This window comes from Protopterus annectens, chromosome 11.part0 (assembly GCF_019279795.1).
Source record: "Protopterus annectens isolate FY-2018-M chromosome 11.part0, PAN1.0, whole genome shotgun sequence".
Taxonomy (NCBI): domain Eukaryota; kingdom Metazoa; phylum Chordata; order Ceratodontiformes; family Protopteridae; genus Protopterus; species Protopterus annectens.
In genome coordinates, this window is record NC_056745.1 from 1322778498 (window position 1) to 1322850586 (window position 72089).

Genomic DNA, 72089 nt, shown 5'->3' on the forward strand with positions numbered 1-72089 from the left:
AATCTATCAGTTGGGGCACGTTTATCCTAAATCTAAAAGAATTGAAGGTAACCATGGCAACGGTTCAACGCGTAAGAGGGGCGGTAATCTTGACGAGCTGGATGACTTCACTTCCTGTGACGACCAAGGAGAGTTAGTGCGGGAACATTTGGAGGAAGACAATGGGGAGGATGTTGTAAGACGCTCTGAGAGAATTAGAAATCAGCATTTAACCTATGATGAAGATGATACGGGATACACTGGTGCACGCCCGAAGAGAGACTTAAACAATACCAAATTACATCAGTTTCAAAAAATGCCTGGAGGGCGCGCAAGTAGCCGTTGGCGTCCTTAATTTTATAGAGGCGGAATCGAATTGTTTAACTGAATCTGTAAGTAGTTTGATATTTAGTGCTTGTTCAAATGTCATCACACCATCTATATCAGTCAACCGAAGTTTAAATGAAGTTGGTATGAGTGTTAGGCAACGAAGTACGGCAAGCGGCCATACTTTTGCACCGGCTGAGGGAACTTTGTGTGAGTTTTATGATGAGAACATGATGACTTTGTCGGACATATTTGACCAGGGGGAAGTTAACTCTAAGGTTAATCATGGTAATGACAATGTTCCCATCAAGGACACTAGTTTAATGGTATTGGATTCTTTTAACACCGTTGATCAGAGCCTGTGTGATATGTCTATTTATGATATTCCTTCTGAACAGGGTTTTCTTTCAAATATTTGTACTGATGTGTTAGATATAAATGAGTCACAGATAAGTAATAACATGGAATCACAGGCGTTTCATTTAAATGTATGTACTGACTTTGATACACATGACTTACAGATAAGTAATAACATTGATTTATTAGTTGAAAAAACTTTAGTAGGTTGTGAAACAACAGATAGTGTACTTGCAAGTACACACACCTTGGTGGATAATGTAGTATTTAAAAACCCCTTAGTTATTACTAATAGTAAAGGGATTATAAGTTATATAACTACACTTCAACTATTTTTGATGTCAATACAGTAAATTTATTTTCAAAAGGTTTTAATTATGTACCCTGCAGAAGAGGGAATTTGGTCAATACGCTATTGGATTTAAAACTTTTTTCACGTAAAGTGAATTTAAAAATCCTGTTTCAGGGGAAGACTACAGACTATAATTGTAATAGAGAGTTACGTACACTTATTAAACCTAGTGTTTACAACCCCATCAATGATAAGGTTGCGATGTTTGAAAGACTGTGTGAAACGGAAGTGAGACAGTTTTTTTCTGGTTATAAAAAACCATTGAATTCTAATTTGACTATTCAAGAACAGGACATCTTACACAATATTTTGAGCAATAATAACATAAGAATTATGAAGCCCGACAAGGGTAGTGGGGTTGTTGTGGTGGATAAGAATGACTATATTATGTACATGACCTCGATGCTTGTTGGTGACTCCTATGAGGAGGTCAGTCTAAATGAAATTAATATTGCCAATAAAAGAATAGACATGGCACTAGATGACATGTTGTATCAGGGTGAAATAACAGAAATCGAACGGAATTTTTAAGTAATGAATGTCCTGTTGTGAGTGGTATCTTCGAATACCCAAAATACACAAAGGACTAGAAAATTTACAGTTTAGACCTATAGTGGATGGGAAGAGAAATAAGACACATTTTATTAGTCAGTATTTAGACCATCACCTAAAGATGGGTATGGCTAAATTTACACATGTACTGAAGGATTCGTGGGATTTCTTAGGAAAATTAAGTTCATTTAAATATAATCACAACCAATTATTTGTTACAATGGATGTCAATAATCTATTCACGGTGATACCGCATGAAACAGGATTGGTATGGTTAGAAGAACAGTTATTTGAAACTAACTTGTATGAACAGGATCAAATTAATATGTTAACCAGACTTATGGATATAGTTTTAAGACATAATTATATATTTTATGAAGGGAATTATTATAGACAGGTTAACGGTGTGGCCATGGGGGCAGCATGTGCCCCCATGTTTGCTAATTTTATTATGACTTTCTGGGAACAAAATTATTTGTTTAAAACTGAATTCTTTACTCATGTAAAATTTTACTCAAGATTTTTAGATGATTTGTTCTTCATTTGGGAGGGGGAGCAAATCGAATTAGAGGCTTTCATTATACTTGCAATAAACGGTGTGAACAGTACGGAGTTTGTTTGTCGAAGTATTTTCATCTGCAAGGTTTTTACGCTACTCTAGTTTTTGCAAGTGACTGCCAGAATTCCACTACCTCGGTAGTGCATGCTCTACCTCCATCGGAGATTGTTGGGGTATTGGTTTTGATACATTACTAGTTTGCGGCTGTTCCGTATGGAGTCTGAGGGAGGCACCGCTGATGTGATGGAACTTCTCAGGCAAGTTAACGAACAGTTAAAGGAGCACACCGTTTTAATTAACAAGTTGATGTCCAATGAAAGAGTACAACATGATGCAGTTATGGGAAGTTTGGGGTTGCCTCTTACACAACCTACCCCTATTTCCGATAATTTACCAAGTGGCAGGCAGGAGGTAATAGTCAATACTACCTCCGTAGCTAGCAACGGCCAACGTGCTTTGTTTAACTGCGATGTATGGAAGACTCACAGTTATTCATTTAACAATGAGAAAATTATTACAAATAATAGTGATGTGCACATTCACAAACCGATGAAAGAATTGCTTAGAGACTTTGAGAGAAAGTTATTTAAACTCAAGCGAACACAAATGGAAAATGGATACCTGAGGAGAAATATTGAATTAGGGTTGGTTCCCAAGGGGTTAAGACTTTGGAGATACCCTAATGGTTGTGATTCTCAGCAAGACATGCTCAATGATCTACATGAACTATTTAATAAAACAGGCTTGGAACTCATGGAAATTATGATTAGGTACAACTCCAAAAAAATCGATGACTTGTTGAGTGAATTGGAGTCTCTTAATCAGAGTATAAGCCAGGATTTATTATTTGAGCATAATTATACGAATTATATCAACATCATTAAAGACATTGATCATAGTTGTGATAACATTTATTTGAAAAAGAACAAGAAAATCCAAAGGGATAAAAAAATCTATCAGTTGGGGCACGTTTATCCTAAATCTAAAAGAATTGAAGGTAACCATGGCAACGGTTCAACGCGTAAGAGGGGCGGTAATCTTGACGAGCTGGATGACTTCACTTCCTGTGACGACCAAGGAGAGTTAGTGCGGGAACATTTGGAGGAAGACAATGGGGAGGATGTTGTAAGACGCTCTGAGAGAATTAGAAATCAGCATTTAACCTATGATGAAGATGATACGGGATACACTGGTGCACGCCCGAAGAGAGACTTAAACAATACCAAATTACATCAGTTTCAAAAAAATGCCTGGAGGGCGCGCAAGTAGCCGTTGGCGTCCTTAATTTTATAGAGGCGGAATCGAATTGTTTAACTGAATCTGTAAGTAGTTTGATATTTAGTGCTTGTTCAAATGTCATCACACCATCTATATCAGTCAACAAGTTTAAATGAAGTTGGTATGAGTGTTAGGCAACGGCACGGCAAGCGGCCATACTTTTGCACCGGCTGAGGGAACTTTGTGTGAGTTTTATGATGAGAACATGATGACTTTGTCGGACATATTTGACCAGGGGGAAGTTAACTCTAAGGTTAATCATGGTAATGACAATGTTCCCATCAAGGACACTAGTTTAATGGTATTGGATTCTTTTAACACCGTTGATCAGAGCCTGTGTGATATGTCTATTTATGATATTCCTTCTGAACAGGGTTTTCTTTCAAATATTTGTACTGATGTGTTAGATATAAATGAGTCACAGATAAGTAATAACATGGAATCACAGGCGTTTCATTTAAATGTATGTACTGACTTTGATACACATGACTTACAGATAAGTAATAACATTGATTTATTAGTTGAAAAAACTTTAGTAGGTTGTGAAACAACAGATAGTGTACTTGCAAGTACACACACCTTGGTGGATAATGTAGTATTTAAAAACCCCTTAGTTATTACTAATAGTAAAGGGATTATAAGTTATATAACTACACTTCAACTATTTTGATGTCAATACAGTAAATTTATTTTCAAAAGGTTTTAATTATGTACCCTGCAGAAGAGGGAATTTGGTCAATACGCTATTGGATTTAAAACTTTTTTCACGTAAAGTGAATTTAAAAATCCTGTTTCAGGGGAAGACTACAGACTATAATTGTAATAGAGAGTTACGTACACTTATTAAACCTAGTGTTTACAACCCGCCCATCAATGATAAGGTTGCGATGTTTGAAAGACTGTGTGAAACGGAAGTGAGACAGTTTTTTTCTGGTTATAAAAAACCATTGAATTCTAATTTGACTATTCAAGAACAGGACATCTTACACAATATTTTGAGCAATAATAACATAAGAATTACGAAGCCCGACAAGGGTAGTGGGGTTGTTGTGGTGGATAAGAATGACTATATTATGTACATGACCTCAATGCTTGTTGGTGACTCCTATGAGGAGGTCAGTCTAAATGAAATTAATATTGCCAATAAAAGAATAGACATGGCACTAGATGACATGTTGTATCAGGGTGAAATAACAGAAATCGAACGGGAATTTTTAAGTAATGAATGTCCTGTTGTGAGTGGTATCTTCGGAATACCCAAAATACACAAAGGACTAGAAAATTTACAGTTTAGACCTATAGTGGATGGGAAGAGAAATAAGACACATTTTATTAGTCAGTATTTAGACCATCACCTAAAGATGGGTATGGCTAAATTTACACATGTACTGAAGGATTCGTGGATTTCTTAGGAAAATTAAGTTCATTTAAATATAATCACAACCAATTATTTGTTACAATGGATGTCAATAATCTATTCACGGTGATACTGCATGAAACAGGATTGGTATGGTTAGAAGAACAGTTATTTGAAACTAACTTGTATGAACAGGATCAAATTAATATGTTAACCAGACTTATGGATATAGTTTTAAGACATAATTATATATTTTATGAAGGGAATTATTATAGACAGGTTAACGGTGTGGCCATGGGGGCAGCATGTGCCCCCATGTTTGCTAATTTTATTATGACTTTCTGGGAACAAAATTATTTGTTTAAAACCGAATTCTTTACTCATGTAAAATTTTACTCAAGATTTTTAGATGATTTGTTCTTCATTTGGGAGGGGGAGCAAATTGAATTAGAGGCTTTCATTATACTTGCAATAAACGGTGTGAACAGTACGGAGTTTGTTTGTCGAAGTATTTTCATCTGCAAGGTTTTTACGCTACTCTAGTTTTTGCAAGTGACTGCCAGAATTCCACTACCTCAGTAGTGCATGCTCTACCTCCATCGGAGATTGTTGGGGTATTGGTTTTTGATACATTACTGGATCCTACCCAGTTCAGCTTTGTTAAGGGCAGATCCTGCCTCTTAAACCTGGTCGATTTCTTTGAAATTGTCACCAAGGCCATTGACGAGGGGAAGGTGGTCCACACAGCCTACCTGGACCTCACAAAAGCCTTCGATACAATACCACACTCGGGCATTATAGATAAGCTCACCAGCTTAAATATAAACCCCTATGTCACTAGATGGGTTGCAAACTGGCTCAAGGACAGAACCCACATGGTTAGAATTGCTGGAGCCATGTCAGACTCCAAACCAGTTACAAGTGGCATCCCACAAGGCTCAGTCCTGGGACCTCTCTTGTTCAGTATATATTTCTCAGAGGTACAGGCCAACATGGAAGGACTGTGACTGACCAAGTTCGCAGATGACTGCAAACTGTGCGCCATAATCGACTCTCCAGCCAACACAAGCATCCTCCAAAAGGGCCTCATAGAAACAGACAACTGGTGCCAGAGCCATGGCCTCAAGCTAAATGCCAAAAAGTGTATAGTCATCCCCTTTGGCAAAAACAAAGTGCTCACAAATTACCACATAGGTGGTAATCCATTAAGTACAGAAGAAGTAATTAGGGACCTGGGGACCCAAGTTGATAGCAATCTCTCATTTGACAACAACGTGGCCAAAGTGGTTAGAAAAACATTTTATATAGTCCACCTAATCATGAAGGGATTCACATCTAGATCAGGGGAGGTCATTGTGCCTCTTTACTCATCTCTCATCAGGCCCAGAATTGAGTACAATGCCCCTTTTGGGATGTACCTTACCAGACACCTGCAGCAACTGGAAAGATCCCAAAAGTACCTCACCAAGAGGATCAAAGGGCTCAAACAGATGCCATCTGCTGCCCGGTTAAAGAAACTCCAGCTCTACTCAGTGGCATACCGCCTGCTCAAAGGCGATCTGTGCCTGACGTATAAAGCAATGTCCAACCCGGAATTAATGGACATGCTGCACCTCAGAAAATCCAAATCCCATCGAGCCATGCGCTCGAAAGACTTGAACCTCAGCACTGAAATAAATAGGACATGCTGGAGGGACAGATTCATAACCCAGAGGCTCCCTTCACTCTGGAATAAAATCCCAGTCCAGGTTAGGCAGAGTCCCTCATTGACTCTCTTCAAGAGGAATCTTGATGAGTGGATGGGAGATCATAGGTTTACCCCGGGTATCACTTCTGTGTCACTGTTAGACAGAGGCACAGTATACTAACCTCGAAAAAGGGCATAGCAAAATTAATTTAAAATGGGTGGCGAAAGCCAAACACACTCTGGCTAGGCTTATAAATGCCCTAGGGCAGATAGCCTAGTATGAACCTATGAACCTATGAACCCATTTGCTCATCTTGCTTCCTGTTGCAATGTTTAGCTACTCTTACAATATAGCAGTGGTCATGTACTTAACTAGTAGGAGTCCCTTCAGTATTTCACCATGCTGGACTGCAGCCCTCAGAGAATTTTTCCACCAAATTGTTGCAACATGAGCACCTACCGGGGTGGGTTGCCATAATATTGGTAATGAGGCCATCTGCAGGGTATGCCATCTTACAACTGAGCGATGGCCATCCCTTTCTACTGATGTGCCATTCAGCATTGGGTACTGCTGGGGTTTTAACTGAGACTTTGGTGCAGTCAGTTGCACTGAGGACATGGGAGATATTGGCAATGGCACAAAACTGTTGCAGGACATTTCTGTGCTCCATGGCTATTATTGGGAAGTGGATGCATTCATCCACTTTTGTGCATATTACTGCCAAGAACTGTGCAAGAATACAAATGATGGACATCTGGGACACTCTTACAGAATCACCCATTTGCCTCTGAAATGTCCCAGAGGCCAGGATACCCAAACTCAGGCACATTTTTGTTTCTACTGGTACTGAGTTACTCGCAGACTCCGAGTGCATATGTGGGGTGCAAACATCCTGCACCTACTATCTATCCAATCTGTATCCATTATTTCCTGTTCAGTGGTTGCCTGGATCAGCATCTTGCTGTCTGCCTTCTGGGATGCATATTATCCTCTATTATGACTTGCAGTATGCCATCCTGTTCTAGTACATTAAATACCGGTTTTATGTTTCGAATTTTTTTATGTTATGTTTGCAGAATTTGTAGGATTGTTTAATAATTTATACAATAAAGTAGTGCTAAGGGTAAGCACAAATGGCCTCCATCAAGTGCTTTCAAAAAATTGTCAGCAAAGTACTCTGTCTTATTTAAACTGGGTCATGTGCACCCATTGTGTTTTGGAATCCAGTGGGAGTTACACTGAGCCCATAATTATCCTATTCTGAATAGATAAGTACTTGGTCCTGTTTTAGTGACTGCTATGGAATCACTTCTGCTGCATATATGCTGACATTTTCCTTCAGTGTGCTGCGCTGTCTGCAAACTTCTTTTGGAATCCAGGCCATTAATGTTGAGCTAAATTAAAAAATACACATCCAACAACATGCACAAAAACACCCATTCACATAAAAAATTATAAAGAAAATTTACCACTCACTGTCAAATTATTACATTTATTCCCATCCGCACTTACACTTAATTGATGCAGACTTGCCAACAGCTCTGTCCTGGTCTTTTCAGCTGTAGCTGTCCTTAAAAGGACAGTTTAAAACAAACACAAAAATAAATAAAAATAGAAATAAAAATAAATAATAAATATATTCAGAAGTCTTCTGTGCAGCCTAATCCCTCCACAATACTCTAGTCTGAGTAGTTCAATAAGCCTTTTGAGCTGCACTTAAAAATATACGAAGTACACTTAAACAAATCTTAAAAGTTGTCCTTACAAGACCAATTAAAGAAAGAGAGCTAGCTTCTCAGCTGACAGCTACTCAAAGATGCTGTCACTGCTGAGAAGCTGTTTTGAACAGCTGCAACCAATTAGGGCTTTTCTTTGATTGAAGCATTCCTGACTGACTGCATCTTGGACTGACCTCAGCAAACAAGGCAGAAAGCTATGTGAAATACTGACTTGTTTCAGTGCAGCCATATCGGTTTAAAGGTAGGTGCAGAGGTCTGCACTAAGAAGAGTCAGCTGGAAAGTGAATTTCCATGCTTTTAACCATAACAGCTTCAGAATCTAGGTAAAAGGTTTAGTATCTGTGATTCCTGCCATTTTTGCAGAAAACCAGAAAATTAGGATCCCTACATATATGTTTGACAAATCCAAAACAAGATGAGCTTGTGCTGTGTAATACTCTGAGACCGTTCAAAATGTTTTTAGGTTATAAAATAATTACAAATAAAACAAAACACATATGTAAACTATATGTGCCAATGTATGAATTAGTGCAGCAATTCGTATATCTCTAGAGGCATGAAAAATTAAGTGCCCAGGAATATGGGTTAGGAAATACTCAATAGTAGAGACAAATGAAATAAGGAAGGAAACTAAGCATATGATAATCCAAAATGTAACGGAGAGAAAGTACTTTATTATGGATTTGGGTAGTTAAATAACAAGCAGTGCAAATGTTTTTGGTCCCCTTGATTCTGTATGTTGGCCAGGAGTATTTCTTCAACTGGATGATGAATTATGGCAAGAACTAAATAAAGAATTGAAGAACTTTAATCGCAAAGGAAAGAGACTTAAGGATTAGTGGAACAAGATGGTAATATTGGCACAGCAAAGATGCATTTTGTTGCCTGACTTAAAAGGGGTACTTTAAGGCTCTGCAGTTAAGGCTTTAATAAATATACATAAATAAACATATACATATATATATATATATATATATATATATATATATATATATATACATACATATAAATAAACACTACAAGTTTCACAAGTCCAGGGATATAAACCGGAAATGGAAATATATGATGATGAGGTAAAGAGGGGCTACCAGAGGGAGAGAGACTGATTCTTTTACTGGAAGAAGTTAAGGGATTACAAAAGTAATCAGGTATAACACTACGCATATAAAGTGCAGATAGTTTACTGAAAACTAAGCTAGTGAGCAAATAAAATAAGGATATTTTGCTAACAGTTTCCAAACAATGAACTAGAGAGCAGGCAATAAGCAGTGGGAAGTAAATGGAGGAAGTCTTCCAAAGAACTAAGGTACTGGTAGCAAATTCCCCTGGGAAACTTTACAGAATGGGGGAAGCAAAAGAACTATTTTGATGTCATGATATTTCATGATGGAGATGGGTTTCCATATCAGGGACTGATAGCAGAATTTAGATGTGACGAAAGGAGGTACTGCCAGCACAGCTAGCTGGAATTTTGTAAATAATTATATGTCATTTGTGAATATCAAACTCATTTATATAAGATACTACTATTACTAAAAAGTAAATCCTAGCATGCCGACACATGGCCAGGTTAAAATATAAAACATTTACTATTCGGTGACCGCTTTTGCAACACAAGGTTGCTTCTTCATACCATTAAAAATTACATTAAAAACACATCCTTATATACTTGAAGCAGTTAAACAGCACATCCAATAAACTACAAGAAGCAATTAAAATTCAATTTAAAATGAACTGTTAATAATTAATAAACTTAATGTCCTGATCCACCAATCACAAAAGATTGTATAAAGTCTTGTCCTGTTAAAATAAAGGTAAAAAAAATCTAGTATCCAATCAGTAAAAATTATTTTTAATGGCATGATTGGTTAAATCTACCATAAGTAGGTGTATTATACATAATATGATTGGCTGATGATACTCAATATACACTTAAAAGATATGGGTGCACTTATCATCAAGCAAGGTCTTATTAATGTCCACATAATAACACAAAGCAGTATCATTTCAGTCATAACCATTTTAAAGTGCTCTGTATCCATAAACACATATTTCAAAACTAAATACCACAGTCCGATAATTGCCTTATGTATAAAAATAAATATCATTTCACTTAAAACAACGACAGCAAAATCAGAACAAGGGAGTTAGTTTAAACTAAAATATTATTAAAACTTTGATCAACCATTAGATAATCCAGGCACTTCTTATCAACAGGCTGATAAGGTTATTACATTATATCCTGTTTTTGGAGCACTTTGAACACTTTAGGTATGGAGGTGATTTAGTACTTGGAACAAGACAGCCATCAGGGTTAGGCCTCAAAAATGAAGCCCTTTGAAGGGATGTATTTATGTTTACATCATGCAGAAAGCATATACATCTCAACAAGATTAATATGGTTACATTTTGATGAAATACAAGCATGATAAACTATACAGTTTTCATATAAATGAACCTTCACCTTAGTCATGCACATTCTAAAGTCCATAGGTAGTAGAATAAGCTGAGCTTTCCAATAGTAGATGAAGAGAGATTGTCTCAGGGAGTCACAGGAGAGGCATCTCACTGGTGTTTGTCAGATATTTTATGTTTTTATCTGCTGTTATTGTCTTAAAAGTTATAACAAGTCATTTTATTAAGTTATACTTCATAAGATGTTCTTGAGTATTTTTTAATGTATTTGAAATGAAGGGGATCAAGTATTTTGAACAGGACAGCTATGGAAAGGAAAGTTAAATAAAATAGCTTCATCAAATGCCATCCACTCGTGTTTATATCTTGATGAAAGTAGTATAAAGTATATGTTACTTATGTCATCGTGCATTATTTTTATTCACAAGACAAATATCAGACTGTGGTATTGAGTTCTGAAATATGTGTTTATGGATACAGAGCACTTTCAAATGGTTATGATTGAAATTATATTGCTTTGTGTTATTATGTGGATGTTAATAAGACCTTGCTTGATGATAAGCACACCACATCTTTTAAGTGTATATTGAGTATCAGCCAATCATATTATGTATAATACATCTATGTATGGTAGATTTAATCAATCATGTCATTGAAAGCAATTTTTACTGATTGGATGCCAGATTTTTTTACCTTTAACAGGACAAGACTTTATACATTTTTTGTGACTGGTGGATCAGGACACTAAGTTTAGCAATTATGCACAGTTAATTTTAAACTGACTTTTAATTGTTGTTTGTAGTTTCTTGGATGTGTTGTTTGTTTCAAGTATATAAGGACATGTTTTAATGTGATTTTTAATGGTTTGAAGAAGCAACATTGTATTGCGAAAGCGTACAATAAGCAATAACTGTTTTACATTTTAACCTGGCAGTGTGTCGGCTCGCTAGTATTTTCTTTTTAGTAATAGTAGTTTTTTTTTTTTCATTTGGTTTGAGTAACAAGCCATTAATCTGAGTTGCTGGTGTAATTTTCTGGTTAATTTATATAAGATGCTTGTGTTACAAATGTATTAGAACTGTATGTCATGTGTATATCAAACTGCTCTGTACAGATGTTTGCATTGAAAAGGCATTAGTAAAGTGATGTGTTTAAAATGTATCCACAGTGTGCCCTACTGGAATAGAACAGAAATGTGCATGAACTATTGTGAATGTTTAAATGTATATACTTTAACAGTGAAAACTGAAATATAGGAGGTTAACCTCAGTCCAGCAAACCTTAGAAAAATATCTGAAATTAAATTACTTTATAGGCTACTCTGTAAAGATATTTCAATGCAACTAGAGACAGAAAGTTTGTACTAGTAAGCTTTCTGTATTGTATTTAGGGTGAACTACTTGCTACTTTGGAAGCATGAAGGAATGTAATTGTTTTATGACTTCCAGCATCTGCCAAAGATCTGAGCAAAAGCCCTTGTATTTTTACAGGTAGATGCCAAATGCTACCAGCTTCCAGCAATGGGGGTTTTGGCCTTATAACAAGAAGACATATTACCAGAAAATGATGTAATTCTGCAAGCTATCCCAGCAGTAATATTTTAGATATTATTTTGGGAAGTCTCTTAGTGAGACAGAGCATTCTGCATTATGTCTTGGACCTGATAACAACAAGAACCATTCACCACATCTGTCTTTCCCTAATAGTAAGTTACTAGGGAATAGTATAATTCTCTTGGATATAGTCAGGAATATAGCAAAGCTTAGTTTCAAATTTCCTTTTCTTTATTTGTGTGAGCCTGTACTGCAATTAAATATTTCCTGTGGTTTTGAACTCTGATATCACTGTGAATATATATTTAGTATTGTCTTGTTCTTTTATTATTTATTATTAAATACTTATAAACATTTCACTGTGGCTGTGTAGAGATATTTAAGTTTTGAGAGTACTTGCATATTTATTTGATGACACTATGTGGGCCACTCCTAAAAGTATTGGTCAAACTACCATTTGTGTTAATATTAATATTGCACAGTAAGATTGGACACCCTTTGTTAAGGCCCTTAAGGTAGCAGCCAAGATTGACTGGTGGCAGTGAAAACTACCTTATAGTCTGGTCGGAAGGAGATATAGCTAGTAAAGTTGTGCCCAGCCTTTCCCAGGAGTGTGTCTGTGTGTGTGTGTGTGTGTGTGTGTGTGTGTGTGTGTGTGTGTGTGTGTGTGTGTGTGTGTGTGTGTGTGTGTGTGTGTGTGTGTGTGTGTGTGTAACTCAAACCTCAAAAACTGTGTGCATCAGCTACTTGGGCAGGGACACAAAGCACTGGCTGGACAGAGAGGGTGCTGGAGGTCTTGACCTGGTCACTCAGCTGAGAGCTCAACTCTATAGCTGTGCCAGTGGGGATTCTTACTAGGGATCTGGAGAAAGAGGGAGAAAACAGCCCCAGACTGACTGTAGTGTCTGTGTGCTCTTAAGAGAAATTGCACTTGATACAGAGATCTGCATCTGGAAATGCTGTGTGTGTACCTGTTATCCTCTCAATGAACATTCCCCACTGTTGCCAGTGGTGAGGATTGAGGCTCCTTGATTACTGGCTGGCAGTGGTGGGACATCACAATAGACATAGAGTCTAAGAGGAGCCATTGGTGATTGGCCACTGATGATGAAATATTTAGTGGAATCAAGAACAGATAGGGCTATAGACAGGGGATAATTAATGGAACATACAGAATTACAATCAGTAATTGTAAAACTCTGTCAGAGAATTAAAGTTCAACTGGATTGACATAAAATGTTAGCTGGACTAGTTACAAACTCTCAGTGGAGGAGGTGTGCAGGGTTTTAAAGTATGTGACTAAATCAAGACAGTTTAGGATGTTTGCATAGCAATGCTTGCATAGGTATCTTTATACCCTGCATAGACTGCAAAGGATCTTCCCTTAGGTTCAGAGTTACCACTGAGGTTTATAAGGAGTGAAAGGAAAAACTATGTACATGTTTTTTGGGAGTGTGTAGACTATATTTTGCTGAGTTAGGGGAAGACATGTAGTTAATCTGGGGGAGCAATGAAATCTGGACAATGGTTAAGGTTATGCAGATGGAGGAAGGTTTATTTAAACACAGAGTGATAATGGAAAAGCAAAAGTTGTCCACAGTGGTTATATCAAGGGGTAGGCCGACTGTTGAATTATATTAGCACTAGGGGAGGCTTATCTAGAATGATTGTTATTTCGGCAATAGCATAAAATAGGATATTTGCGAGAGAGGGAAGGTTGATGAAAGTGTTAAAGCAAAGTCAAGAGTAGTCTTTATTTTGAGAGGATTACTTTAAAAGGAAAGGTTTACACTGAGAAGGGTTAGAGACACTAGAACTGATATAGTGAAGGAGAATTACAGTTTAGGGGGGTGTAATGTACAACTGGAGTGGCATAATACTAAGGGATCTTGCGCATGTGGTGGGCATTCATTTTCAAGTACAGTGAGGGATGGCAGGGGAGAAAGGGTAATAGGTACCTCCCAAACTAAGAGGGAATAATTAAAGTTGATGGAGGTTGGTTTGGTTCAATTCTAAAATGTCAGGGTGAGTCGATAAGCATTGCAACAGTTAAAGGGATATGGATAAGGGGGCAGAACAGAAAGTGTGAGGGTCCAGCAAGATTGAAAATTCTTTGAGAGTACATGCCATAGGGCTGCCATAGTCAGTTCCATAGGTACTTATCAAATGACCGAAGGAGTAGAAATGGAAGAAAGGGATCTTTTATTACTAGGGAGGAAGGAGTGGGAAAGGAGCGTGTGTTGGTTATGCACCATCTAGATTCTTTGTTCTGGGCTGTAGTAAATAGCAGTAGCAATGGAAGATATGAGTTCTAGTGGGATTAAAAGACTTTGGAAACAGCACTGCTGGCAGAACCAAGTAATTGTTGTAGTAACCAGGTGATCCACAGTGGGAGTGCTGGTGCTCTTGGCCGTGCTGGTCAATGGTCGGGTAGGCCTAGCTTTGCTGTGGGGTTCTGTAAGAATAGTGCAAGAACAGGGTAAGGGTAGAGAGGAGGTAAAGAGAAGGGAACACAGGAAGGGAGGGTTGGCACAGGGGAGATCAAGACATAATTTCTGTAGCATAGATCAAAGGCAATAAAAAAACTGGAATAAGCAGACAAGAGTGTTAGTAGAGGATGAGGAAATTGCTGGGAGGGATGTAAAGGAAATCATGGAATGTTGTTGGGGAAAGATCAGATTTAAGTGCAAAGGAGGCATGGTTAAGTGAGAGAGTTAAGGAGAGGGACAGCAGGATAGTAAGATGGAACTTGTTAGGGGAGGATCCTTCTGGTGCCTGAGGCTAACTTCAGTGTTAAAGGATAAAAAAGGGGAAAGCATAGAGTACAGGTGTTAAAGGCAAAATGTGAGGAGAACAAAATGGGTACTGAGAACATGTAAAGATATTTAGGAACTTTTATTAGGGTCTCTATAAAAAGCTGGGAAGGGAAAAGAATAAGGGTATGGAGACATGGAGGGTTGTGGAAAAGGATGTCTGTTAAAGAAGGGTAGGGAATGTTAGGAGCAGTAATCAATTCAGGAGAATAATCTCAAGTATTAAGGAAATAAAGAGATGGAAAGCTACTGAGGCTGATTATAATTTGGTGGGAATGCAGCAAGTAAAGAACTCCACAGAAGAAAGGGACCTGATCCATTCACCCTACAGTGAGGCAGGGATGGTGGGTCCCCCTGCTGGGAGAGAAGGCAGGAAAGACCTGGCAAACTACTGGCCAGATTAATCAACAAGAGTGCTAAGATTTTTGTAAGGCTGCTAGTGTGTAAGGTGAAAAAGTTATTCCTCTGGTAATGGCAGATAGTTGGGTAGGATTTGTGCATGGTCATTAACAATTATTACAGGTAGCTGATGATTTTTTTTTTTTTTGTGTGGTGGAAGCTAGTAAGAATGGATGCCAGTCAACAGAGGTAATCTTATCTGATGTTCATACACCTGTGATATGGTTGTTGTTGTTGTGTCTTTCGGCTTTTCCTGGTTAGGGGTCGCCACAGCGGAACTCCGGTCCGCTAATGATTGGCAGTAGATTTTTACGTGCTGGCTTGCCGGGCCTAATGCACAACCTTCAACGGAGGAATGCCCATTCATGCATGTAGCCACACAGAAGACACTCTAACTGAGAATCGAACGGGCAACGTCTGTGAGACGACAACGCTACCGCAGCACCACCACCACAGTATTGTGATATGGTGCAATGGAAAGTTTTAAAGAGAGTAATGAGACAAAAGGGCCTCAGAGACAGGTTTATAATGGGGAGGTCATTCTATATCTGAACCTAGTACAGTGAGTATTGGTGACTGAGTGCTTATCAGAGAAGATATGAGTGGAGGTGAGATGCACTGGGGCTGTGTTCTCGCTCAACTACACTTTCAGCTACTTTTAAGGCTTTGGATGCTAGCTTAAGAGGAATCTTAAAGGGGGGGGGCAAAGAAAGTACAAGGCTAAAAAAGTTTACACATATAAACCTGTTTGTGAATGACTGCATGGTACTATCAAATAACATAAACATGGATCTCCCAGGGATACTGCAGAGGTTCATCAGTTTTGGGGAGCTGTCAGGACTGTAGTTTTGCCCAAACAAATATCCGAAGCTGCTGTAAGAGGCATAATTTTGGGAAATTAGTATGGACCATTATCCCAGAAGGGAAAAAATATTTCTGGCTTTAAGTTTTCACATTAGTAAGAGAGGAATAGGAAAGGAAATTGGAAATCAAAGATGGCTAAGTAAGCTGATATTCTGGATAAATATTTCCAAAGTCAGAATTCCTTAGGGAGAAGATTATATTTAATGCATATGATATAATGTAACTACAACTTTGAATATTTGGAAAGATACATTCGTATCTCTGGAGCAATTAAGTGGGATGAGAGAATAATAGCCTTGTGTTAGTTATTTGTATGGGGTGGTCAAAGAAGAAAGGTTGGCAGTGAGAGGAAGGAAGTGAGTAAAAAAGGAAAGAAAAGGATGGGAGAATGGCAGACTTTAGGAAATATGTCATGTTTTCAAATGTAACTTTGTTAATACATAAACAGGGAAGGTTTCTCAAAGGTGGTTTAGGTGGGAAAGGTAATAAAAAAATGTAAGCGGAGAGATGAGGGGGATTGCTAGGTCACTGAAATAACAAGAGCAGATGATAGATGATCTGCAGCCTGCCCGGGGTATGGTGGTATATGGTGAGACTGCAGGAAACTTGGTAGAAGGGTAGTTATGGGGTAGGAGTCAGAAGGCACTGGATGTAGCTTGGGAATGTGTAGAGAACTGAAGCAATCGTGCCTTGTATATGACCTGCAGATGATATAGGTCGGTATTTAACAGGTGTATCTGGTATCAGATAACCTTAAAGTAAGGGAACGAAACTAAGATGCAATAATTTGGAGTTGAAAGGTAAGGCAACATATGAAACCTAGATGTGTTTTTTCAATGATGGAGAATGGTAAAAGGGGTTTTAAAAGGTGTGTTTCAAAGTAGAAAACTGGAGAGAGAATTATTTATTTTTTTTATTTTGTAATGACATCACTGGAGCATGGGTGGCCAAATGAAAACATTTTTAAAATTATCATCATGTTAAGATGTTTTGCTTGCAAGATGTTGAAAGTACTTGTTTAAGGTGTGGAAGTGGGTATACTGTATGCAGGATGGTAGGGAAAGCTTGTGGAGCTGATTTAAACAGCAGGATTGGGTGAGGTTTGGGGGAAGTGGGTAGCAGGGGCTGCCTGAATGGTTAACGTGTCTATGTATGGAAGGGGGAGGCAGAAGAGAGGACCAGTGGGTGTTTTGGATTAAGATAAATAGTTAAGAGCAGAAGTGATGGTTAAGGCAGGAGAAAAAGAAGCAAGGATGGTAGTCAATGCAGGTATCAGCATAAATGGGATAATTGTATTAGCAGATCCAGTTCTTCATTGTGTGGTGAGATAGAGGAGGGAGATGTTGAGGCCTAGGGCATACCTTTCAACTTCTTAGTGCAAGAAATCTGGACAAAGCCTGTTGTAATGGTGGAACAAAGGCTCCAAAATAGGGGCACATTTTAAATATTGCTCTTATAAATGTAGACAGTTGCTAGAATAAAAGGATTTGTGCTAGATTGTATTTTCTGAAAGATATGAAATTTAAAACTCAAATGTATGTCATTGTTTAGTGATGTCAATCCTAAGGGATTTACAAGAAAAATCACAAATTTTATGAGGCATTGACCAAAAATATGAGGCAAAAATCTTGACATTCTGTGAAAATTTGGACAGTTGAAAAGTATGGTCTAAGGTAGAGTTCAGACAGCAAGCCTTGTAGTTGTGTGTGTGCGTGTGTGCGCATGTGCGCGCACGCGTGTGTGTGTGTGTGTGTGTGTGTGTGTGTGTGTGTGTGTGTGTGTGTGTGTCTGTGTAAAGGGTCCCAAAATTGGAGAAGCACATTTGGTGTGGGCCTGATGGGGAGAGCACTAATGAAGATTCAGGTGAGGCTGAGTGTCCTGTGATTATTATAGACACTGACTTTAGTGTAAGTTGTAGTTTGCAGTATGTTCCTGGTGTCTTTAACTTGCAAACAGTTTCTGTTGTTATAATATATTATGATGTTAATCAATTTTAAGAACAGTTGTGTGTAAGATAATGGATCTAACCTTGTGGACTGCACAAGCATATTAGTTATTGTACGTGCATAGAAAATATATTTTTGAATCATATAAAAATACTACAATTCACTTACTGAAAATTCAATGTGAAATGACCATTATTAGCTGATTTGCCCATATTACAGATCTACAGAGCTGATATGCCATGATATGCAACCTTAGTAATATTAGTTTTGATTGCTCCGAGTTTCATTTGAACTAATATAGTCTCTTCTTCTGCAAGTTTTGTTCTAGATATTTTCTTACACCAACAAATAATTTGTTTATTCTTAGCCTTTTCAACATTAACATATATGACTTTACGGTATTAACTGGGTCAGAGGATGACTCCCCATTGCGTGTATGACCACAGAACTGATGTAAGACTTCCTGTTAAAACACTTGTATTGCTCAACACCTCAACGCTGTGTGCATGTTATTTGCGTATTTGGAACACAAACTGTTCCATTGGGACTGAGAACAATCACGACTTAATCACAGCTAAAGAAGGTTTAGCAATGCTCTGATTACTTAAAATGTGACATTTCATATCTGCCACCACTTTTTTTTTCCTTGCTCTATCAGTGAGCATAGTTTAATCTAGGTTTCTGCTTGTTCACTCCTGTAACTCTTTTCTGACATAGAAGCAGATTGAGAACTCAGAAGGCATCTTGTCTTACAAGCAGCACTAACATGCTAGGAAAATAATTTCCAGTTTTTGATGAGCCTACCTGCATATGACTCGTGTAACATTATCAACATTACAGTCAGCCTGTTAACTTTCTAGTGGAACAGAAATATGCTCTGCATACAGTGAATGTTTGTGACTACACTTCCATCACTAACCCTTAAGGGTAAAAATAACTTGGTATCAGAGAAACCAGTCCAATGCAATACTTTAATTCTTTCTCCCATACTTGTTAGCTGTCCTGCTCTAGTTTAATGCTTCTCATGTAACAATGCAGCCAATGCAGACTTTTGGAACAGGATTGTAATTACTCGTTTAGTTCTTCATAGAAACCACCTAAAATCCTTGCATTGACCTACAAAAGCAGTAGCCGTGCTCACTCAGTTTATCTGCACCATCATGCTTCTTTTATTTACAATGCTGTTTATGGGAAAGCTCACATTAATAACACTTTTTTGTAGGCCAGAGTAACCCAAGTACTTATTTAATAATGATCAGCACAAGGATTACTTAATGGTTTCAGTAAAACAATGCAGAGTCCTTACAATACTGTGGTTCACCCTCCTTCTACAAGGACAATATCAGTAAGTAGTCATACCTCCTGAACATGCCCACAAGGGTAACTGTGGTGTAGTTTGTATTTCTGATAGTAGCAGGCAGGTTGTTTAATGATTTTTTTATGGGACAGATATGTGAATACTTCTTTTTTCTGTTAACTTGTCTGCGTCCTGTTCTGCCTACCAACACAGAGTGCCACCTAGCTGCAAACTCTAGTTCCAGCATTGCTTCACTGCAGCATAGTCACAGAGCATGTATAACATGAAAACATTTACTGACATTAAAATTACTCAGTATCATTAGGCAAATAGTAATGTTGCAGACTGCATGGTATACTGTCTTGACACTTACATTTTTTTCTAGGGAATACTTTGAACCATAATTCTGAAAATCTTCTGCTGCACATATTAATGTCATTGAGGTCTTTTGTTTATTAAAGGGAAAATCCCAGAGTCTGAAGTTCTGACCAAAAGAAACTTATCCTGATTCCACCCAGTTGTCAACACCCAATTATGATGTCATCATCAACCCTGCTCCTGGTTTTAATTTACTTTATTCAGCCCTGTTTTCATTCCATCTGGTGAACAAAATTAACAATATTCAGTTCCTGTCAAAGCTTTCAGTCCCTGATCACTGGGAAACAATAAGGTACATTTTTGTGTGTGAGGGTTGTTATGCAAGACTCTGTTTTTACTTTTCATGAACTCATCAGAAAGCTTATCTTAACTGTGCAGCTCTTTAATTCCTTTATTTATTCTGCATTGTGTAAGTGCAAGCAGTATAATCGAAAGAGTACAGTTCAATGAATTCATACTAAATCTTACATGTTCCCTTTACTCCACAGTAAAACACTCTCAGAATTAGTAGGTGAAACTGTCACAGATTGCTGTTCTCTACAGCTCCCATTGCGACAGTAAGTTAAACTGAATATATTGCTTGCGTCACACTTTTTTTTTTTGTTTTTTGGGTTTTTTTACAGCAGGACAGAAAACCTTTACACTTGGCTAGTATTCAGAGATTAAAAAACAAAACATAAAAAAAGAATACTGCTTTTTACGATTGCTCGAAACTTGTTGCGGCATTCTGATGCTTTCTAAAGAGCAAGCGGCAGTCATGCATAACATCGTAGCACTTAGCTATAATTTATAAATCTGCACAAAATAAAATATGAAATGAACAGAAAACCATGTTTGCTAATGTTTTAGCTGTGCACTGCTCATATGCTTTCCTGAAAGGTAGTAGCAAGTGAGGTCATAAAATTCCTGAAAGGTTTCTTTTCTCTGTGGATAAAAAGCACAGGTGAAACTAATGAATGACTCAGTGAGAGCTGTTGTGAGTACAACTGCAATTTGAGATGGAATTTGACTAAGACTATTCAAACTTCCTGTAAGCACCCCTTCCCCAACCCCGGCAGCCGAAGCTGGGACATTTTCAGAATGCCAGACTGAAAATGTAAAAGATCAGAATTAGAACAAAACAACTGTGGGATTGTCCCTTTCAGGTAACATTCTAAGTAGGCTGGAAACAGAAGCTGCCTTTGGTATCCCAAAACTCAGTGCCAGGAAAGAAGATGCTCCATATCATTAGCCTTCATGAGGAATGATAAAATGGCTGAAACAGCTTATGTATATTCCTGCGTGCATGTTTTAAGTGCCCTTCTAATGTTTGTGTGCCTGTCATTGTGTCCCTTGATGTTGCATAACTAGCCTCCAGCCCTTGTAATGCCATTATAACACACTGCTCATAGCAGGAGAGTTTTTAACAGAATGCTAAGTAAGACATGCAGTAGCTAAGTAACCACCATGAAAGGCATAGTCCACCTCAACTCTTCAGCTGTCATTCAGGGTGTCAGGAAGTGAGGTGTATGAACACATGCAGACTACATCTTACAGACGTTAGAGTCAGACATTCTTCTTATTTTACATACTACAACCCGGACTTAATTGATAGCTAGGCTTGCTTTTCTGTCACCATGAATGTTTTAGCAGCTTCCCTCTTTCTTTCCTAACTCCTTTCTGTTATAGAATACACCATGTTCAGCCAAAAACACAGAGCTTATGATTTCCACTACCCTTAACAATGCGTAAAGAAATGTAAAAAGGAGCACACATCTACTTACTCATGATGGCTTACTTTATAAGCACACAGGCAGAATAATTTGCAGTAACAGATGTGCTACCAACTCTGTCATCTTGATCTTTGTACTGGAAAGAGAAGCAAGACTCTTGATTCCATTCCCTTAGCTAGTAGAGACTATTTCACCCTTTAATATGACATGTAACACTTCTTGATGTTAAAGCACGCTACTTATTTTTTTATTCGTTTTTAATTCTAATCAAATCCTAACAAATAGTACACTAAGCACTCCCACTGTATAACAAGAAATAGCCAGTCGTTTCAAACTGAGATGAAGTCGAAATCAATGACTAGTCAAAAGGACAACGAGGAGCAGCAACTGCACATAACAAGTTGCACTAACATCAGACAGACATCATACTTTCCCTCACCTGAAAACATGTTAAGAACGACATGCATATCCAAACCTATTACATCAGCTACAGTTTTCTACTGGAAGTAGTGTTTGCCTATCTGTTGTACCACGTCTCTTTCTCGTCACAGTCATTTTACTCATTTATCTTCTGTGTTCCTGACATTCTGCTTTGCTCTTCCTTTACTTACAGTCAATTCTTGTGTTGTACCACTTTTAACTCTCGAAAGCAATCCATCTCATCTTAGGTACTGCACTTGCTCATAGCATGCAAGACGAAATCCTCACTGTTTAATCTTGCGGCTATGAAGTTTATGTATTGCACTGCATTTAAATATCTCTGTTGTGCCTTCTTAATTTTGTGATACTTTATGTAAAAGTCTATATAATTTCTGATGACTATTTGTATTGGTACACTGCCACTGTGGCTGGGTTGAGGCTTAAAACTGAACAAAAGATGAGCCCAGCCACTAAATTGATTGCTAAAGACTGAAGTAGGTTAGTCACATTACTGGACTTTATGTGTATAACTAACACTGAGGAGCTCTTTTTTACAATACCTGTCATATGAACATGGCCACTCAGACACCTACAGCACTTTACATAACTTCACACTATATTTCTGAATTGTTTGGACAAATTTTACTCCACCAGCTGTTACTTTTGCAACTCTTACAAAAGCAAAATCATTGTAATACACATCTACCTTAAATGCTTGTTATTTTGTGTAAGTAGTATTAGGGCTTTTCTCTCTGGCATTCCCCTAAAAATAATCTTTATACAGTGGAGCATTCATCATCCTCATCAACCACCCCCTTTTCCCCTTTTTCTACATGTGGTCAGGGTGTCACGTCAACCATCTCCACCTATCTCAATTCAGTTGCACTCTCCTTCATTTTTCAACGGTCATAACTTACTGTGGTAAATCATTCCTCATTTAATCCATCCATCTCTTTGCTGGATGTCCTTGTTTCTTCTTGCCATCTTCCTATCTCTCCCAAACCTTTTTTTAGCAAATCATCTTCCCCTTTCCTGCACATGTACATGAACCACTATAATCTGGTTCTCTTTGACCTAGTCAACAAATGGAAACAAACAAACTTTATATAAATTGCCTCAATGCTGTTTATAAATGCAACCTTTTATACTCTGAGTTGCAAACTATAAATTAAGTGTGGTACTAAAAGCAGCCTAAAGAATTTAATTATTTAGGAACTTCATGGAAGAGTCAAACCAAGATGGATAATTACAACTAAGCTCTAGTCTGGCCTGAGAAACATAAGGAAACTGTGCACAAAAGGGCTAAATAGAAGACAGAAACTGTACACCAAAGAGGGAAAACCAGTACAGCAGCAAAAAGGAAGAAATGTTAAAAAATATAAAGGAAAATTGATTCAGATAATGGAAAAAAATCTGTAAAGATATACTTTTTCAAAGGGAGACAATAGAGGTGTATCAACAGAAACTAGAAAAATAAAATCCATGAGGAAAAAAAAAAACAAGAAGAAGCTCATGATATAGAGGACAGTTAACAAGTGGCAAGAACAGGCTCAAAATCCTGGAAGTTGTTGTGTCTTTTGGCTTTTCCCGGTTAGGGGTCGCCACAGCAGAACTCCGGTTCGCTAATGATTGGCAGGTGATTTTTACATGCTGAGTTGCCGGCCCTAACGCACGACCTTCAACGAAGGTACGCCCATTCACACATGTCTCCACGGAAGACGCTCTAGCTGAGAATTGAACGGGACAACGTCTTGCTGTGAGGCGACAATGCTACCGCAGCACCACCACCGCGGAGTGCTGGTGGCAAATTTGAAAAATCATCTGGACTTGAAGGAAAAACAAATCAAAATGGACAACCTAAGAATCACCAAAATAAGAATAAACATTCAGGAAGAACAAAAGAACTGACTTTTTCCTTAAACCTAATAAATTAAAAAAAAAGACAGTGAGAGAGAAAGACAAACAACTGAACTCTCTTAAAAAACTGAATCTGAAAGTGGACAAGCTGCACATGACAGGAAGAACATAAGAATGCAAGAGCCAACCAAGATGTGTATTATGCAAGGTTTAGTTGCACTGCAAGAAGAACAAAGTTAACAAGCCCAGACTGCAGAGAAATAAGAATAACAATTTTCAAGTTGTACCAAAAAAACAGGAGTATTACATAATCTAGGAAAAATAAAGAAAAATATTTAATTCCAAGATTCAATACTCTATAATGCTTCTAATAAATATAGCAGATTACTAGGCTTTACTGAAAACAGAAGTAATCCAGAGAGCTTGAGTGAAGTCTGGTATCCCACCTGTGACCCAGAGAGTGAAAGGGCTAACAAGAAAAAGAGAATAAAGGATTAGTCCAGATAAAATCACTTTACCTAGCAGATTTAGGGAACTCTATGTCCCTGATACCCTTCCTGTGGGAAGAATAAAGACACCTTGTTGAAGTTTCCAGTAGTTTATTCAGTTACACAGTTAGATTGAATAAAGTACTGGAAACTTCAACAAGGTGCCTTTATTCCTCCCACAGTGTGGATATAAGTGAGAGAAAGTCTCCTAGATCTTCTACCCTAAGTGATTCTATCTGGAGTAATCGTTTATACTCTGTTTCAGGATTTCCTGAAAATGAAGCCTGAGAAGTCCTACAAATGGAAAGAGAAATCAGAGAGGAATGAAAAAGCAAAATAAATGCAGACTAACGAGGTGGATCACATTCCACAAAAAGGAAACCCTTCAGTACATCACAGGATAATAGGCTGACTCCAAACACCAAAATAAAAAGAGAGAGAGAGAAGATGGAATCATTAGGAAGTAATTAAAACAATAAGCAGTCAATGGAACAATGGAAAGTCATTGGAAGGCCGAAGAGTGAGATAGCAAAGGTGAGCTGATTCCAGATGGGGAATGAAGCGGTACTGTGATCCAAAGTGAAGAGTGAGTGTGGAAGGCAGAGAGGAGATTATAAAGAAGGGGAAGGATGCAGGGAAATATGACCGATGGAGAGGAATGGAGATATGACCGATGGAGAGGAATGGAGATATGACCGATGGAGAGGAATGGAGATATGACCGATGGAGAGGAATGGAGATATGACCGATGGAGAGGAATGGAGATATGACCGATGGAGAGGAATGGAGATATGACCGATGGAGAGGAATGGAGATATGACCGATGGAGAGGAATGGAGATATGACCGATGGAGAGGAATGGAGATATGACCGATGGAGAGGAGCAAGAAAAAAGGTAGACTCTGTTATAGCAGAAGTAGGGTAAGTCAGAGAGAAAGAGCAAGTCTTTACCAATGTGTCATTTGGACTGCAATATCTGCAGGGGAGAGCCAACAGCAGAACATGAACAGCATGCTGAACAAAACAACATTGGAGGACTTTGACTCCCATGCAGTACAGTTACTGAGAGCACTGAAAAACCAACAAATGCCGATCAGAAACTTTCCAATAGGCAGGGGCAAAAGACAGATAATGGGAAAGCCAAGTAAGAGGACATTCAACAATTCCTTGCACAGTAATAGAAGAGAGTAATAAAAACGGCATTATCACTATTAAATACTGTAATGCTAAACAGAAAGAGTGTTTGCTGTGGGGCAGGGGAGTAGGAACAAATGCAAAAAAATCACACCAGAATCTCAACATGGAATGAATACAAGCAAGAAAAATATTGAATCCATAGCTCTCAACTGAACAGAGACAAATCTCAACAGAATCAGGGACAAATCCTCAAATAATCAGGGATAATCAGGGACATTTTTTAAATATTTGTACTATTAACCTGAAACATTTGCAGAATAAGAGAATGTGGATTAATATAGGTTTTCTGACATAAAACGTCTATAACTCTGAATTACTATCATTATTTATTAAGGGCAATTCACCACCTTTTCTTCAGCAGTCATCAGTTTTAAGCGGGATTAAGAGGGACAGACCTAAAATCGAAGTCTATAGCAGGGACGTCCCTAAAGGTCCAGAACAGTTTAGAGGTCTGATTGAATCCCAAAATGCCCTATCACTGCAGGTGCAGGACCGAGCACTAACATGGGTTCTGCAAGGAGGGGTAAGTTCAGGTGTTCAATATTGTGAGTCTTGGTAATTAATGACAGTTGGCGCGAATTTGTCGTCATTGTCAGATTCAACTTTGCAATCATCAATTATGTGACTATAAACTGTGTAGGGAAGGGTATCATACCCCAGTAAAGAGAAGCAGAGTAATAAGAAAATACATAAGAGAATGACTGAATATTTGCTGAATGTACTTAACAAAATTAAAGATAAAGGAGAAGAAGAAAGTATTAATTAAGAAATAACCAAAAGGAATGACAGACCATGAAAGAGTAGGGGAGGAGACAATGGTCAGCATAATATTCAGAAAGGGACTGGCAGTAGACAGGGATAGGATGGATAATCTGGGAGGGAAGACTAGGGACAGGGAAGTAGAAAACAGGAAATGCATGCCAAACAGACAATAGCAGCAATTTCTTTTATAAGCTGTTCAAATTTGAAGATGAAAATACAGTAGGAACTCACTGGCAAGCACATAGGAGACTTTGATGTCATAGGAAAACCCGCACAGGGCAGAAAAAGGTAAAAAATAAATAAAACAATACCTACAGACTGAGGGACATAAGAAAGGAAGCAAAGTGAGGGATGGACAGACAAATGGAGAGAAAAACAGAGAAGCAATATACAATCTCAAAAAATGTGACAAATCAAGGGACTAGGTTAAACTGCATTATGGTTAAATAGGAATGTAAGGGCAAAGTGGCATAGAAGGAAATTCAAGAAAGAAAAAAAAGAGCTGTGTCAGACCATGTACTGATGGCAGTGGGAATAATTAAGAACAGGGAAAACAAAAGGCAAGGATGGGCTGGAAATGGAATACAGTAGGGAAACCTAGGGGTGTGGAACAGGGATGAAGGCTCAATAGTGGCATAAGATAAAGGCAGCAATAATGCAAGAAAGGAACAGAAGAAATAAAGAGCAAAATAAAATATTAAAATGGTAAGAAAACCATTTAAAGGAGATACAAAAACAGCTAGGTGATTTAAAAGACTGGGGAGTTAAACTACTGGAAGAAAGAATTAAAAGCAACTTAGAAAGAATAGAAATTACCAAATCTGAAAAGGAAATAGAGCAAAAATACCTACTGATGATTGCAAAGGGAAAAAGCAGGACAACTGCTGGCTGAAAATGTAAAGGAAGAAGAGCATAGGGTAGGCAATCTGAAGTAGTATGCAAAAATAGTGGCAGGAGGAGGAGAAGAAAAGAAGGACAGCGGGAGGCATTCCAAAGTGCATTCAGTGTAAAATAGGGTAAAAAAGGAAAGGGGTATACAATGCCTGGATGAAGACTGTCAGAACAGGAATATTCAAATCCAAAGGGGAACAATACAGAATGCCCAAGCCCCTGCAAATCATTCATTCTGGTGCCTAAATTACAGTCTAACATCTTTTTCTGCCTTCATTTTAATGAACAAACTTACTACAATGTGTACTTTTCTACTGTTCATATGTTTATACATGTATACTAGGCTAACAACAACTGGGGCCTTTAAAAGCCTAGCCATGCAACCCAAATGTATCTCATGAGTTATTGTGCCTTAGAGGTCATTTTAAGAGGTATGAGTCCATTAGGGTGAGATTTAACAGCTGCCTCTGTCCATCACAGACACAGCTGTCAGACCAGGATAAATTTCTGATTTCCCATCCGGTGGTCCAGGTTGTGCTTGACTAGGGTTAGGGAAGGGCTCTACTTCACTTGGATGAGAAGCCTGTTCCAGAGAATGAGGATTCTGTAAGATAAATACCTGAGCCTCCAATATGTCCTGTTTAAGTCATAAGTAAAGTTTAAATCCTTAGACCTAGTATTTCTGGTGTTGTTCATTTTGTGGATATGCAAAAAGTCCGTCAGAGTGTGATCCAAGGATATAAACAAAGAATATAGCCTCAGGCAATAAAACAACCAAAGCAAAAAAGAAGCAAATGAGAAAAAACATACCGTAGCTATGGTGTTTTTTTTTCATGTGATCCAAGGATGTCTTGTATGCCAGACATAAATCAAAGATAGGGCTTTAAGGCTGTGTTTAAGCCCTGTATTCTTTTTGTGAGAAACTTTGGTGGGCATTCTAGTTTTTGCAATTTCCTGGTCAAGTATATACCAAAGGGGGCATTATACTCAGTGATGGGTCTGATGAGGGCTGAGTATAGTTTCAGAACAACATTCCAGAACCTAAATGCAATGCCCTTACTCATACATTGAGTGACATGGAGTGATTTTCTTACAACCTTAGAGACATGTTGGTCAAAAGCCAGGTTACTATCTACATTTGTTGCCAAATACCTGACTGCTGCATCTACTTTAACAATGAGGTAGTTTCCCTGGGTGGCCAGGTTCTCAAAAGGTACTATTAAGCATTTCTCAGTGCTGAGTTTTAAGTTGTGGCATTGGTACCAGTCATTTGTCTGCGTTAGACCTTCCTGTAAGATATTAGTATCATGAGGGGTTTCTACAATTGTCCCTAGTTTGCAATCATCTGCAAACTTGGTAAACCAGAGGCCCTTGATATTGGTCTTGACTTCTGAAAAATATATGCCAGAGGAGCGGACCCACCTCAGAGCTCACGGGGACTCCACTAGTGACCAGCCTCTTTGTGGAGGTAGTCTCTCCAATCCTAACTTCTTGGGTCCTGCCTGTTAGACAGCTGACTATCCAATGAGTTACTCAGGGTTTTATGCCTAACTCCAGGAGTTTGTTTTGCCCTAGTGGGGTACAGTATCAAATGCTTTAGCTATGTCAAGGTAGGTAGTATTCGCCACTTTGCCTTCATCCATTGGCTTGGTGATCTTCTCAAAGAAGTCTACCAGGTTCAGTAAGCACAGCCTGCCTTTGCTGAAACCAAGATATGTTTGTTCTAGTGTCTGAATATTTCCTATCTCATTGTTAATCATTTCCATGCTAATTCTTTCCATGGCTTTGTACATGAGACTAGTCAGACTAATGCATATATAGTACCCTTGATCCATTGATGGTCCCCTCTTGTGCAGAGGGATAAATGTCACAGTCTTCCATTCAAGGGGTATGAAGCCTGTTCCAAGCCTATGATTGAATAGTGACACCAGTGTCTCCAATAGGTCATATTTCAGGCTATTCAGGAGGCATCCTATGATATTACTGGGGTGCCTCAAAGCTGTATTGCTGGCCTTAGAGAGCATACCCTACTGATAGTTGGAGAAATTATGTTAGCTGGTATTTCCATGAGGTGGTGGCTGGAGGGGGGGGGGGTTGGAGCTGAATTTCTCAGCCAGACAATTGGACCACATTGCATGCTAACTTAATTAATTTGTTACTGTGCAGAATTCAATGTTCATAGTTTTATACAGTTTTAAGATGGTTTTAATGATATTTTTAACAAGGAATTTTAAGTCTGTATATGCAACTTGATTATGGTAACTAATTGTATTAGTGTCGAATGGGTTTTTATTACCAATGTGTGTTCTGCTTTTGATTGATTAATTGGGTAGGGTATATAAAAGGCTGGGTGTTGTGTGCACATTGTTCTGATGAAGTCTCTTTAGTGGAGAGGAAAGCGCTCAACTCGAATAAAGTGGTTGTCTCATTTGGATTTGTTTTTCTTCTTGCTGGCTCTTGGAGTCATTGGTACCACAGTTCTTAATTTTAGCTCTGACTTTTTTCTTTTGTTCTACAACCTGTTTAATTTGGGATTCCGCCAAGGTTGCTTGCTGAATCTTTCTGCCTGAAAATTTGGGAGAATGAATGATTCCCAGTTTACTGGAATTATCCCAGGATAATCAAAGTCCCCTATGAACACAGTATTTGGCTGAATGGTGAATATCTCCAATAGGTCTAAGTATCATCTATAGATTTCATGGGACACAGAGGGTGACCTATAGCTTGTTAGGATATTATATGACACTTTGTCTATGATAATCTGGACATGGAGGAACTCCAGTGCAGCATACTGTTTAACCAGCTTAGAGATATGCATGTTACTGATGTAGATTGAGGCACTTCCACCTTCAGTGTCTGTAAGTACAGTTGTTGTCTAAATGTGTGGGAGGCAATGAAGCATTGCACTGCTGAGGTACTCTCTGTAGCTTTAAACATGTCTCAGTAACTGCACATTTGTCAGCATTTTCCAGGATGAGTAGAACTTGGACAGACTGGAGCTCTTTTTTAGACTCCTGGCATTGAGCATTAACACCTTTAGATTTCACTGACTAAATTTTGCTATGTTGTAAGGTTTGTCAATTTGGCATTGTCTGAAAAAGGCTCTGTGGGGCGGACAATGTTTTAGCCAATATTCAAAAGCCTAGAGGGGACGGGTGCAGACCATCTGGCAAAACAATGTGGTTTGTTAACCATGTCGCCATCCCATACTGACAAATATTGCATTCCCCTACAATGACAAGCAAAACTAAGCCAATTATTTAAGTCAATCATCATCTGTTCATATTCTGGCATCACTATTATATATCTAGAATCTGTCACTCAATTAGATTTTCTTGTCTTGTTGTAGATGGATATACTTTATGGTTTATTTTTAAATACATCCTACTACTACTAAGTTGTTGGTATTTCTCTCTGTATTGTGTTTATATTCAATGGAGCTTTTCTCCATGGGCCTCTGGTGAAATGAAGTTCTAGTAATCAATCAGACTTTCACAGTAAATGAATGCAAATTATTTGTTGTGTCTTTCGGCTTTTCCCGGTTAGGGGTTGCCACAGCGGAACTCCGGTCCGCTAATGATTGGCAGTTGATTTTTACATGCTGAGTTGCCAGCCCTGATGCACAACCTTCAACTAAGGTATGCCCATTCACGCATGCCTCCATGCAAAAGACTCTCTAGCTGAGAATCGAACTGGACAGCGTCCTACTGTGAGGCGACAACGCTACCACAGCACCACCACTGCGGAATTAAAAATGTTATATAGAACAATAGACAAAGAGGTAGGAGTAAGCATTAAAGAGAGATTGAACTAAGAAAACAGAGGGAAACAATGGATACCCTACTGAATTTTACAAGATGTTGGTGAGAAAGAGGAAGAATTATCCAGGATCTTTCACCAGGGAACATAAGAGGGTATTCTACTGCAGTCAGTACAGCAGTAAAAAATCATAATGCCCACAAAAAATAGAGAAACAGCAATTGTAAGAGTTTTAAAAGTCATATCCTTGACAAACATGAAGTGGAAAATTGTAGCCAAGATTCAAGCTAGACGATTAGCCAAGCTTGTACCACAGTACATTAAGAAAGTACAGGTTAAAACTAAAGAAGTGTGGCTGACAAATTTTGCTGATGATTGCAAACTGGGAGCAATCATTGAAAACCCTAGCAATGTTAACATGCTGCAAGGTCTTATGCAGGCTAATGACTGGTGCCAAAGCCATGGTCTTAAACTTAATGCAAAAAATCCATTATCATCCCCTTCAGCAAGGGTGATGTTCCTGCAAACAACTACATGAATAGCAATACCCTAAGCACATAGTCAGTGGTGAGAGGTCTGGGTACACAGGTCGACAGCAACCTTAACTTCAATCACCATGTCTCCACAGTGGTAAGAAGGGCAATTTATTTGCTCATCTCATAAGTAAGGGCATTGCCTCCAGTAAAAAGAGGTTATACCCCCCTGTAGTCTTCCCTTATCAGGCCAATAATACAGTACAATACTCCCTTTGGTATGTTCCTTTCCAAACAACTGCAGCAAAGACCACAAAGGTTCCTTACAAAGAAAATTCAGTGTCTTCAAGATCTGTCTTATATGGACAGAATGAAATCATTGTCACTTTACACTGTGTCATACAGACTGCTCAGAGGTCACCTGTGTCTAGCATATAGAGCAATCTCTGACCCAGCTTAAGTGGAAATTCTGTAAATTCGCAGTCAGTGGGTCACTCATTCAAAGGACCTTAACCTGGTATGTGACATCAACATAACTTGCTGGGGAAACAGATTTTTCTCACAGAGATTGCTTTGTTAAACAAAGCCCCTTGTTGGCCCTATTTAAGTGTAATTTGGATGATTAGATGAGTAACCAGAAATTTACCCTGGGGGTTCCACCTGTGTCCTTCTTGGACAGGGGCAATAGGTGCTGATTTTAGTATCTACTTGAACCAGACACACTTGGGAACATGGGTTGAACTTGGCTAGGCTTGTAAGGGCCCTGAGGGCCATTAGTCTAGTAACCTCCCATGATCCTGTGATCCTGTGATCCTAAGTGCAGGTGAATTTCATAAAAGATTGGGTCTCATCAGATAATTGGTGGGTGATATTACATTTTATGGACAGACAGGATAGAAATGGAAGCAAAAAAGCAAGACTTTTTCCATTTGATATTAAACCAGCATTTGACTCCCTGAATAAGGAGTTTATGTCATGGACCATGGAGGACCGGCAGTGGTAGAACGCATATTCCACATCTGAGTGAGATCTATGCACATCAGTCCAATAGCAAGGCTAACAGTCAATGGGGGACATTTTGATAATATTCAGATTCAAAGAATAGCAGGTCAGGGAGGCCCACTGTCCCTTAATTTGTTCATCACCACTACTGATGTTTTGATAAGAGAGATGAGATGAGTACTAGAGGAAATCAGAAGCAAGGAGGAGGAAATGAAAAACTGTAGTTGTTCGCAGATGATTATATATTAATTGCTGAAGATATAAACAGAGCAACAATCTTCTTCTTTTGGCTTTTCCTGGTTAAGTGTCACCACAGCAGATCATCTGCCTGCTCATGATTGGCAGTGGAGTTTTAGGGTATCAAGTTGCCAGCCTGGCGCCCAACCTTCCACAGAAGGCACACACACACATCTAGGGCCAATTTAGAGTGTCCAATCCACCTACTGCATGTCATTGGAAATCAGAGCACCCGGTGGAAACCCACATGACCACAGGGAGGACATGCAAACTCCTCACAGAAGGCACCCCAGCTGAAAATTGAACCAGAGAACCAATTGCTGTGAGGTGGCAACACTAACCGCTGCACCACTGTGGCTGCCCCAAACAGAGCAACAGTAATAATAATGAAAAAGTGTATTATTAACTGGGATACTGGACTAGAGTGCAACCTTAAAAAATTATATCAATGCAACTACGGACAAGGGAAGAGAAAAAAGATGGTAGAAATAAATTACAGATACAGAAAAAGCCACAGTATAATATATCGGGTTAGAGATTTGAGAGTTAGGGATGAACAAAGAAAAGAACTATAAAAAAAGAACAAGACATATAAAATGAGCTGGAGACATGAACTGGGAAAGCCTCAATGCTGGCAGGAAGAAAAAGCATAATGAATGATAATTGCAGGTCCAAAGGTGGGATATACAATGATATATAACTGTGACTGGGAGGGAAAAGGTAGTTAAGGATATGCAGAGCAAATGTGACAGACTTATTTGAGGTTAAAAAAGGTAGGAATTAGTAAAGGAAAGTTCAGAGCCAACATGCAGAAAGGAGGCTGTGTGGTGCCTGATTAAGAAAAATATGACAAAACTTACCTAACTGAGTGAGTCACAAAAGGGGAAAGGGACAAAAAAGAATAGTACGGAGGTAAGAAATGAGAAATAATATAAAGGAGAAATTAAACCAAATGTGACTGAAAGGAAGAGTTCAACAATGGCAGGACTGAACAGAATAGAGCAAGTGTTACAGAAAATGTATTTATTTTTATTTATTTATTTATTTATTTATTTATTTATTTATTTTATTTTATTTTACATTTGTTGACTGGGATAGTCCGACTGGATACCTGTCCATTTTCAGAGGAGGCCCGGGGAGAAAAGCACCATACATACATACATACATACAGAAAAACTGTTACATTAAACAAGTTAAAGCACTGTTACAGATACGAAGAAAAAGTGACTGTAAAGGCAAATCAATAAAACCCAATGGATGACTGTAATCCACTCCAAACCAGTTTAATAGGGACACCAATACAAAACATTAATGTCAAACAAATACGTTTTCATTTAGAAAACTTCATCAGATGTGGGATGATGGTTAAACTAGCAGCTTAAATACCTCCCCTATTTAAAAAAGTATGCTTTCCATTAAGTAATTAAAATTTTCTTTAAAAAGCTTTAAAAACATTCTTTATATGTAGAAATGACAAGGGATGTTCAAAAAGATTCAAGGTGCATTTTGTAAGTAAAAATGAAATGTTTTACACAATCACATTGATTAAAACTTTTGTCCCCTAATTCCTGATAAAAATACAGGTATAAATACATTTATAAATTAAAAACCATGTTAAATACAGAGAAAACTGTGAAATGTATAGGACACTAGCTTTCTCTTGTGGCCATTCATATAAAATATCTTATAAAATCATAACAAAATGTATTTTAAAAGACCTGAAAATATCTTAATATGCAATCTCCATTGAACTTTATACAAAGAATGTTCATCAATGAGTTAAAAATCTGATAAAAATGGTAAAACTTACTTAAACAGTGTAAATGAAGAAGAAAGCAGGGAGAAAACAACCTGAAACCTCACTTGAATGTACCTAACTTTACAATTAAGCTGATCTAAGTTTCATTCTGAACTTCTTTTTCAAATTGATCTAACAGCCATTCCAGATAACCCCTTGCTTTAAACATTTGTTTTAGGGTTCTCATTTCACTACAAAAATCGCTGTCCTTGGAAGTCATTCTACTTCCCCCAATGTATTGATGTCTGACTATATTCTTTTCGTAATGAAAAGGGTGGGCACTATTAAAATGCAAGGAAGCACTTGAGTATGTACCTTTTCTGTACACCCTTGAATTGAATACATTATTTTCTTTATAAATCTCAATGTCAAGGTATTGTAACTTGTCCTTACATATTTTAAAAGTGAAACTCAAGAAACTAGTACTTTTGTTTAGAAAATCAATAAAGGCCTCTATTTGGTTGATCAGTGCCACCCACAGAATACATATATCATCCAAAAATCTTCTATAAAGACTCCAGCAATGCTTGTAAATTGATTCTAACACCATTTTTTCTTCCCACTTAGCTAAACATAACAAGACTGTCTCAATGCTCATTTTGTATTTTTTGTCATAGAAGGGGTGAACATTGATGTGAGAGGAGGGCTATGGGAGGAGACAATTGAATATAGAGAGTTATGGTGGCAGGTCACATTGGAGGCAAACAAGCCGCCCGGTCTCAATAAAAACATTTCATTAATGCCCTTGCTTAAACTTAGATCAGCTAAATTGTAAAGTTAGGTACATTCAAGTGAGGTTTCAGGTTGTTTTCTCCCTGCTTTCTTCTTCATTTACACTGTTTAAGTAAGTTTTACCATTTTTATCAGATTTTTAACTCATTGATGAACATTCTTTGTATAAAGTTCAATGGAGATTGCATATTAAGATATTTTCAGGTCTTTTAAAATACATTTTGTTATGATTTTATAAGATATTTTATATGAATGGCCACAAGAGGGAGCTAGTGTCCTATACATTTCACAGTTTTCTCTGTATTTAACATGGTTTTTAATTTATAAATGTATTTATACCTGTATTTATATCAGGAATTAGGGGACAAAAGTTTTAATCAATGTGATTGTGTAAAACATTTAATTTTTACTTACAAAATGCACCTTGAATCTGTTTGAACATCCCTTGTCATTTCTACATATAAAGAATGTTTTTAAAGCTTTTTAAAGAAAATTTCAATTACTTACTGGAAAGCATACTTTTTTAATTAGGGGAGGTATTTAAGCTGCTAGTTTAACCATCATCCCACATCTGATGAAGTTTTCTAAATGAAAACGTATTTGTTTGGCGTTAATGTTTTGTATTGGTATGCCTATAAAACTGGTTTGGATTGGATTACAGTCATCCACTGGGCTTTATTGATTCACCTTTACAGTCACTTTTTCTTCGTTTACTGGTGTTGTTTGCTGACTACGTGGATTGTTTTCTCTTTTTATTACTGTTACAGATACAATACATAGGATAAAAGTCATTCATTCTGTCATATATAAATCTGATTTGTTACAGAATAACAATTAGGAAGCAATGTAGGGGTGGTCAAAAGACCTCTTTAGCACATGTTTATATTGCCAGAGTTAGTCAGGATTAGAACAAGGACAGAGCCATTGCCTTTTAAAGTAGTTTTAGATTTTTCTTGAATTGGGTTAGAATGGTTTGTGAAATAAGCTCAGCAGTAAGTGAGTTCCATATTTTGCCAACAGAGTTGGCATATAGAGAGTCTCCAGATGAGTTGTTGCTTTTGAGGGTTTGGACTTGTAAATTGCAGGATGAGCGAAGTGTCTTGAGGTTGCTGTAAAGGGTGATAATTTTTGTAAGTACGGGTGTGTTTTCAGGTTGGTAGAGAATTTTATGTGCTACTATTAGCTGATTGTACTGAAGTTGGATAGGCAATTTTAGCCACCCTAAATTCTTTAGGTTCAGACAGTGGTGTGTTCTGTATGCTGCTCCAGTGGCAAATCTATCAATATGATTAAAGCAGCTAGAGAGTTTATTAAGGTCAGACTTACTCAAGTTCGTGAAGAGAGGGGATGCATAAAGGAGGGTGGAAAGTAGATGTGCACAGGCAATTACCGTCCTAGCTACTGGAGTGAGGAAAGGTTTGATCTTGTATAGTGAGCCAAGTTTTTTATTAACTTTTTTAATAGTTTGATTAATATGCATATCAAATTTGAGGTTATTATCAGCTGTTACACCTAAGAGTTTGGTACAGGGATCTGGGACAATGACAGTGCCATTGTTAGATTTTATAGTAAAGGCTGGAGCAGAGACTTTACAAGTGGGGGAGAAAAGCAGTAGCTTCATTTTGTTAGGATTTAATAGGAAACTTCGATTACAGAGCCAGTTTTCGACAGTATTAAAAACATTTTCGGATAAAGTCTGCAGACTTAAAGGGGAAGTGACAGAGCAAATCAAAGTGGAGTCATCCACATATTGAATGCAGGTGGCTATTGGGATGACTGTGTACAGGTCATTAATAAAGATAGAAAATGATAGGGGTCCTAATATAGATCCCTGAGGGACCCCATGGGTGATAGGTAGAAGGGAAGACAGTTTGTTCTGCCATAGTACAGCCTGTTGTTTGCTGCTCAGATAAGATTTGAACCACTGGAAAGCCTGGACATCTAGGGGAATAATTTTAAGTGTGTGTATGAGTAGTTGGTGGTTGACCATGTTGAACGTTTTGGAGAGATCAAGAAAGAGGGCAGAAGAAAGCTTATTGTTGTTTCAGTTTAGATTAATAACATTGGAGGAGAGGTACCCAGGAAACCTGGATGAAGGAAAGGATTTAATAATTACACAAAAGGATGAATAGTGAAGAATGTGGGATTAGATGACAGGAGGACAGTGGAATAGGAGTGCTGAAAAAAGATAGGGAAGAAGGACTTCCAGTTTAGCCAAAAACATGTGAGTCCAGCGCATTGCTTGCCCACCCATCCCCCGGCTTATATTCCCGTTTTTAACTACTGGAGCACAGCAAAGGTTTACTATACTTATGTTTCTCTGCAGATGACCTACAGTGGATCTTTTGAGTAGTGGATATCACAATGTTCTTCTCATAAAAAGAAAAATGTACAGAATTATGAAAACATGAGTCACTAGATGCAGTTGAGCACAACAGTCCTTTATCTGGACTTGTGGGGAAATTCACTGGCAAGTTTGACACCCTCATACAAGAACTGCTTAGAAGTTATACCATCAGGTCTGATGCCAAACTAAGGATATAGAGACAGCAGTCACAGATCATTCTGACCTGTCAATGGGATGTGATTAGGAGATGCAGGACCTACAATAAAGGTTACAGTAGATGAAGGTCAAAGTATAACTATTGGGAAATAGATTTATTCTGAGGACCGGAGCCACTAAAAGAATTTGAAAATATTGGGTATTTCTGAGAAGATCGAGGATCACTATCTATCCTATATTTGGGGCCAGGCTGACAAAATATTCAGGTGTCTTTGAGCAGGAACTTGCTCTTGACTTGGGCTCATCGGGTTCCTCTCCTTGGTGACTTTATTCTCATTTTACTGGCCCAGTAATAACAAGATTTCTTAGCTTTTACATCAAGGAGAGGATGCTACAAAAGATATGGACCCCTGTTAAACCCCTCTCAGCTGTCAGCAATATGATTTTTTGTGGACCAGGACTAGTTGATTAAAAAAATACATACCAACAAAGGGCTGCCTTTAAAATATGTAAGCTGGAACTTTAGACTTATCTATCTAGGGGTGCTCAAAATGGTGCTACCAGGAGACTGTTACCTCCACTCCTCTGGAAGTTACAACATAGAAACTTCAACAATCATCTGCTGTCCTTCTGCCTGGACAGGTTTATGACCTACTATCACAGATTACTCTGCCCCTGAGAAGGAAATCAGTCCCTTCCCCCAGTCTGCAGAACCATTTCCATTATTTAGGAAAATAATGGATAAAAAGGAGGCAGCTCATGCAGCTCTGGATTAAAATGTAGCCACCTGACTGCTTTACTTCTATGAAAATCCCCCAAACAGCTTGTAAAATTCTCCTACAATCTTTGTCTCTTGCCAACTCTCCATAGGTTACTGATCACTATGGTTTCTTGCACATTTGATAAAGATACAGATGCTGTGCTGATATAATCAAGAGTGATATATTTATATGTGTGCGTATGTGTGTGTGTGTATATATATATATATATATATATATATATATATATATATGTGTGTGTGTGTGTGTGTGTGTGTATGTATATATATATATATATATATATATATATATATATATATATATATATATATATATAAGGAAAGATATAGATATAGATTAGATATAGATATATATTGTATCAAGGAGTGATGGTCTCAAGTCTCAGAACAGAGCTTAGTTTTTCCCTCGTACCTCAGACTGATTTGAAGTAGTCACTTACTTCAGTGAGCGGCTTTTAGTTTTCTTGCTGCTTCCTGTATTTCTTCAGTCGCATGCATTTTCAAACATATTTCTTGTATATAGTCCTTCTGTATCTAACCTGTTTAACATGCTAACTTAATGTTTATGAATTTTGAAGGTTGTTGCTGGTTATGCCTGGCATTATTTTATTAATGATGTGGGTATGATTACGATAGCTTTGCTTGAGTCAAAATTCTGTGAGGGGGCTGCATCTCACCATGTTAGGGCTGGGCTGATAAGTATTAAGAGATGTTATTCTGCATTTACCTATTATGACTTACAACTTCACTGTTACGGAATGTCAACAGAATTGTTGGTATCGATAAAAGGACTATGGTGTCCGCACGCGCGCGCACACACACACACACACACACACACACACACACACACACACATACACACACACACACACGGACATATATATATATATATATATATATATATATACACACACACACACACACACACACACACACACACACACACACATATATATATATATATATATATATATATATATATATATATATATATATATATACATTGTTGTTGTTGTGTCTTTCGGCTTTTCCCGATTAGGGGCTCGCCACAGCAGAACTCCGCTCCGCTAATTATTGGCAGTAGATTTTTACGTGCCGACTTGCCAGGCCTGATGCACAACCTTCAACGAAGAAACGCCCATTCACGCATGTCGCCACACAGAAGACGGTCTAACCGAGAATCGAACGGGACAACTTCTAACTGTGAGACGACAACGCTACCGCAGCACCACCACCGCAGTACATACATACATATATATATATATATATATATATATATATATATATATATATATATATATATAGATATGTATTTTTTTTTTTTTTTTGTATATAACCAGATATCATCCCCACTTTCTTTTATAGAGGAAGTGCACTTGATGGAAGCTAAACATCTTGCAGTTATCAGAGGACTTTACTAAGATGGACATTACTCTGTCTTTTCCTCTAGTCGCAGGAGAGGAGTTATAATATTAATAGTATCCTTTTCAATTAATTGCCCGGGCCTCTGCTGAAAACAGACGTGTCCAGTCGGACTTTCCCATTAAACAAATGTAAAATAAATAAATAAACTGGTGTGAGAATGGATGAAGAGGACAGATATGTGATGATAAAAGGCTTCTTGAATGGTCAGATGATAAGACTAGTGAATGACTGTCTCCCTCTGAGAACCTCCCCCAATGTAATGACCTATCTGATTAAGGAGTAGATGGCTCTTTATGAAGGATATTTAGTCTGTGGGTGAATGGACTGCAGTTCTGTAATACTTAAAGTTTCTGTTGGCCTGAGAAAATCTTTTCTGGTTTAGCTAAACAGAATGCTCAAAAAGCTACCTTTCATATTTGGAATGGCAGCTGTTCATTGCATTCTATGTATGGCTAGTGACAGTTATAAATATTATTCCTCCCTTTTTCAAAATCCTGCTCTGGACTTGGCACATTATTCATTACCAGAGAACATTGGTATATGATGGATGCTTTAATAACTTCACTCATTCCCCTCTCAGATCATGCCCCGCTGAGACTGCTCTTCAAGATGATGGGTTCTACTTGCTTAAGGCATTAGAAACTAGTCATTTAATTATTAAAAGGGTGCCATTTTAACTGTCAGCATCAATCTGTCTCTATAGGATTATAGACATAAATAATTTCTCCTCCTCATGTTTGTTAGGGTTTGGATCATTTTAATGACATTTTTCCCAGTACTCTTAGAGCATACATAATGGGGGTCAAGAGGCTCTTCAGGGCTAAGCTAGAGTATTTGCAGAAGGATTTGTGGTTTCCCAAAAGGCAATTAAGCCATTGTGTACTGGGGAATCAGGTAAAAATAAAATATATCAATCATAGCATAGCCAGTCATCTATCATTTAAAGTAGATCAAATACATACTTCCTGCAGACTAAGAGTCTTTGACTCCTCAGTTAGAAGCAAATACTTAGCCCTACACCTTTGCAAACAAGTAGTAGGCAGACCAAACAGATTGTTCAACAAGGGACCCAGACATTCTGAAACTATACATATCACCACAAGATGTAATGGTGGTATTCTAAAAATATTACATTCTCCTATACTGTGATGCAGATGATACAACTTACCAGTAGAGTTATCAGCATACATGGATACTCTATCCCTTCTTTCTTTAGACCTATAAGAAGCAAAGCTGTAGCGTAATCCTAGCTCTGTGCAGGAAATTCTAAATACTGAGATTAGTGGCTATGGGGAAAACACCTAGTCAGGGTGCCCCCCCCCCCCTCATGGATCTGTTCTGACATATCTTTGCTTTTCAATCTACATTAACAAACTTCCTTTTGATGTAGCCCATCTTACTGTCCTGCTTTATGCTGATAACAATGTCCTATTCCACTCCAGCCCTTCTCTCTCCTCTCTTGAATTTAAACTTCTGGCTGATTTTTATGCCCTTATTCAGTAGGTCGGTGATTACCCATTATTACTTGACTCCTCTAAAACAAAAATAACGTTTTGGTACTAGACAAAAGCTCTCTTCTTTTTTCATACCTCTCCAAATCATTGATCATCTGAATAACACTATTGAAACTGTTACTACATTCAAATATATATAGGGATTTAGTCAGACCCTTCCTAAATTTCCATCTCCAGCTGAACTACAGGCACACACACACAAAATAGCTCTCTTATTTTTGGCTGTTAACATGCCTCCTTTTCTTTCCAGGCCCTGTAGGAATGCTATAGGTAAAGGTATCTTACTGGTTCTACTAGAATATGGTCTCCCTCTGACTGCTGTAGCCTCTGAAAGAAATGCATCCACCATTCAAGCCATCTCAAATACCGTATGTAAATTAATCTAGAGCACCGTGTTAGGGCAGTTGATGAATCAGGAAAGGGTACCACATTTACATAAGGGTGTGCATGTCACAGTACCTTAATGAATCCTGGCCTATGACTTATTTAGGGATTTATCTCAGCTCTATGATGCATGCCTCCCTGGAAAATACTTATGAATAGTGAACAGACTTTTAGGAAATGTAAGTCATACTCTCAACTCTCAAGCAAGGAGGCAGTGGGTACAGGCAAATTCATGTTTTTTTTTTTTTTTTTTTTTTTACTGCTAGTCCTTTATGTCTCCCTGGGCATTCATTGACCTCCCTGCACACTTCCTGGTAAATTAAAATCTTGGGTGAGGGGTTTTATTTAGGCAGGAGAAAAAAAACAAGATTACAGTTGCAGCACCTTTACCTTCCCTTTTCCTGATAGGATTTGGGTCTGTTGGATATTGAGTTATATGCCATGGAAGCCAGGATGAAAAATTTTGGGGGAGCTTATAAGGTCATATAAACAGGTAGTATGGCACAACACAATGCTTTACTTGTTGGGTGATTAGGGATATTTTATAAAATGGCATATAAAAAAAGAATCTCTTTTGAGATCCTGTCCCAAGGTTGTTGGCTCTCTGATCACTGCCCTTTATGGGGTTTTAACCCTACTGGCACATTTGGATGGTTAGCAGACATGCTCCTTAGTGACAGCCCTCAACATTGAGGTTTGGACAACTGACAGAGTTAAATTTAAACAAAGTTTTAAGAACCTGAACTTTTGGGAATAATTTACAAATGACAGCTCTCCTCTGACATGGGACAAATTTAGACCACTATATAACTTACCCCCCAAAAAATCTGCATTCTACACAAAACTTATTACCAAATACAGGAATACCAACATGTGCAGATTAAGGGAATTGGTCTAGATGATCATTTGACTTCGTGATTTCAGTGGGGCCTCATCACCAATGAAAGAAGTGATTAGTTTCCTTTACAAGGTTCTCATTATGGCTAAAGAAGGTTTGCTGTAAGAATGCAGACTCATGCAGGAAGCACTCCTGTAGATAAAGTCTCTTGGCTCAGGCTGCTTATCCTCCAAAATATGTAACTCAGTCTCACAAGTTTAGTTTCTTTGGTTGACAATGCCAATTTAAATAGTTTAAATACCATCTAAGCTCAGAAGAATATTCCCCAATGTCTCCCTGCTTGTAGGAGGTATACTGGGGGTCCTTGGGAGATTGGATGAATATATTCCGGGAGTGATCTGCTCTCCTCGGCTTCAAGTAACTTATTCAAAGAATTTGTGACCTGATATGGCTTAATGCAGTGTAGATTACTAAAACAACATTTCTGCTCTTTTATCCCATATTGATGTTTTCCTTCCTCAGACTACTGAGTTTGCTTACATTTGTAGTTAAGAGGTGCATCACTGAAAGATTACAGGCCCCTATTCCTCCTACACCTAAAGACTTGGTAGCTTTTTTTTAACACCTTTATTAAATTATCGTGTAAGACATAGGCACACATACATTAATAGAAAAGAAAACAAGCCACTTAACATATCATATTCATGTATTAATATCATATATGTTTTCTTACTTTTTAACAATTATTCACTTTAACATTACATAAATTGATTAGTCCTCTTCCTGAACATTTTAATACATATACTGTTCCCACAAATTCCATTTATTTCTATATAATTTGCTTCTTCCCTTTTCTAAACATTCCATCTATAATTATTTTTTTCTCCTTTAAAATAATCAGGACTTCACTGACAACTGGTTTTGCTTTTGAGTTCCCTTTTCTAGTAATTACATTTTTGGCAGACAATAGCATTAAACTTACAAAAAGGCCTTACTACGTATAGACAATTCACATCCTGTAATCTTTGTTGTTAAAAGCTGTTAATAAAAGTTAAAAAAAAAAAAAAAAGATACGGAAAACATCAAAACCAGAAGGATCAGGAGAGACAAAAGGGGAAATGGGTAGATAAATGAGCATGGTGGAGGGTGAAGGTGGGATAGCCACCTGGTGGTGTAAACCTTGGCTCGAGATGACTGTCACTGCTGAAGTGACACCCAACCCCATGTGCAAAATGAGAAAAGGGGCTGAGGTTGGATGGATGGATGGATATAAGAATATAGGAGATAGGATGGAGAATGAAGAGAGAGAACAACTCACAAGAAGATGGGAAGAAAGCGAAGGCTGAATGCCACTCATGTGGAGTGTGAAGACGTGTGGGGGACTGACAGAAAACATGGAAACTAATAAAGAGATGGGACAACCTGCTGGGAGTGCTGCACAGATGGTAGTCAGAATGAAACATGAAGCATGAGCGGGAGAGAGAGAGAGAGAGAGAGAGAGAGAGAGAGAAAGAGAGAGAAGTAAAAAAGCATATGATTTACAAATGTTGCTCATTGACATAATTGTTGGAGAAATGTGAAGAAATGGAAAGAAATCTCGGGTTGTTGTTGTAGTTCTTTCCCAGTTTTGAATTTTGGCTCGCTGGCGTTAGTCGTTTTTTTTTTGATTGGCAGTTTTTTGATTGGCAGTTGCAATGTTTTCAACCCATCTGATTGCCACATGCCCCATTCTTTTAGGACGATGGGAATGCCCACTTTCAGCACATGAGGACTACACACCACTGACACAGATAAACACATGCAGAACTACATTACTACATTACATAGACAGGAGTAAAATAGAGAAAAAGTAGGGTAAATAGACACAAGGTATGCAGAAAGAGAAATGGAATATGAGCAGACTAATGGAAAGCAGAAGAGAGAAATGGATCTCCTGGAAATGAGATGCCAGAAAAAGAGAAATGGAGCCGGAGTTAGTGAAAAAAGCAAAATGAGAGAACACTAATAATGGCAATGACAGAAGAAAACACAGAATGGACAGGCAGACTACAGAAACAGGACTGTTGGGCAAGAAGGTGGGGAAAAAGGGCAAAGGGGGGGGGAGAAAACACAAAGAAGAAGGGGAGAGGAAAGGGAAAAAGAAGAAGGGGAATCCTAAATATGATGGAATAATATGAGAAATAATATGATCACAAATGAGAAATATTAACACCACGGAGAAGTCTCAAAATAAAGAACGTCACAAACAGACAAAAAAGCCAAAATACAAAACACAAAAAAAATTTTGAAAATACAGAACAAGAGTGAATGCCAAGCCCTTTTATGTGTGAGCAGCCTCAGGACTATATGACTAGACTTCTCTGACTGCAAGACTATTGTTTCCAATGGCAATAGTAAGTTTTCAACCTTCAGTTTCCTTTTCCATTCCAGTCACATTTCCTCCTTGCAATTCCCTGTTTTTCAGAAACTAAAAAAGAAAGAAAAAAAGAGGTTTATGTAGGCAGTTTTTTTTTTATTCTATGTTTTATTGTACTTTGTTTATACGGTTCTACAGAAGCAACTGCTAAGAAAAAAAACTAAGAAAAAATATGTGACTACAAAATAATTTTTTCATAAATACATTTTTTAGAAAAAAAAAAAAAAAAAAAAAAAAAAAAAAAAATTAAATATTTAGTACTGCCAATTATTTTTTAGGATAATATTAGTTAGTTATGTAAATTAATTATGTGTGAAATGAATGATGTCCGGAGTGACATGTAATTCTATAGTTTGTTATGTATAGTTGATAAGACCATAAGCTCAATAAGGGCAGCTGGCAGTGGACAAACACAGAAATAATAAATGTTTTGTTTTGTTAAGTTATATTTTAGGTTAATCACATGTTACACAATAGAATAATACTACAAGATTTTATGATTTTTATGTAAAGGTGTAAAGTTGACAGACTTGTATAGAGTTGACAGACTGTACCTGCATTGATGCAACAAACAATCACAACTGCAGTGAGAGCGAGAATCTAAAATGTGAAAGCCTGTCAAGCCCATGCTACTTATGCGTCCCCTGTCCACTGTAGGCATATGTGTCCCCATCCCCTTGAAAGCCCTATATCTGAGTATATAATATATACCTGCCTCCCAGAAGTTTGCTTTGTCTGCTGTCACTCCACTTATTAGTGAATTTCAGTCAGATTGTTAGATTGTTAGCAAGTATGTTCCAGTGCTAGCATATATACGGTAACCTGTAACTTACCCACTGTACACAAGTTTTCAGTGAAACTGTCCACAACAATGACTAGCATGGTATATGTTTGACTAAATAATTTTTAATTGAACCATTACTGTACCAGCCCAGTTAAAGAAATAAATGATATTAATCTTCTCAATCTTTACTCAAAAGTTTTCCAGCCTTAAAGTTACTTATAATGAGGAATATCGTGCAAAGTGTGAAGCCCAACCTGTGTATGATGGAGGGGGGCTGTAATGGGGCTGTGCTGATGATGAAGCTACAGCTCACTGTCCTGTAACTGGAGTTACTGGGCAGGATGACAATTGTACTAAGTCATCTGGTGCCACGCAAGTTAAATGAAGCCCCTTGCATAGAGAGGTAGGGGGGTTGTGCTGATGATAAAGCTGCAGCATACTCTCTTGTAATTGGCAATGCTGGGGAGAATGACAAGGGTACTAAGTCATCTGGTGCCATGCAAGTTAAATGAAGCCCCCTGCATGGAGGGCTGAGGGGCTGTGCTTCTGATAAAGCTGCAGCATACTCTGTTGTAATTGGCAATGCTGGGGAGAATGACAAGGGTACTGAGTCATCTGGTGCAGTGCAGGTGTTTGACAGAGATTGTCATACGAAGTAAGGAACTGGAACATCCACACGTGAAGTAGGTGCTCGTCTGCATGCCCTGCATAAACTACATTTTCACATGGCTCCCAGGGACAGTATACTAAGGAGGACCCTGCAGTCTTCATTAAATATGTCAAACCTGCTTAGGGCTGTACCCTTTTTAAATGACCAGAGAGGGACATTTTAACACAACATGAGATGATGCAGGAGAAGGCAAACAAACAGCCAATGCAAATAATTGGACTTCACTTCTTAGCCAACATAAAATGTCATTGTTATAGAATTAGTTACTATTGCTTTTTTTTATTTTAAGGTAGTTCAGATACAGAATAATTGTTTTAAACCAACATTAGAGGACACTCAGGCCCTAACAATCTCAGGGTCCTTGTAATTTTTCCATTTTTTATGACATGATTCCAGTCTAGGAAGACAAGAAAAACATTCTAGCTATAGTAGTGAGATGGGTTCTTTGAGTCAATATCAAGGGTCAGAGTACTGCCATGGGGTCAAAAATCTGAAAAACAAAAATAATATAACAAATGGTGTTGGGGTTACACATCAGATTGTATGACAGTACCTGACGTCTATAACATTGGCAGTGAGGGTGCAGGCACTGTGAGTTAGAAGGCTGCAGCACTTAGGATAAATGTATCATCTGTGTTGAACATCTCTGTCTACAGACAGGCACCTGGTTTGCAAATCACTCTGTGGAAACCAGCAGGAGTGTGAACTATGACTTCCTGTGGTTGAAAATGGATGAGCCAGTACTGTGCAATTTCAGGTACATGTATACAAGTGTATTCTGGGATCCACATGGTACTGCGAACAGTATCAATATTACATCAGACAATCCAGTACTATGGTGTGCTATATTTATGTCAGATATACAGAGTATTCTTAACATGAAGCAGGATGTTTGGATATGGCACACCTATTTACCACTGTGAAGGAGTCACCAGAAGTAATGTATACAAGCCAAGCTTCCAGAGATGGAATCTGAAATGCACTTGTCCTGCATACACAGGCTGGACAGAGATAAACATGGGATATGCATGTCCAAAAACAGGATGTCCATTCACTATATCCCTCATTTAGAAGGCATCCAGGCAACCCTAGATCATCACATACAGGCTGTGGCAGTGTCCATGGCTCAATGACCATTATTCAATGGGAACTTTCCAGGAGTCCCAATCCACTGCCAATTTTGCTGGCATCAGACCAGCATCTTCTCCATTATCTTCAGCTGTACATAGTGCTCATGAATGGGACAGCATCCAGCGCATGGTCATGTGTTCAAATCCATACTGCAGATGCTATTACTTAGGGCAAATATAGCATGTCAAACCATGGTGTGAGCTAGAAGGCAGTCACCATACTTATTGTTTGAGAACCACCACCTATTTTTATTTCAGCTAAATGTAGGGCTAATCACTTCTTAGATCCTATCAGTAAAAAAGCTGTATTATTTTTGTAAAGTGTATGTATTTTTGTAAAGTGGCAGTGAGACAGGAAATACCACAAGTCCTCAACATATATTTAGAAAGCATTACAGAAGTTAAACATAGCTGTCTTAACAGAAACACCAGTATGTATTCAGTGACATTAGTATATGCACCTAACAAACTGTACTGTCAGCTATCAATGTTTAAACAATTCAATAAAGTGAATGCATCACACATGTTGCTTCCTTGCTATTGCTGTCAATTTGGAGTCTTCCAAACCAGTAGAATTAATATTTTATATGTAAGACAAAAAGTTATGAGCATCAGTTAGTGGCTAAAAACAGCATTATGTCACAGGTCACCTAAGCCTTATCAGTGATGTATGTGCAGACCGGAAAATGGTGTTATTTCAAAGAATTTGAGTACGGCTTTAGACTAAAGTTCATACACTAGGCTTGATCTAAATGTATTGCACATTAGTGATAGTACAACTATGGCTTGGAAATGAATCCCACAGTAGTACAGCAAGGATGAAGAACACGTCGTCAGAAGGGCACCCTATATTTTAAGGTTAGATCAGTAGGATGAGTCCATTAGTAGAGCCACTTAGGGAAGGATTCCAAAAAGTCTTACACTATGGCACTCCAAAGTGTCTGGTGTAATTAAAGCGATAATGCAACAAATAGTATTCATAAGTGATATGCAAAGGAATAGTAACATTGACAAGGCAGATTTTTTTTTCCAATAGACTAATGCAGTGTAGGTTGGCTTTGCTTACATTATTAATTATACATACAGATGTACAGGTGGGAACTTCAAAAATACTTACACAGATTTTAGAGTAATTAAAGGGACAATGTAACAAAAAAGTGTTTATGTCTGATAAGCACATGAATTGTAACACTGACAAGACAATATTTTATCCAATCCACTAATGTAATGCGTGGTGGCTTTGCTAACATTATGGTTATATGTACATGTAGACACACGAATACAGACAGGCTCTCTCTCTCACACACACACACACACACACACACACACACACACACACACACACACACACATACACACACACACAAACACACACACGGACATGCTGTAAAGGATGACTTGGTCTAAGTGAATACAGACCGCGGGGTGCATTAGCAGTATGGTCCAAAACCAATTATTCTAAGGAAGCCCACTCAAGCATAACAGAAAAGTTAAATAAACTGGGAATATACCCCTATGTCACCCATTGGGTTGTCAAATGGTTCACAGATAGTATGCAGGAAATCAAAACAGGAAAAGTTATCACCACAAACAAACCAGTCACCATTGGAATCCCCCAGGGTTCTGTACTGGGACCTCTTCTGTTTGGCATCTATTTCTCTGAAGTAAAAGCCAGTACCAATAAGCTCTGGCTGATTAAGTTTGCAGATGATTTCAAGCTGGGAGCAGTCAATGAATCCCAAATGTCTTAGCTATCCTACAGCAAGGTTAGTCTCAAATAAGTAACTGGTGCTAAAACCATGGACTGAAACTCAATGTCAAAAATACATTACTGTAGCATTTGGGAAGTCGTCTATCCCAAGGAACTGCCACATTGACAATAACACTCAAAGAGTTAACCCAATTGTCCATAATTTGAGAACTTATGTGGACAGCGACCTAACTTTCGACCAACATGTGTCCATTATGATGAGAAAGTACTTCCATAAGGATTTGTCTAGATCTGGGGATGATATTGTGCTCCTTTACTTAGCCCTCAGAAGGCCAGTCATTGAGTATAGTGCCTCTTTGGCATTTATCTGTCCAGACACATGCAATAACTGGAATGCCAACAGAGATACCTTACTAAAACGATATAAGGCCTAAATAATATGTCCTACGTGGACCGACTCAAAGCCCTGTCACCATACCTGGTATTGTATTGCTAAGACTGACCTGTGTTTGGCATGCAAGACATCTTCTGACCCAATACGGATGGATTTACTGCACATCAGCAAGTCAAATGGCATGAGAAATGCTCAGTCTAGGGATCTAAACCTCTTCTGCAACCTCAAAAGAATGGTTTGGAGGGGCAGGTATAACTCCCAGAGGATAAAATGAAGCTCATCCCTGTCCATATTGAAGTGCAACCTGGCACTATGGATGGGAAACAGATAATTTACCCCAGGACTGGCATTTGTGTTACTAATGGACAGTGGCAGCTTCTGGATGCATTATTCCATGCATGGGTCCCACTAAATTATCTGGGGTATGATCCCAGTTATTCACACTATGGGTAATATATATTTTATCAGCCACAGGATGGGTATGGACAATTTAACATCAAATGAGATAGGTCAATTCAAACACCAAAGGAGAACTTAGCTAGCCTGAAAGAGCAACTAGCCTAGTACTTATCTATGAACTCATGTGAACTTGTAAGCTTTTGCTCTTTCACAAGACAATAAGATTTACCAGTATATGTACATGGATCCTACTGCTTTATTTAAAAAATATATTAGTTTTTAGAACTCTCAATTATACAAAGTCAGCAGTGAAATTTCCACTTAAAGTGGATAACACCACACCTCTGCCAGATTCTGTATTTCTTACTGAAAATTGCAAAAATATATATTATTCACACCAGACAGATTAACAATGTTAGGAAGGGGCTCATTGCTTGAACCTTGCTCAGCACTTTTACAGAAATATCTTAAGCAATTACTTGTGCATATGCCAACAAGGCTGAAGGACAGTACAAACTTCATTACTATTATTGTCAGTACACATCTCAGTAACATTATGGGGTGTTCACCCTGTGGAAATTATACTTACTGTGATTTTGTTTGCAAAACAAAACATTTTTCTTCTGTAAACACCTATAAAAACATTTGAAATCCAGAAATTAATTACATGCACTTGTGACTAGATTATTTATATGACAGTTTGAATATGTGGCTTGCTTTATGTAGGTCAAACATCTGCGTCATGGAAACAGAAACTAGCAATACATCTTAGTGACATCATGTTTCAAGAGATGGAAGCATCCATTTTAAACATAATATTGTGCCTTATACTGTACACTGAAGTTCATGAAATTAGTATTGTTTTAATTTTTGATGTTAGCCAAAAGTGCTCTTTACAGAACCTGCAATGTACCCAGAAATGACTCTTTCTGTAATTCATATGAAGTAACATGTATCAGTAGCATAAATATGACTGTATTTTTTATGAGACCCATTGCTTTTACTACTATTGGAACTGCCTGGGTATCCTTCTTTCATATTGGCCACATTTCTAACTGCAAATCCAGTATTTTATGACTTTTCATTTATTGGGATAGTCAGAGTTAAATGGGATTAAATCCATTCAAAGACATCATATTTTGGATAAAAAAAGATAAAAAAGCAAGGATTATTAATTTAGATGCTCCATTTAAAATGGGTTTGAATAAAGAGCTTAAAACAGTATTTCTCCTTTTTTCGCTTGAGCATGTTTCCTACTTTTGACCACAAGGTAGAGCAACTTGATTAATTTTGGAACATTGCATACATGAACCTTGATTGGGACTGAAATTATCTAAATATTGTACTTTTTATATGTATATATTTAACAATTATATGCCCATTTGGAATATATGCGCAATTTCTTTGGAATTTATGTATTTATCTTTCACTATTGACTTTCTGGTATTTTTTTATTTTAATGTAATGCAAGGTCTAGTGATCTAGAGACGTATTCTATAAAGTGAACAGATTTTGGCACATTTCACAGATATCACTGCTAAACTTGTAAATTATGTTGTGGTATGTAAATGTACCTCAAGAAACTCAGAACAGCTCAGTGCACAAAGGAGTACTGCACCAGCAACAGCGCACTACACAAAGCCACAAGTAATACGCAGGTAATGACAAATGGTTGTACAAGCATGATGTACATTAACAGAGTTAAGGTAAGATGATCAGAATTCAAGAATCCTGAGAGTTATGCAGACATATATGTAACAGAATATGTCCAGTAAGGTTAAGGACATCTACAGAATATAACTGACTGCATTACAATACCAAAAAAAAACAGCAAATGACCACTATCCCAATGTAAGCTGCATTGCATTCATAATAGATATTTTCTGAAATTTGTTCTGAAACATTACAGACAGATATTTCCATAACTCATTCACTAGCAAAAATAGGTGCTTCAAAGCTCCAATGCCATTTGTAATATATATCTTCAGTAATCTTTTCAGTAAGGTCAGAGACAACTGGATATCTCTGTAATACATGTACAAATAAAATATGGCTGCTTGCACTTACAGATTGTAATAAAAAAATTAAAGGCAAAGGGCAATCATGACCACATCGTCAAAGCTAACATTTGCTAACAACGGGTTCGGGACTTGTGCGGGGAACACAAGTAATGTACATCCCCAAAGAAAGTGGGAGATAGAAAAAAAGAGGTAGAGAGTAGGTGAAGAAGAGGAACACACAAGAGGGATGTTGGAATAGGAAAATCTGAAGGAAAATCAGAGGGGTATGGGCATTTTTTATGTATTTATTTTTTGGTGGAAATAGGCCCCATTTTGTATTTTGTAAGAATAGAAGGAAAAGTAACATGGAAAGAGGAGAAGGACATCACAGCAGGTATATCCATAGAACAAATATCACAACACAAGACATACAAAGGTTGTAAAAAAAACAGTAAGGACAGGTAAATTACATGGACAGCACACTGCACAACTTAGGCAATGGAAAGTTGACAAACGAGGTAGCACTGCATACTAGCCATGGTGAAATGCAGAAAAACACATCTACCTATGCACTATCATGTTAAGACATGTAGCAAACTGATTGGCTGTCATACCTGGATGTTATAGGGTAATAAATTAGGATCACAGTACACATTGGATAAATATACACATATCCAAGTAGTCCATCAGCAGTGCAGGTGTAAGCCGAGCAACATCACACATGAGCAAATGCAGGTCTAACAATGTTAGATAACTCCAGCAGAGGACAGAACCAAACTTGCAACGATATGTGTGAAAGGCTAACAGCCAAGCACAGTGCCAAACAGAAGTACTATAAAAAAAATCCCAAAAATATCACTTAAGGCATTATATTCCTTCTCACCTACTCCAATCCCAACTCTTCTTTCCACCACCAACCTTATACATTCATATTTAACTACTCCTATATGAACTTATCTCTCTTGCTCAGACATTTACCCCATCTATCACATAGCAGTTCTATATTACTATCTAACACACTACATCTGACCAGATATATCCAGTTGCTATTCATATAGTATCTGCTATATTGCATATTCCTCTATCCCAATTCCACTATTCTAATAACTCCTCTCCACTATGCCCTCTAAACACCCCTTCACCTTCCTTTCACTATTACTACTATTCTCCTTATCATTCTTCTACTGTCTCTCCCAACCTACAATTTCCACCCACTCCCAAGCCTTTCATATAACTAACCCTCACAACACAGCCTTCTCACCCTCATACTATCTTATTTCCCCCCACCTATATTCCTCTGAAAACCTCCTTCTCTTTCGACATAAGCTTATCTCCCCTTATTCTAACCTTTCAACCATAACTGTTAACAAACCCCTCCAATTCACAAAACAACTCAATCTCATCTCCTTGCTAACTACTCACATAGACTGTTATATATTACACCTGATATCCACTCTCATATCTGGAGACATCCATCCTAACCCAGGCCCCACCACTACTACTGCTATAAATAAATCTCTATTATTCACTTCCTTAAATTCTCAAAGCATAGTAAACAAAGTCCCAAACCTACATGCTTGGCTCATACATAATAAACCTGACATCCTCACTATTTCAGAAACCTGGCTAAAACCACACATTAAAGACTCTGAAATAGTTCCTACTAACTACTCCATCATAAGAAAAGACAGACCTCACAAAAAAGGCGGAGGAGTATCCCTTATATACACTTCCTCCCTAGTAGTCACACCATATAACAAACCTACTCCACACTTTAACAATGCCGAACTTCTCCTTACAATGCTGCAAATCAACAATCACAAACATATATGTATAGTTTCCCTTTACATTCCACCAGGGGACAATATTTCCACACTTGAACTCATCCTCTCCTGGCTATCTAGTAACATTAAAAATGAAACCATAAGCCTAGGAGATGTTAATATTAACTGGGCCCTTATACAGTCTCCTACAAACCCCACTAACATCAACCTCTACAATTTCTCACAACTGATCACTCTGGTAACCCACCCTGCTAAAAACCCCTCCAATGGGAGTATATTGGATTGGATTCTTGTCTCCCACCCTCACTACTTCACCAACACTGGAACTCTTCCCGACCCACTTGGTGACCACTTACCCACCTTTACCCACCGGCTTCCCACTATCCTTCAGCATACTCACAACCACATTACAATCCGTGATCACAAAAACTTTAACCCAGTAATCTTTTCAAGCTCACTGCAAGCAATTAATTGGAACTGTCTAAAAACACTATCCCTTGATGATGCAGTCTCTTACTTTAACTCAACTTTCTTAAAAGTACTCGACTCCCAAGCCCCTTTAAGGACTAAAAGAATAAAAACTAAATCAGCCCCATGGCTCTCCAAAACTACTCTTGCTATCATGAGACATAGAGACAAAGCCTGGGGACGCTACCAAAAACACAAGACAACATCACTCCTTAACGAATATAAAATCCTCCAAAAAAAAGTAAAGAAACTCATTACTTCTGATTGTCAAAACTACTTCTCTACACTCCAAAACCAAAATAAAAACAACCCACAGAAATTCTGGAAAGGGATCTCTACTCTCCTCCACCCCAGCAAACCGGATACTCCCACCCCAGACCCAAATGCTCCAGATCATGACTTAGCCACCCAATTCAATTCCTTCTTTATTGATTCAATTTCTAAATTAACCTCCTCTTTCTCTAACACCTCTTTACTAATATACCCTTACCCACCCCCACTATTCCTATTTCTATACCACACTCCTCACCCACTGACTCCTCTACCCTCTCTTCTACATCCACCCTATCCCCATCTCCACCTACCCAAAACTCCCCCACTCCTGACTGCCCCCTCTTCTCATTAAATCCTATACCAACATCCACTATTAAAAAACTTCTTCAGAAATTGAAACCATGTACCAATGCTCCTGATAATATCCCTTCCTACTTTCTCAGTATAGCCGCTGAAACCCTTGCCTACCCCATTAGCATTTTAATTAACCGCTCTCTACAAGAACACACAGTTCCCCAAGTCTGGAAACAAGCCTTTATTATACCTCTACATAAAGGTGGTAACAATAATAACATTACTAATTTCCATCCCATAGCCATCCTGTCCCCCATTTCTAAACTCTTAGAAAAATGTGTCCAACTTCAGCTCCTTCCTCACCTCCTAGACAACCATCTTATAACTCCCACACAGCACGGTTTCAGACCCAATCATAGCACCATGACAGCCCTCCTCTCCTTCCTTGAGGTTGTAAATAAAGCCCGTGACTCTGGAAAAATTGTTTCTACCTTACTCCTTGACCTCTCCAAAGCCTTCAATACTATCTCACATAGTCTGCTCTTAAACAAACTCTCCAAACTTCACCTGTCTTCCTCCTCTTTGAACTGGTTCTCTAACTACCTATCTAACAGAAGCCAAGCTGTAAAATGGAAAAAAGCTACCTCCTCTTTCCTTGGTACCCCTACAGGAGTTCCCCAAGGCTCCATACTGGGTCCTCTTCTCTTCAACATCTTTATAAATGACTTCCACAAATCTATCCCTTTCTCTAGCATCATCCAATATGCGGATGACTCAACTATCATCTGTTCTGCCTCTTCTATTAATACCCTACAAAAACTTACTCAAGATGCCTTCTCTTCCACAGAACAATGGATGCTATGTAATCATCTAGCTCTTAATGCTTCCAAAACCAAATTAATGTTATTTACTCCTTCCAAAGCCATCCCTCCCGACATGGGTACCTTCTCAATTACTACTCTACACAACTCACCTCTTGAAATAGTATCAGAAACCAAGCTTCTTGGGGTCCAAATCGATAACCAACTGAAATTTAACTCCCACCTGCAAATTAACATAAAAACACACCAGAAACTTGGCATGCTTTATAGACAGAACACATACCTCACATCTGCCACTAAAATCACTCTTTCTACCTCCTCCCTAATCCCATCCCTTCTATATGGTGCCCCACTACTAACTAATCTTCAGTCCTGTTTAAAACAACAACTTACCTCCTGTTACAACAAAATCGCAAAATTTGCAACCAGCCAAAAATCCTCCACCCACCACTGCATCTCCCTCCATAAGCTAAAATGGCTAGAACTTCCCAATCAACTAACTTATACTCAACTAACTCTAGCCCATAAGCTTATTCTCAACCCTACCCTCTGTCCCTCTCTTTCTTCTGCCTTTAAAATGCACCTACCTAACAGAGTTCTAAGGTCAAATAATCAAAATCTACTCGAAGTGCACAGACCGACTCATCCCCAGGCAAAACCTTCTTTCCTTCAGCCTCGCTCGCCTCTGGAACTCCCTACTTCCACTCATCCGCACCACCTCTAACAACTCTGCCTTCAAAAAGTCTCTTCACTTTCATCTAGCTTCTCAGTGGGAATGCTCTTGTTCCCACCCCACATAAATAACTCTACTTATTTCACCCTCAATACCATATTCTACTTCTATACCTTTGACATTTATTCTCTATCAGTATTATATTACATTTATTTAATTCTAGTACATTTCTTCCTATTGTTTTAACTGTTATGACTGCTATTCTAACTGATGAGTTCTACATTTGTTTGTTTACACAATATTAATAACTCTCTGTACTAATATTGTAACTGTTAAAATGTTGTAAATACCTTCTGTTATGGAGCTTTTCTCCCCAGGACTCCATTGAAAATGGGTTCTTTATGGCCCAATGGACTATCCTGGTAAACCAACGGCAATAAATAAATAAATAAATAAATAAAGCAACAAAGGCTGCTACATACACAAGTAGGTGTACACATCCCAAACAAATGTGTAATGGTATGTGTATATGTTACACACACATGCCATATCAAAGGCAACTTACAGGTATAGATGTGTATGCATATCTGTCAGTGGCCCTAGCAGAACATATATGAAAGCAAGGTCATTACACATACATACACCAATAACATGTAATAATATTTACAAAATTATAATACTGCAGCTTAAAAAATATATCAGGTTGTGTGCATGGATGTCAGTAAAGTGCACTGGTTAACACACAAGTATGAGAACAAGGACGTATTGTAAGCAGTAGTCAGTGACTTGTGTGCAGATGCCCCACATTGTAAAATGGCTATACATTTGGCACATGTTCACCGTGTCAAAGTAATACATGCAAATGGTCAATAATTGCAACAAAGGCAAATAAAAGCAAACATTTCTGCAAAATATAAAGGGGAAATATGAATGTGGAAGGGAGGTGGGCAACCTGGGCACAAATCAGGGAAAAGCAGGACATGGTAAGTTGACACACTGCAAATGCATATCTAGAGCACACAGGGTGCTGTAGAAGCCAAACCAAAATACATTTAACCAAATGGAAAATGTATGTCACATGGGCAGATTGATGACTGATGTCCATACAACTGGCCATGTATAAAACACACATACACAGTGATGTGCAATTATGTAACGTCGACATGCATAGGTAAAGAGGCTAAGAATTTCAAATACATGCACATATACTGTCATGCAAATGTTGAATAAACAAACGCATGTGTATGTCACCCACCTTGCTCATTACTGAGCAGAGGACACACTTGTGAGCATCATTACAGCACATCAATGGTAAGTCAGTGGATTCTCTCATGTCAAAGGTACAAGTGTGTGTCACTGTGGATACAACAATGTGCAGTCACATGTACAATCAGTTAATGTGTAAAATTATTTGCGGAAGTTGTAAATTATGTGAATAAGTAATGGATGTGGAAATTTTAAACACAGCAAACACGACATAATGTACTGTTAAAGAATGCATTATCTGTAACACTGTATATAAATTAATGCTACATTGTTTGATGCAGTCAGAAAAGGAAGAATGCACATAGACTTGTATATGATCCCACATGGTATAAGTATTGCCACCCATGGCACAGAACACCACATCATGGCAGTGGGACAGCATGACAACTGTCATCCAAAACACTTGGGGAATGACATGTCTTTCTTTTGCATATACATGATACAGCAATACTCAATTCCAAGCCATAACACAGTGTTAGTGATGGAGTATGGGCAACATATGTTGGCTTTTATTTGCCACAGTAAATCACATGTTTCCAGCCTACCTCTTGTAGCACTACCTGCAAGTTAATTGCTACAATCCAAGGACAGTTGAATGTGGGAGGAAAATGCAATGTGTTAATGTGTGTCATGCACACATTAAAACAGAAGTAAATGTCACATGATGATAACACATAAGCATGATAGATACATGGTATGCATGCACAAGAGTTCATATACAGTCCAGTCAATTAAATGGCAATCACCATGCTGGCAGCATAACACAAGTGAAGCACACAGACAATACTTATGGACTGGAGGGACCAGGCTGATGGGGCTGAGACTCCAAAACGACCTCAGAAGTTATCTCCCTGAACAAATTGCTCATAGCCCATTTGATATCTTGAAAGAATGACCCCATCATGTCCCCCATCTGTGTTCACAACACATTTGTCATAAAATCCTGCATCTCCTTCCGATAATTGTTTTGACTCCTGTCGTGGCATCTTCTCCTCTGGGGTACAGGCATGATGGCTTGGGCATGGGTGTGTCCAGCTTCCTCAACATCATTGTTATCGTCATCACCGTCATCACTGGCAGACTTTGGCAGTGGTCTAGCATCATCTCATAGGAGAATGTCCACAGGTACTGTGCGCTATAAAGATTAATTGCAAAACACAGCAGAAAAGTAAAGCAAATATCTATCACACAGAACATTCCCATGAAGATCATTGCAGAACCTAATATGAAAATGATGAAATATATACAGGGACTGATACACATCCATGATGAAAAGTGATACCTCATAAATGCCTGACCTTCAATGTCCCATTCATAAAGAGGATATCAGCATACTTTTGTGAAAACTTGTATATGCTTAGAGGCACACACCAGTGCTATTAGCAATGAAAGAATGTATGAATGTTCAAATCTAAACATTTTACTGTCTGCATGTAATGATTTATATAAAAACCAAGTGTCATTGCTAAAATGAGGAGAAAGTGATATGACAATATTATGCACAATAGGCAAGCCATATGACAAATATTTGAGCCACACAGCATCAAAACTGACTGAACACATATCAATATAATGAACACATCAGTAATAAATTTTGAATATGTTCAGTCACCAAAGCTGATGACATATAAGAATCTAATATACCTTGTACTAACAGTATTTGCACAACTGTATGCATTACCTACCCAAAACCAATACCAATCAATAGCCTACTAAATGCAAACATTGCCACATGTCACAACAAACAAGGTACACACAACAAATTAATAACAAGAAAACTGAAAATATACCAAAAGTACCTTATAAACAACAAGCAAAGTACTGAAACTTATGCAAAACATATAACCTATACCACTATGTGTGATAGGTATAACAATCAAACATTTTTTTATTAATTTTGGAGTGCAGTTCAAAAAACAGGTGTAGAAACAATGGTTTAATCCTACAAGAAAATTCAACATTTTGGTTTAAATCACAGTTGTAAGCATAGCTATAGTGAAATAATCTTACTTACCTTACTGATGCATGATGGGTATTTCTGCATTCTAATCAATGTACATGTTATTGTGAAAAATACAGGCCTGTAAACAGGATCAGATGCATTTCACTTTATAAGACAGAAAAGTATTAAACATACCTCTCTCCCTCCACTGTTCCTCAAGCCTGTGCATCTGCTCGATGCACATAACTTGGCTCTTGGTCTGATCTTAATCACCTGAAACAGAAAAGAGAAATTATGAATGATGTATTCCTTAAATAAAAGTGATATGCATTGTTCAGAACAGTTTCTAGACAATTTATTCTTGAAGAATATTAGCTAACAACCATACACATTTTCAGTGTTATATACAGGTTTTAACATATTTGAACACAGATTGGAGGACATGAGATTCAACCCTGTATGCATTGCACATCCAAAATCTAACCTTGACAGCTGCCTGCCTTCCTAATTCATCTTGATAAAAAATGCATGTTGGGATTGCAGTAGAAAAGCTTGGTTTCATGGCATCACCTGGATGAGGAATGTTCTACTAATAAGGATCCTAGCTTAGAATTTCAAAGTATGAGCATGTGCTGGTGATGTAGGTAAACAGTTCAGAAATATTAACAGTAATGGAAATCATTCCTCAGACAGTGGGACAATGTCATGTATCATAGAACTTCTGTGAACAGAACCATGTATGTTGCTGTAGATAAGGGACACAGTAAGGTGTGTGTGAGGACCATGATATTCTTGGCAAAGTGCACAGCACTAGGAAAATACAATTATCTTCCCTGTTCTGTATTTCAGCTATTAGTCTGCAAATCCCACTCCCTCAAAAGATGAGGATGATGGTGTTCTTGAACTGAATGTAATATTTAATGATAAAACAGAACTGGATAGTAGTTTTACAAAGTATACAATATTATCAAAAGCATTAGTCACACGCCAATGCCTCAAGTGTAGGGCCTGCACTGGCTAAACCCAACCATAAATCAGTTATTTGTAAAATAGCAATAGCACCAAAACTCACCAAAGGAGAAGTCAGGCTAAAAAATGCCACCAAAGCTAACTATACCCTCATAAGGGATGGTATAATTGACTTCCAAGCTCCAGTTTGCAAAGATGGCATTGACAGCTATACTAAGATATACATCGATGCCCTCTATAGACATCTATAAAAATGTAAAGACACAGCCATGCCAGATAGGATTAAAGCAAAGATCCTCAAGAAAAAAGAAACCGTTGTGGTGGACATCCAGCATTAATAAATTATACAATAAGCAAAGGAAGCTGCTGTCTATAAATACAAAAGTGAGATTCCAGAACTGACCCTCCTCAGCCTAAACAAGCAAATAAGACAACTCATAAAAATCTTCAAGGAGCAACTATGAGAAAAATTTAGCAAACATAGCCAAGAATAACCATAAGACTTACTTCAGCTATGTCCACAACCTAAAAGGTAGGACTCAGATGTGTGCTGAACTAATTGTGGATGGCATCACGCACACTCTGACCCTGCAGAAATTGCATACCCGCTAGCAGACAGTTTTGGTGAAAATTTTACCCCCTCATCCCTCCCAAGCATTCCACAAGCCATGCCTTCATCATCTCCTCCTCCCTGCATCTCCAAAGAGCAAGTTATCAGTGCTCTCTCCAAGGCTAAGAACACAGCCTCCATGGGACCAGACGGCATTCCAGGCTTAGTTCTTAATGTTCTAAAACAAGAGTTAGCTACTCCATTAGGCACTCTATTCAACCACAACCTGAGCAATGGCTTTGACCCCACTGAATGAAAAACAGCAACTGTTATCCCTCTCCACAAGGGTGGCTCGGCAAAAGACCTGGATAACTATAGACCCATAAGTTTAACCAGCCACATCTGTAAGGCAATGAAATGAATCATCATGGGCCTCATGAAGAAGAATATAGTTGTCCTCCAGACACTGGATCTGTCCCAGTTCAGTTTTGTCAAGACCAGGTCATGCCTGCTAAACCTGGTGGATTTCTTCGAGAATGTGACCAGAGCCAGAGATGAGGGCAAAGCTGTGCACACAGCCTATCTTGACTTGGCCAAGGCTTTTAACACTACCCCACATATTGGCATCATTGACAAACTAATCCATTTGAATATCAACCCCTATGTTGTCAGGTGGGTTGCAAACTGGCTTACAGATCGACAACACACATCAACATGGGAGATTTACCTCTATCAGCAGACCTGTCACCAGTGGGGTTCCACAAGAGTCAGTGCTGGGCCCCCTCTTGTTTGGAATATACTTCTTAGAAGTCAAGGCCACAACGGAGGGTTTGTGACTAAGCAAGTCTGTGGATGACTGCAAATTAGGTGCTGTCACTGAGTACCCTAATGATGTCAGAGTACTTCAAAAGGGGCTTACACAGACCAATGATTGGTTCCTAAACCATGGTCTCAAACTAAATGCTAAAAAAATGTATCATCATTCCCTTCTGTAAAACCAATGTCCATGCTGATTATAAAAAAAAAAAAACAATAATACCCTAAGTACCAATTCAGTAGTGAGAGACCTGGGAAAACAAATTGACTGTGACCTCAGCTTTGACCACCACCTGTCTACTATGGTGAGGAAGGCATTCTATGTCACTCACGTGACTAGCAAAGGCTTCACCTCAAGAGCAAAAGAGGTTTTGACACCCCTGTACTCATCCTTCATCAGACCTGTTACTGAATATAATGCTCCCTTTGATATGTACCATACAAGACACCTGCAGCAACTTGAGAGATTTCTAACTAAGAAAATTCAGGGGCTCCAGCATATGTCTTATATGGACAGACTGAAGTCACTGTCTGGTTTACAGGGCTATCTCTGACCCACATCTAATGGAAATGCTGCACATCCATAAGTCAAATGGAACTTGAGTCACACATTTCAGGGACATTAGTGACATAAACAGGACCTGCTGGAGAGACAGAGGCTGCCACTCCTCTGGAATAGGCTTCCAATCAGCAGAGCACCACCAATGACCTTGTTTAAGTGCAGCCTGGATGACTGGATGGGAAGCCATAAATTTCTGCTGGGGTTTGCCCTGGCTTCTCTACTGGGGATGGGTAGTCCTTGCTAGAAAACCCTTGGGCATAGACAATTTCTCCCATCTAGTATTATACTGGGATTTAATGGCCAGGCATGTAAAGATCCTTGGGTCAATAGCCTATTGACATCCTTTGAACCTATGAACATATAACAGTTTTTAGAAAGCTTTGCTGACCCTGCTGTTGAAAAGCTGATGTTAACGGACAGTTACGGATTATGAATATGTTCAAAGGAATTCGACGAATAACCAAGTTATTCTCAACAATGCTTAAAATATGTAATAATAGTAATAAGTGGACTATGCTTCTCTAAAGAAATGCTATGGGTGAATTAAACTAAGATAATAGTTTCAGATATGTATCCCATATGTGGACTGGAACCCACAGCACACCAGAATGTAGATGCCGGCCTATTTTCCTACAATCAAAGCTAACAGCCAGCATATGTTCTTAAACAGGTACTGCTCTACAAAATCTAGTGTTAGAAAAATTATGTTAGTAAAGTATTACACATTATGGGTATATTTGTAAGAGTACAACAACTTACTTAGTTATTCATAACCATGCACAACATAAAGATTAATATTAATTACTGGAATATGCTCCTCCAACAAAATACTATAGCTGAAGTAAACCAAGAGAACAATTACAGATTTGTTTCCCCTATGTTGATTGGAACTCACAGCACTCCAAAATGTAAGCATGCTAGCCAGTTTCCTCCAGGTCATCCTAACAGGTAACAGGCATTTCATTTTAACAAACAGGTACTCCAAGTGTTCATTTAAATTCCTGTGGAGGATAGATGAAAATGGAAATATAAACACTTATTTGACATTTTATTGCAAAGAAATAACAGCTATCAACACAAAAATGATAGCATATGTGTAAGCAGTAAGACAGGCATTCCTTTTGGCTTAAATAAGAGTGGTTGTTTATTAGGAGAAACACATTTAAAACGTTATGCATGAGTTTTTATTCTGATGTATACCAGTGCAATAGGCAATAGTGTAGTACTATAATGGAAAATTGCAAAGTGCGCCATCATCTGCGGCCTAGATTCTATAGGCGTCAGTGAAGCACAAGAACAGTGGCTATGTGAAATGATGTTGCTAGATATTATAAAACATATATACATCTACAAATGTCATAATTATGGCTATACAGACATTATTAAATAAATTAACAGAATGGAAATCAAACCCACTGTTATAAAGGGAGCAGCTACCACGTCTACTTAATTATCCTTATTAGCCAATTGTCACAGCAGTTACTAAATGGTTATAAAAAACATCTATCTGATATATATGAGACAGAGATATATCTCTAAATTCTGTGGGAATGATCATGTATGCTTTGAATAGTGACAATTACTGTAGGGATCATGGGCTGCCTCTGCACCTCAGTGACATTCCTTCGAAGTTTCTCTGCATCCCACCAGTACAGGTCAACATAGCAGTGGCAAACCTGCACTCCAGTGTGGTAGATCCCTGGTGCCTCACAGTTTAGTTCCATACATCTATCATGGAAAAGTTACTGAGTCTGGAACTCATTCACTTCTCCAATCCAGTGTACAAAGGCAATCACGAATCCACCGTGTAAGACTAAATAAGTCTTACTTGGAGACTGCAGTTGAACGGTATGACGTCAGCGTGCCATGAATATTCATGAGTGCACGCTGACTCCACTCCAAGTCTAACACGGACTGTGCAGGAAAGCAGGGGGCATGTCTGACTGCCGAGCAGTCCAAAGGTCCACGCCCCTGCAAGTGTCTGAAATGTAAAATGTCAACAAACAAGAGTGAGTCCGCTCAAATGTCCATGTACCCAGTATCACACTTCCTGATGTTGTAAACCCCCAGCACAGTTATAAAAAGTAAAAGTTTAAATTATTTTTTTTAATTCTCGATATAACTACCTGTATTTGTGCAGGTGTGCCCATTGCTTAGCTGCAGTTAGCAATCTCGACATGGAAGAGCATAATAAGGAATGTTTACGCAAATTAGACCGAAGAGCAATAGTGTAGTGGTAGAGCCTTCGCACAAAGCGGAGGCATTCATGGTTCGAGTCCCACCACTCCCCTCCCTATTTTATGTTTTAAATTAGTATATGAAATAATTCCTGACATATATGATTAAAATTTTACTAAAAAGCATTGAAATGGCCTATGTATTAGTGAACAAAATATATATTTATAAAGGATCCTGACATATAATTGCCAGTAGTTAAGCAGCGCTTTAGCTAGCACAATATAGTTGCCCGTAGTTAAGTAGCACTGTACCCAGTGCAATAGAGTTGCCCATAGCTAAATAGCGCTTTACCCAGTGCAATCGGTTTGAGCGGAGGTGCGCACTGCACCAACCAGTGCACCGTAGGGCAATGTGGAGCAACATAGAGCAAATTTGCCTAAACACAGCCACACCCCCTAGCCTGTCTGGACAGTAGTAAAATAAAAAGCAATGACAAGGTTCAAACCCAGGACACTGTGCACTATAATCAAAGTACTGAACCACTAAGCCATAACAGCTTAGAATAAGCAGCCACTGTTAACATACATATACTTATAAATGGTAGATTAACCATTGCTAAGCAGGTCTGCAGTCAGCCGAGAATTTTCAAAAATGGCCAATCACAAAAAAGTGCGGGAAATGCGGCATATTTAAGCCCCATAGGCAGGAATACTCGCCATAACTGATTGTAGCTCCCATCTGCAGTTAGAATGGCTGGTGCTGGAGAGGGTACACACTTTTGACAGCAACGCTGGGGCATCGAGGAGTCAAAATAAATGGTTTGGCTCCTTGTCCACCATCATGAGTCAAGACTCCTGCAGGGCCAGTTCCAAGGGATGGAGTACAAAGCAGAGGCTTGGAACCGGTTAGCTCATGACCTCACCAGTGTCACAGGCGTTCCTCGAACTGGTGAGCAGGTCTGTCACCACCATGCAGACCTGAAGAGACAGAAGCAGGACCTACTGAACCAATGGATACAGGAGGCCCGTGGGATGCAAGATGCCCCACTACTGAGTAGGTAGCCATGGAATGCAGTATGTACGACATGCTAATTTATTCTATATAATGGATAGGTATGTCTCAATATCCCTTCATTTACTTCACAGCTGCAGGTGTCCGTGCTGTGAATCAGCAAGCCTATGCAGATAGGCTGCTAAGGCTGCGCCACCAGGCAGGTTAGTAATTATTCTGCATGTATTATTATATAAAATAGGTAAGAGAGCCTGAAAGAAAGTGTTGTAGCCCAATAATACAGCCATAAAATGCCCTAAATAATTCCTCTGCATGTACTGTTATATAAAATAAGTCATAGAGCCAGAAAAAGAGTGTAGTAACCCATTAAGAAAGGTAAAATATGTCTGGAATAATATCTCTGCATGTACTGTCATATAAAATAAGTGAGCGAGCCTGAAAAAAGTGTTCTAACCGATTAATAAAGGTATAATATGTCTTGAAAATGTCTGCCATATGCACTGTAATATCAAATAAAGGAGAGAGCCTGTGGAAAAGTGTGTAATGTAATTAATAAAGGTATAAAACCTGGAGTGTGTCTGTGTCACTTACTTTGAAATGTTGTTGTACCCTTGCATTATACAAATAGTACTGTTTTAATAGGTTCTGGCAACCCACAGTTGGGCAGTCACATCTAAAGTGGTTGATGGAAGTGCCAGCAGCCGTGAAGCATATATACAGTCCTCAACAGTCAGTTAATGGCTGGCATGCATAAGTAAATCTGGCACACAAGTAGCTTGTTAATTTGTTCCCCAGATATGTGAGTGTGCTACACGAAATGTAGGGTTCTGTACAAATTTAACTGAAAATGTCATGTGAACACATCCAGATATGTAGATAAAGAAATATAAATAAAATCAATAACTATGTAGCAGTAACATCTGCATCTTGGACAGTTAGTATGTCAGATATAGGTCAGGTATATAATGAACTAGCCAAACCCATTACACAACATAATGCATGTTGGCAAGTGTAATAATACATGTAGGGTATATACACCTGCAGTCAATAGGAATGTAGTGTAGACTAAAAGTACTTATAAGATGTTAATTGAGGTTTCTTTCTACACCCTACTGTATGTGCATAAACAATGCAATTCCACACCTCAACGGGTATGTGTAATCTCAAAACATTTGTTGGGACATATGTCCTATTGTTCTATAAATATCTGCATTCACTTTGATGCATGTGCCCTGTTCAAACACCACAATCATGGTGGCCTGTTGCCACCAATCATCCCTGCATGCTGTTGGAATGTCCACTGTCATTCAATATATGCATGTGTTATGCTTGCTGTTCAACTGTTGTAACCTTGGTGTGTTGGGTTAATGGGAATATTACTGAATGCTGTTACAACTAATTTGGAATGCTGTTGTTTATGTTGTAATTAAACACACCTAATCACAAAACGTATGGGAAGGCCGGTCCCAGCGGACCCACCTGTCCCTCCTCAGCTGGCGAGTGCACCTGGCACCAGCAGGTCCGGTGCCCAGCCCAGGCTCCCCCCCTCCATTGGTCCTGTGCCACCTTCAGGTGGAAGCACTGCAGGGGATGAGGCGCGTCCCTCCCGTGCACGCATGGGCGAAGAAGGGCCACCTGTCACCCTTCGAAGGGTCCGGGCTGTGGTGCATAGGCAGATCCAGCATTCAGTTGCTGATCCCTTATGCCAGGTCGAGGCAAGAGTGGCACGTCTCATGGGTGATCTTGCCCATCTGATGCAGCCCCCAGCACAACCACCCTCGGGGCTGTGAAGGTGCAGTGGTGACTGCCCATGGGTGGGGATCTCAGTTCCACTGTTACCATCTGTGGGCTCATGGGCTTGCGATTTCCAAACATCCGTCTCCGTCAATTGTGTTCCCCCACCCCATGTGTCATACACTGCCCCTGTATGTGTCTTGTTTGTCTTGTCTGTTTACCTCCCCAACCTACCTCCCCAAATATACCTACTTCCTCCACCTCACTTTCCACTCTCACCTGAAAAAAAAAAAAGGGCAATCTGTACCCACAAAAAGATTACACCCCATACATAGCTGCCCATTTCACACACATGTCCACTGGACATGTAAACTGATAATTATAACTGGCAGTACAACATACTTTGTTGTCCTCACCCCTCTCCCAGGGGTGGAAGGTTTCAAATTTCACTACAAATGTATTGCATATGCACATCTGTTGCTGGTAAAGAAATGGGCAGCTATGGACCTTCCCTACACCCATCCTGCACATCCCGAGCTTGTTTTCCTACTGTCTTTCCCTCTTTGTGTCCCCTTTTTCACCACTTTCCTATCTCCTCATTTTCTTTTCTTTCAAAGAAATTAGCGCAGGGGTTAGTGGGAGTAAGCACTTTTAAGCAGTAGTAAGAGGGTTTAAGTGAGTGTGCACATGTGTGTGCTTAGCTAAGTATTGCTAAGCATCACGCAAACCCACGCAAACCCACTTACAACTGCTTAAAAGTGCCTTAGTCACTCAGTATGCCAGGGCCCTTGTTCTGCTCAGCAGCAAAATAAAACACCTCTGTCAGTCTTGAACCCCAGACCTTGGACACACTCAACTGCATGAAGTACCACTAATCCACAGCACATTACTAACATCTTGGTGCTGAAATAAACATATCATGCATTACAATGAGTGAATGTAAAGGAAAAATAGGAAGGCCATAACACAAAGCTTGTTCTGTGGATCTTTACCAGCAATTGTTGTGGAATTGCATTATATGAGTGTGATAAGAGAAGCAGCCATTCTAGCAGCAAATAATGTTACAGAGGCACTTTACAACCCCCACACTGTATCATAGCAGGACAAACACTGGCATATCTGATTAGGGCAGAGGCCATACTTCCTAACTGTGACTACTTTTCAAGGATGTCTGTGATTGTGAAACATATTTTAGCTGTGTCCCTCTGAATCCCTCTGAATAGTACTGACGTCAGTCAGAAAGGTGGGGTATTACACAATGAATACTGACAGTAATAACAGTAGACACCGCTTGTACTTCATAAAAGGTGTCCTAATCCATATGCACTGCTTCACTCAAGTCTACACTTACTGTCTCTAATATGTGTAAGGTGTACCTCACTTTTAACTACTTATCCCTGACTCCATGCAAAGATGTATCTGAGTGTATCATAAGCCTGGCAGAGGCACAAACACACAGGCATATCAGCTATTCTGCTGTTACACACTGTGCAAATAGCTTTGGTAGGACTTCCACAAGCATACCCTTATGTAGGAGTACAACACAGAAATACCAAAGGATGTAGCCATGTACTGGTAGCAACTGACTGTAACAATGCCATTGTACCAGTGTTGAAAACACCTGTGGGTTGCACAGACAAAGAATAACAGTGTAACGTTTGGCTACCATCTGGATAGGTTCACAGTTGTGAACTATGCAGACAAACCACCTGCCTTGTTAAACTAACAGGTACACACCAATCCTTTAAGTCCAGTAAGATAACATTCACACAATAATACATAATGCTCTCTGTATGTCAGCATCCCCCCCCCCCCACAATTAAAATATACTTGTGTGTTTAGGGTCTACCAAGGATGTAGGTAGGCATACTCAGTACTGGAATTGTCCAGTTTTCCTGAGAACCCTGTGCTAATGTCAACAATAAAAAACACAAACCCTGCAGAAGTGAGTACATTAATATTCACAGTATAAAAGTTCACAAACAGTTCATGTGCCAAAAGAATACTTCTCAATAACTACTTTTGTATGGCAGTTAATTATATGAGTAGAAAAGAAACTACATAGTCACATATATCTTGTGTAAGCATTTGTAGGGGTGAGTGAAACTCTACACTGATAGCTCTGTACTGGAAGTGGCAACAGTCAGGTCTGAGTACAACATGTACATCACTGTCTACACCTCTAGCTTCAGATATAAGAAGTATACCAACCTTCTGACTTACACAACAGTGTCCACAGCAAACAAGCATGGGCCCCACTCTGGAAATCTGAAAGGGCTACGCCTACATACCTTAGCAATTTATAGCATTGGGTTTCTATGACAGTGAGTACTGCAATTACCACACAGCAGGCTGTATGCATTTACCAAATGCTGGGCACCAATTGGTGCAGTGGGCATCACATGCACATGCGCAGATACCTATAAAAGCAGACTGTACTTGCTCTCCCCACGTGCAATCATTACATTGCAGGTGTCAGAGACTATATAACTCCTGGAGAGTAGTGAAAAAAATTATTACTTAATAAAAAAAATTTAATTAAGTAAAGAAAATATATACTTAATTACTAACCAAAAATATTAATTAAGAAAAAAAAATACTTAATTAATAACCAAAAATAAAAATTAATTAAAAAAAACTTTACTAAATTAATCACAAAATAAATAAATAAATAAAAAGTTGTCAAAGCATACACAGACGGACCTGAAAGTGACAAACAGGTATGTAACAGATATGTAGTTACCGGAAAGTAGTAGATGTTTATGAAGAGTACTGTACATACTCTGAAACATGCATATGTGGCAGCAGTAGGTATGTATGCACTGATGCCATGCATAACTACTGCCATGGACAAATTAGTGTGTAGCTGTGTGCAGTGGGACATAACTGTGACATATGTAGCTCAGCATTATATGTCATACATCTGATCATGTTATCTATGTTCTGTACAGTACTGTGTATAATGGCAGTTTGGGGGAGTAGTGCAAACACCTATATAAACTTGGATGTGACAGAGTAAAACATGCATGATAGTCATATAATGTGTAGCTTAGCATTGGCAACTGCTGTACCAGGCTAGTATAGTAATGTAGCATTTGCAGCTATATATACTCCCTGTAATATTACTGTATGCACACATGTGACAACTGTTCATGTTGTAGCAAGGCCCAACAGGTCATCCGTGAGGTGTATGGACTTACAACAGTGCGGATCTTGTGTGTGTATGGCACACACATATGGAGAGATATTTATGTGTCCGATATATTAGCATCTTAACATGTGCATAGAGCAAGGGACATACTGCAACTGTTTGTGAAAGGTGGACATTTATATGTTGGAGCAGGTTGTTATGTGCATATTTATATGTAGGTTGTAGTGTGTGGCAAACAAGACAGCATACAGTGCTGGCATATGACATGTGGTGTTTAAACGCTGTGGGTATGATTTGTTAGGTTTTTAGTCTTCCAGACAGGGGGTCCTGCTAAAGATACATGGGCTGAGAATACCTTCCATGCATTCTGCACAAGACTGTGCAATATTATTACATAACTGTATCCCTCTCACCCTTTGCATAATTGATATTCCCACCATGAAAGGTGGACTGTATAAGTGCCTATATGTATATCTATATGTACACCAATGGATGTTTATATGTACGCTCAAGCTCAATGTTGTAAATGTATTGCCATCCCTTTTGTTAAAAACCCTGTACCCATGAACTACCACATAGGTGGTAGTCTACTCAACACTAAAAGTGTGATTAGAGACCATGGGACACAGGTGGACAATAGTGTCTCTTTTGATAATCACAGTGCCACACTAGTCATGTAAACTGTGTACGGTCCACATGTCATCAGAAAAGGTGTGTCATCCATGGAAAAAGAGGTCAGTGTTCCACTCTACTCATCAGTCATAAAACCCATCATAGAGTACAATGGCCCTGTTGGTATGTACCTCAGAAGACATCTACAGCAACTGAAGATGCCAGACACATACCTCACAAAGAGTATTACCAGACTCAAACAGATTCCCTATGCAGACTGTCTTACAAAACCACAGCTACACTGTGTCGCATACTGCCTACCCAGAGGCAACCTCTGCCTAACATACAAAGCTATGCCAAACCCACAGGTGTTGGACATGCTCCATATAAACAGATTAAAATCCATACAAGCTACACACTGTACTGATCTAAACCTTGTAACGTCAAAAAGCAGAACATGCTGGAGTGGTACATTCTCATCTCAGACACATACCATACTCTGGAACTAACTACCTATCAATAGCAAATAAAGGTCCTCATTAGCAGTTGTCATGAATAATCATGATGATTGGATGTGAGATAGGAAATACAACCTGGGAATCACCTCTGTGGCTCTGCATGACAGGGGCACATGAACTTAAATTACATGGATGTTGAAGGGCAGGGTACCATATGGCTAGGCTTCCATAGGCCCTACGGCTAATAGCCTATTAGCTACTTAGTACCCGATACACACACTCATGTACTTGTTGCATTACTTGCTATGTGAGGTTGACTGAGTGTGATGGTGAATGTGTAGGTGAATGTGTCAAAGTTGTGTATATGTGTGATAGCCTAGTGGGAAACTGTTTGTATCAT